General features: G+C 47.4%; 2 protein-coding genes and 2 long non-coding RNA genes across 5 annotated transcripts; 1 reads left to right on the plus strand and 3 right to left on the minus strand.

Annotated features, from left to right (window-relative positions):
• The first annotated feature begins 427 nt into the window (after positions 1-427).
• Positions 428-38621, plus strand: LOC144307905 (uncharacterized). Its single transcript, XR_013374572.1, has 2 exons — positions 428-650; positions 37285-38621. It is a non-coding gene; the product is annotated as an uncharacterized LOC144307905 (long non-coding RNA).
• Positions 26395-41223, minus strand: SUV39H1 (SUV39H1 histone lysine methyltransferase). 2 transcript variants are annotated; one of them, XM_077887982.1, is made up of 6 exons: positions 41169-41223; positions 37261-37406; positions 35095-35757; positions 28902-29048; positions 28690-28819; positions 26395-27976 (listed from the first exon to the last, which is right to left on the minus strand). In XM_077887982.1, exons 1-6 carry the CDS (start codon positions 41206-41208, stop codon positions 27843-27845), a joined length of 1260 nt encoding a protein of 419 aa, XP_077744108.1. In that variant the 5' UTR covers positions 41209-41223; the 3' UTR covers positions 26395-27842. The 2 variants fall into 2 exon arrangements, with proteins under 2 accessions (XP_077744108.1, XP_077744109.1); XM_077887983.1 differs by lacking the exon at positions 41169-41223 and adding an exon at positions 39485-39667.
• A 2985-nt stretch (positions 41224-44208) lies between these two features.
• On the minus strand, positions 44209-51229 carry WAS (WASP actin nucleation promoting factor). Its single transcript, XM_077887981.1, has 12 exons — positions 51019-51229; positions 50577-50717; positions 49438-49524; positions 49235-49337; positions 49080-49121; positions 48934-48987; positions 48092-48266; positions 47015-47057; positions 46659-46812; positions 46046-46455; positions 45667-45781; positions 44209-44511 (listed from the first exon to the last, which is right to left on the minus strand). The coding sequence occupies exons 1-12, from the start codon at positions 51148-51150 to the stop codon at positions 44456-44458; spliced, it is 1512 nt and encodes a 503-aa protein (XP_077744107.1). The 5' UTR covers positions 51151-51229; the 3' UTR covers positions 44209-44455.
• Positions 51230-52034: 805 nt separating this feature from the next.
• LOC144308063 (uncharacterized) lies at positions 52035-58603 on the minus strand. Its single transcript, XR_013374697.1, has 3 exons — positions 58164-58603; positions 53049-53212; positions 52035-52883 (listed from the first exon to the last, which is right to left on the minus strand). It is a non-coding gene; the product is annotated as an uncharacterized LOC144308063 (long non-coding RNA).
• Positions 58604-70126: the final 11523 nt, after the last annotated feature.

Below are 70126 nucleotides of genomic sequence, written 5' to 3' on the forward strand. Positions count from 1 at the left end.
CCATTGTGTGACAGGGAGATGGAACGGTCTGCTCCGGGAGGTACCACGGGGGCGCGGGGGGTGTCGTGTGTTTTGGAAAAAACCACCGTAGGCGTAGGGACGTGAAAGGTTTTCTCGTTTTGTTTTGCATCGTGCATCTGCCGCACTCCAAACAGAGAAGAGAGTGGGGCCGCCCTGACCAAACTGAGCCCCAGGGAGGGGGATGGTGGACCCCACCTCTGGCCTAAAGCCTCCACCCATCTGGAAGCCACCACCACACGATCTTAGGTCTGGTTGGCTCTGACGATTCGGATCAACAGCTGGGGTGGTGCGGGGTGGAAGGCTGCGGAGCTGTGATTGGCTCTGCGATGAACAAGGCGGGATCAAGCCCTGTCCTGAGCGCTGATTGGCTACCGTAAGACTGCCCACCTAAGCCCTCCCAGGGTACCGAGGTTTTCGGGAATCACTTATAGGCTACGAGCGGGTTGTCTGGCTCCGTGCTGCTATTGGCTGCTGACTTGGCGCAGGCGCTATGGCCCCTGCGTTAGCCTTCCCAGTTGCAGAGGCAGGGATTTGGCTACTGGAGACCGTAGGTTCGAATCCCGTCTGGGAACACCAGTTTGCGCACCTGTAAAGAAGCTGGCATTATTGGCTAGCACAGAATGTGTCGGGTAACCTTTTCTATTCTCTTCTATCTGTTCTGACTCTTTTGAAAACAATGCTTATTGTGTCCCATTATATTGATTTCAGGACTCACTCACTTCACAGCAGCACTGAGAAAAATTCTTCACTGGGGCTCCTGGCATCTGTATTTCAAGGTACCTATAGGTCTGAGTTCTGCAGAGAAGGTTCAAGGTGATCTTAGGATCCTCTTCTAAGACGTCCCCTCCTCCCCCGAGAGAGGATGACTTGGAGGCTTCTTGCCCCCTCTGGACCAGGCCTGACTAAGGGTGTGTGGAGGTGTGTGTATGGAGGAATACGGAGAGGAGATGGGACATAAAAGCAACATAAATGCATGATTTTATGCTCTAGGATGGAGGTGTGTGTGGCATTTAAAAGGGGAATTTTGAAGGGGACAAAATATAATTGCAAAGATAAACTTTTAAGTGATGGGATTTTAGGCATCAGGCAGGGGAGGTGTTTGCCTGAGAGTAGATAAGTAGGAGGAAAGTGGTTCTGAAGCCAGTCAGCTCATTATAAGGTAGTTACTACATGCTGTTTCCAGTTTGGAGGTCTGTATCAGAGATTTAGATCTTCCAGGAGTTTGTTGGTTTCTGTCTCAGAGTGAGAAGGCTCTAAGCTGTAGGGGGATCTTTGTCTTGGGGTGTGCAGGGATTCCTCCCCCTTAAAATTGAATTTCATTTTGGGTTTTTTTTTTTTTTTGGCATTTCTCTGACCACTGGAGGGGCTTAATACTGTTTTCTGAGCTTACAGCAAAATGTGTTTTTTAAGTTTTACAAATTCCCTGTTACATCTTTTCATCTTTTTTTCCTTTTTTAAAAAAATTTATTTTAAAATCATTTTAGACTTAGAGAAAGTTGCAAAATTGTATACAGAGAGTTCCTGTATACCCTTAGCCCTGCTTTTCCTAATATAAAGAACTTACATAACCATAGTACTACTTTAAAACTGGGAAATGAATATTATTGTTTGTGAACTATTGTTCATCTGTTTCATGTCTGTGACCAAGGTGTGAAATATCTGAACTTTTGGGACCCACAGCTCTCTTGGGTTCTGTGTCCTATGCTGTGATGTCTCTGAGCACTTGGTGTATGTTTCTAGATGCTAGATCTCTTATTTCCTTGGTGGTTTCTGTGCCAGAAAATGATATCTTTGATCTATTAGGGTCTCTTCAGGGCAGATTTTCTCTGAGCTGTTTGGGCTTCTGTGTTCAGGGTGTGAGGTCTCTGAGCACCTTGGGGTGTCTAAGTTCAAAGCTATGTGTACTCTCAGCTAGTTTCTGTTGGTCTCTGTCAGAGATTATGAGGTCACTCAATACTTTTGGATTCTGTGTCTAGGGCAGGATTTCTCAACCTCAGCACTATTGACATTTTGGACTGGAAAATTCTTTGATATGGAGGGCATTGTAGGATGTTTTACTAGTTTGCTAGGGCTGCTGTAAAAAAAAAAAAAGTACCACAAACTGGGGCAGGGTGGGGGGGAAGTGGCTTAAGCAACAGAAATTTATTGTCTCACAGTTCCGGAGGCTGGAAGTCTGAGATCCAGGTGTTAGCAGGTTTGTTTCCTTCTGAGGGTGAGAACGAGAATCTGTCCATGCCTCTCTCCTAGCTTCTGGTGGTTTGCTGGCAGTCTTTGATGTGCCTTGACTTCTGCTGCATCACCCCGATTTCTTCATCTTCACACAGTGTCCTTTGCGTGTGTGCCTGTGTCCAAACTCCCCCTCCCCTTTTTTAATAAACACACTAGTCACAGTGGATTAGGGGCCCACTGTGTTCCAGGAATATGACCTCGTTTTATATCTGCAATGGCCCTATTTCCAAATAAGGTCACACTCTGGGGTCCTATGGGTTAGGACTTCAACATATGAATTTGTGGGAGGTGGATATAAGTCAACCCATAAAAGATGTTTGGCATGGGAAAGGAAGGAAAGAGGGAGGGAAGAAGGGAGCAGCCCCCAACATCCAGAGTTGTCCCTGTACTTACAGTTAGGCCATGTTATTCTCCTATTAGACATAAACAGAATCTCACAGAATACTAACCTTAGACAAGGTTACTCTGAGACCGTGATGGGGTGAGACAAAGCAAAGCTAATTCATAATGTTGTCTCAGCACAGACAAAAACTGGTCATTGTGCCACCTACAAGATACCAAACATCCCCCTCTCTTGGTTAAAACGAGTGACTGCTTTTTTTTTTTTTTAATACCAATTTCAGCTTTGTTCTCACTCTAGTCTGTCCTTGCTATAGATGAGATTTATTGAGATACCCAGTCATAAAACTGCTCTCACTTTCTGGCATTGTCCAATCTAGAGTGAGCTCCACTTCTTTATGGCCTCCCCCAAACCACTTAACTGAAACCCAGATCCTATAATTGGTTCTTATTTCTTTTAAAAATATTTTATTCATTTATTTATTTGACAGAGAGAGAGGGGGAACACAAGCAGGGGGAGTGGAAGGCAGAGGAAGAGGGAGAAGCAGGCTCCCAGGGAGACTGACACGGAGATCAATCCCAGAATCCTGGGATCATGACTCAAGCCCAAGGCAGATGCTTAATGGACTGAGCCACTCAGGCACCCCACTTTTTTTAATTAAATAATTTTTTAGTAATCTCCCCCTATTTTTTAGTAACCCAACATGGGGCCTGAGCTCACAACCCTGAGATCAAGAGGCACATGCTCTTCTGACAGAGCCAGCCAGGTGCCCCTAATTGGTTCTTTCTGATACCCTCTTACTAAGGCATCTCTTGGCTCCCAAGGTGTGCATTCTCCCTCACTGAACTGAAATGAATAATGAACCCTACTTGTTCAACTATAGGTATGTTCCTGGGGGGTCTTTGGCTAAAGAGCACTGTCAAGTGGCATCCCTGATCTCTACCCACTGGTTGCCAGTAGCACCTCTCCCCTCCCAGCTATGACAACCAGAATGTCCTTAGGTATTGCCAGATGTTCCCTGGAGGGGAGGGAGGAGCAAGTTGCCTTCGGTTGAGAGCTACTGGTCCAGGGTATGAAGTGTTTGAGGAGCTTGGGGGTGTTTGTCTGAAGTTCTTGTTCTCTGAGAAGTGTTTGGGTCTGTTTCTCAGGATGTGAGGTCACCAGTCTATCTCAAGGTCTCTGCTCCAATGTTTGAGAGCCCTGAGCTCTTTGGGTTGCTGTATCCAGAAAGAGTGATCTCATCACGTGGCAAAATTCAGCCATGAGGCATTTGGGGCACACACACAGTGCCCTGGCTATATGCCAGTTGAGAAAGGCAATGAGAAATCAGAGTCGTGTGGTAAGTAGTGAACTCCTCCACATGGATTCATAGCCACCCCAGCTTCCTCGTCTGGACCAGGAAATACAGGTGGCCACTTCCTTCAGAACTTCTATCTTTCCCTTTGTTCTAGAGGTCACAGAATCTCCCTTGATACCATTTGTGGAGATTGTGTTGTGGAGAGGTGGTTGTTGTGTTTCCTGATACCAGCCCCAGAGTGGAGAGCCCTGTCTTGGGATAGACATTGCTCAGATGGATGTTGGAATCTTTCTCCACTCAGGCCTCGTCCACACCCAGTACACATGGGTGTTTGCAGCCTAGTGGAACCTGTTTCAGAGCCTGTAACCCAAGTCCCAGTTGGGTGGTAGGAGAGTTCAGCTTTTTGGAGCATCTCTTTCTAAACCTTAATTTGACCTACTGAGGTTTTTGCAAGACTGCTCTGAGTCAGTAGGGCAATGTACAGTCCACATACCTGTACTCTCCATATTTCAGCCCCCTTCTCCCTAATCACACATCCCTTCTGAAAGCAAAATTCAGGGCTGGGGAAAGGGATGATATACAGGTAAATGACATTTCTGGCCAGGAGCCAGCATGGGTCTGAGACTGTCTCAGTTGGAACATAAGAGTCATGTGCACATATTGCTTACTATAAATGTCTGTTAGGTTCAATAAAGAGTAAATATTCTCCAGAATTATGTTTCTATCTCTAGTTAACCCACAGTTTTACTTCAGCTGTTCCTTTGAGAACATACATAATGGGCTGTGCATCATAAGGCAAGTCTGCACAGTGAGAAAAAACATTGTTCTTGTGAAAATCCGGTTATAAGAGAGATAGGTTTGTACTTTCTCTCTCTCTCTCTCTCTCTCTCTCTTTCTCTCTCTCTCTCTCTCTCTCTCTCTCTCTCTGTTCTTTGAAGTGTATGGAGTTTTAAGTCCCAGGAAGAGATATCATGAAGGTGACTGGAATCTGTATCCAGGCTGATAGGTGATGGAGCAGTTTGGGCCAGTGAGTCTCTAGATATAAAGTCTCTGCTGTGTTCAAAAGTCTATGTCCAGATATTCGTATTTCTGGTTTTGAAGGCAGGGGAAATCTGTGTTTCTGGATGTCAGCTCTCTGAACTGTTTACAGCTATATGTCCCACGATATGAACTTCCTGAGTTGTTTGTGGGTATGTGTTCCAAATGTGTGGGGTCTCTGACATGCTCGTGGCTCTGTGTTGCAGTATATGAGGTCTCTGTTCACAGGTATATGTACCAGGGTGTGAGGTATCTGAACTCTTTTGAATGTGTGTACATGAGATTATGAGGTCTCTGATCTGTTTGGGTGTGTGTTTCCCAGGACGAGAGAGGTTTTACTTGTTTGTGGGTGTATATTCCATTGTGTTAGTTCCCTAATCTATTTGGATGTGTATGTCTTGGGATGTGTTTCTGCTCTGTGGGTGTATGGTCTAATGGTGTAAATGTTTCTGATCCACTTGTGGGTATATGTCGCAGAGTATGAGGTCTCTGATCTGTTCATCATTGTATTTCTCAGGATGTGAGGTATCTCTTCTGGATGCATATCAAGGGTATGAGTTTTCTAATCTGTTTTTGGTTTTATGTCCCTGGATGTTAGATCTCTGGTCTCTGTGGGTATATGTGCCAATGTGTATATTCTCTGACATGTTTATGGGTATATTTTTCAGTATATGAGGTCTCTGACATATTTGTGGATCTGTTTTCCTGGTTGGTATGTTTCTGAGCTTTTTTGGTTATATGTTCTGGGGGTTTGAGCACTCTGGCCCATTTGTTGGAGGTATGTTGCAGGATACAAGGACTGTTCTGTCTGAGGGTGTATGTCCCAGAGTGTGAGGTCTCTGCTGTGTTTGTGGGTGTATGTCTGAGTGTGAGGTCTCTAAAATGTTTGTGGGTGCAGTTCCCAAGATGTAAGTTCCCTGAACTCTTTATGGATGTATATACCAGAAAATGAAATCTGTGATCTATTTGTGACTGTATGTTCCAGAACGTAAGGTCTCAGTTCTGTCTATCCCTATATATGTCCCAATATGTGAGGTCTCTCCTCATGGGTGTATATCAAGGGTACATGTTCTCTGATACTTTTGTATTGGTACTTCCCAGGGAATGAGGCCTCTGAGGTGTTTGGGGTGGGAGAATTTCATATAATGTGAGTTCTCAAATATGTTTGTGGCTATATGACCTAGCGTAAAGGTCTCTGATCTCTTTGGATGTGTATTATTTGAAGTCTCTGAGTTCTTTGTTGACGTACATCCCGAGGAGGGAGGTCTCTGATCTGTTTGTTGTTATATACCAGTATGTGAATCTGTCTTCACTGGTATACGTCAAGGTCTGTTTGTGGGTGTATTTCTCAGTGTATAAGGTCCCCTACCTGTTTCTAGGTATATGTTCCAAAGTAAGAAGCTCCTGATATGTCTCTGCATGTAAGATCTCTGACCTTCTCATAACTGTATCCGGAGCCTGAAGTCTTTCATCCCTATGATTATAATTCCCAGGTATCTTGTCTATGTTTTGTTTGTGGCAGTATGCCCTAGAATATTATGTGTCCACGTTGTTTCTGCAAGTATGTCCCTGTCGTGAGGTCTCTGATCTCTCTGAGAGTACATTCACCAGAATGGGAGATCTCTGATCATGTTTGTGGGTATATATCCTGGAGCGTGAGGTCACTGATGTTTGTGCATGTAAGCGCCAGAATTTGAGGTCTGTGATGTTTGTCACTATAATTATTAGTGTGTGAGGTGTCTTTCATGAGTGTATGCCAAGGGTGTAAGTTCTCTGATATGTTTGTGGTTGTATGAATGTGGGGGTGAGGTCTGTGGGTGTATGTCTCGGTGTGTGAAGTCTGTGAGGTCTTTTTGGATTTGCATCCTGTGATGTGAGGTCTCTGATCTTTTCAAGGGTTCATGACCCACCGTGTGAAGTATCTCATCTATTCCTTGTGTGTTTCCAAACATGTGAGGTCTCTCACCTGAGTGAGAGTGTATGTCCCATCATGTGAGGCCTCTTATTTGTTTGTGGGTCTATTCCCAAGATGGGAGCTCTCTCCTCTCTCTTTTTTTAAGACTTTATTTATTTATTCATGAGAGACACACAGAGAGAGAGAGGCAGAGACACAGGCAGAGGGAGAAGCAGACTCCATGCAGGGAGCCCAACGTGGGACTCGATCCCAGGTCTCCAGGATCTCCCTGGGCTGAAGGCGGCGCTAAACCGCTGAGCCACCTGGGCTGCCTCTCTCTCCTCTCTTTTGAGCAGTAGGTCCCAATTTGAAAGGACTCTGCTTTGTGTCTAAGTATATTTCCTGCTATGTGAAGTCTCAGCTGTTTGTGGTATGTATTACAGGATTGGAGTTCCCTGATACACGTATGTATGTATGATGTATGTATGTCTCAGGCTGTGAGGTTGTTGATCTCTCTGTTGGTGTATATCACCCAATGGGAGTCTCTGATCTATTTGCGTTTGTCAAAGGTGTAAAGTCTGATCTGGTTGTGCATATATGTCTCAGGATGTAAGGACCCTAGTTGTTTGTGGGTATACGCCCCAGAATATAAGGTCTCTGATCACTTGTGGATATATGTCCCAGAATGCCTTTCTTTACTTTTTACAGGTATATGTTCCAGGCTGTATAGGCTCTATGATTTGCTAGGAGGGTTATTTGCCAAGATTTGAGGTTTCTGATTTGTTTGTGGGCATATGTCATAGAATGTGAAGTCGTGGATCTTTTAGGGTGTGTATGTCCAGAACATAAGGTTTCTGACTTTTCTGTGGTTGTTTCAGGGTGTGAGGTCTCCTCTCTGTTCCTTCTTGTATGTTTCAGTACGTGCTGCCCGGTTATGAATTTTGTTAAGGATGTAAGTTCTCTGGTCTGTTTGTTGTATATTCTAGGACGTGAAGTCTCTGCTCTGCTTGGGAGTGAGTGTCCCAGTGTGTGAGGTGTCTGAGCTGTGCGTGTATGTGTGTGTGTGTGTGTGTCCATCCTAGGAAGTAAGGGCTGTAATGGGCTTGTGGGTATATCCCAGGTTATGAGGTTTCTGCTCTGTTTTGGAGTGAATGACAGCAAGTGCCTTATGTGAACTCTTTATGGGTGTATGTTCCAGGCTTCGAGGGCTCTCATGTGATAGTCAGTATATGTGCTAGGTGCAAGAACCAGAATCTGTTTCTGGATGTACTACCTAGTTTGTGAGAGGTCTCTGAACTGTTTGTAGGTTTGTGTTGCAGGATTTGAAGTCTGTTATTTCTTTTCTTTTTTTTTTTAAAGTAAGCTCTACGCTTACCATGGGCTCACACTCATGACCCCGAGATCAAGAGTCACACTTTATGGACTGAGCCAGCCAGGCACCCCCAGTCTATGATTTCCTTATGGCTATACTTTACAGGCTGTTAAGTCCCTGATCCATTTGTAGGTATATATAAGAGGTGTAAGCTCCCTGATTGGTCTGTGAGTGTATTTCACATCTCTGTCTGTGCCATGTACGTCATATCTGTGGTCAGTTTAACTAAGTACTGGCCTCCAGTGATACCTATGTCCCAATCCCTGGAACCTGTGATTATGTTAACTTTCTGGCAAAAAGACTTTGTCAGTGTAATGAAGTGAAACACTTTGAGACTGGGAGCTTTGTGAGAGTGATACAAGCACATCAAAGATGGTGATATAAAGATAGAAACAAACTGCAAGAAGGAGATACGACAAGTGAAGCCAAGAGAAGAGAGATTAGATTAGAGAGAGGTTTGAAAATGAAACCTGCAGGCTTTGAAGGTGGGGGAAGGGGCCACAAGCCAGGGAATGTAGGCAGCCCTTGGAAAAGGCAAGGAAATGGATTCTGTCTTGGAGTCTCCGGGAGGAAGGCAGGTCTGCTGACAACTTGTTTTTATCTCTCTAGGACTCATTTGCAGCGTTCTGGCCTGTAGAAATATAAGATAATAAATGCATGTTGTTTTACAACACTGAGATTGCAGTGACTTGTTACAGCAGCGATAGGAAATGAATACAGTGGCCCAGGTCGTGAGGTCTCTCTCTCGTGGTCAGCATACACCCCAGGATGTGAACTCCCCCATCTGTTTGTGAGTGTGTGTCTGATGGGGGGAGGTCTCTGATCTATGTGCAGGTGGATGAACCAGGGTGTGAGGTCTCTGACCTATTTGAGAGTGAGTGTCCCAACATTTGTGGTCTCTGAGCTGTTTGTTGGGGTATGTCTCAGAATGCGAGGTCTCTGATCTGTTTGTGTGTGCCTATCCTGGCATGTGAGGCATCTGAACTGATTTGGGGTATAAGTACAGTATGTGAGGTCTTTATGCTGTTTGTATCTAGAATACAACTTCTAGATTATTAGGCCTCTAATGTGTTTCAGATATATTTCTGATGATAATGAACTTTCTACTTTCTTTGGTGGTATATATGCCAGAATATAAGGTCTTTACTCTGTTTAGTTATGAGTGTCTAGGATGTGAGGTTGGAAAGAGCTTGCTGTGTGAGTGTATGTCCCTTGACCCTTAATTCTCTGATCTCTTGTTAAGTATATGTCGCAGGATATGAACTCTCTGATCTCTTTGTGGATATATATCACAAGGTATTAGTTCTGTGGTCTTTTGTGGATCTTTCTTCATAGCACATCTGGTCTCAGAAGCATACGTTGCAGGATTTGAGGTCCCTGATCTATTCATGGGCACTTCTGGTTGTACACAGTCTCTGATGCGTTTTGGAGTACATCCCAAGATGAGCCCCCCGATTTGTTTGTTGGCATATTTCTCAGAGTGTGAGGTCTCTGATCTCTTTGCAGGCATATATTGCCAGGTTTGAGGTCTGTGGTCTCCATGGCTACATGTTCAGGTTGTGAGCTCCTGATTCTGTTTGTTGAAGTACACCCCAGGATGTGAACTCTCTGATCATTTGTGTGTGGGAGAGTATATGATGTGAAGATTCTGGTTTGTGTTCTGCTAAGTGAACCAGGCTAAAAGGGCTAGCATGTTTGAGGGGGTTTTCCCAAGATGTGAATTCCCTGATCGGTTTCTGAATGCATGTCCCAGGATGTCAGGTCTTAGCGCTATTTGTAAATGTACATCCCAGGCATGAGTACCCTGTGCTGATTGAGGGTGTTCATCCCAGCTTGTTAGGCCTCTGATGCAAGTATATGAGATTTCTGGTTTGTATCCTTGAACGTGTAACGGGATGTGAAGCTTCTTATTTGTTAAAGTGTGTATATTCAAGGTCTGAGATTTCTGAGCTCTTTGTGGATATATGTCTCAGGATTGAGGCTTCTGATCTATTTGCAGGTATGTGCCCCAGGATTTGAGCTCTCATTTCCTTATGGGTCTTATGTTAAGCATCTTTTTTTTTATAGATTTTATTTATTTATTCATGAGACACACACACACACACACACATACACACACACACACACACACAGAGTTAGAGACACAGGCAGAGGGAGAAGCAGGCTCCATGCAGGGAGCCCGATGCGGGACTTGATCCCAGGTCCCCAGGATCACGCCCTGGGCTGAAGGTAGCGCTAAACCGCTGAGCCACCCAGGCTGCCCCAATGTTAAACATCTTTAATTATTCTGGTTGTATTCTCCAGGATGTGAAGTCTCTAATGTGTTGTGTTTTTTTTTTTTAAGATTTTATTTATTTGAGAGAGAGCATGCACGAGAAGGAAGGAGTCTGGTTCTCCTTCTCCCTCTGCCCCTCTCCCTTCTTGTGCTCTCTCTCTCTTTCTCAAATAAATAAAATCTTTAAAAAAATGTTTTTAGGGATACCTGGGTGGCTCAGTGGTTGAGCATCTGCCTTTGGCTCAGGCCATGGTCCTGGGGTCCTAGGATCGAGTCCTGCCTCAGGCTCCCCAGGGGGGCCTGCTTCTCCCTCTGACTCTCTTTCTCTCTGTCTCTCATGAATAAACAAAATCTTTTTAAAATGTTTCTAAATTTTTTTAAATCAAAAAAATTATTTATTTATTTATGAGAGAGAGAGAGTGCACAGGTGGGGGTAGGGTCAGAGGGAGAGGGAGAAGCAGACTCCCCGCTGAGCAGGGAGCCCAATGTGGGGCTCCATCCCAGGACCCTGGGATTATGACCTGAGTCTAAGACAGACGCTAAACTGACTGAGCCATCCAAGCACTCCGTGTGTTATGGGTTCTTGTTGCAGGGTTTGGGATCTCTAAGCCATTTTTGTTGTATTTCTCAGATGAAGTCTCTGATCCATTTGTGTGGGTATATCACAGTATGTGAGTGTGTTTTTTTTTGGGGGGGTTGTCTCTTTTGCTTGTAAACCAATGGTATGAGGTCTGTTCTATCTGTGAGTATGTGTTCCGATTTTTGAGGTCCCAGACCTGTTTGTGGGTGTATGTCCCCGAATGTGTGTTTCTCTGCTCTCTTTAGATGTGTATCTGAGGGAAGGAGGTCTCTGATCACTTTCTAGATGTATGACTGCAGACGAGGGATGGGAGCTATTTCTAGTCTATATCCCAGGATTTTAGGTCTCTGAGCTTCTTGGAGGTATGGGTTTTGTAATTTGAGGTCTCTTCTCTACTGACTTAAGGCCTCTAAAGATGCTTGTGTCCTAATCCTTGGAAACTGTGAAGATGTAACCTTACATGTTAAAAGGTACTTTGAAGGCATGATTAAATTAAGCATCTCAAGGGGCGCCTGCACATCTCAGTTGGTTAAGCGTCTGCCTTTGTCTCAGGTCATGATCCTGGGGGGATCTTGGGGGGATCGTGGGATCGAGTCCCACATCGGGCTCCCTGCTCAGCAGGGTGTCTGCTTCTCCCTCTCTCTGCCCCTCCCCCCTGCTCATGCACTCTCTCTCCCTCTTTCTGTCTCTTCTCTTTCTCTCAAATAAATTTTTAAAAATCTTAAAAAATATTTAAGCATCTTGAGATGGGAAGATTTTCTTAGATTTTCTAGGTGGGTCCAATGTAATCACAAGAGACCTGAAATGAGGGGATCCCTGGGTGGCTGATGATCCCTGGGTGGTTTGGTGGTTTGGCGCCTGCCTTTGGCCCAGGGCGTTATCCTGGAGTACCGGGATCGAGTCCCTCGTCGGGCTACCTGCATGGAGCCTGCTTCTCCGTCTGCCTGTGTCTCTGCCCCTCTCTCTCTGTCTCTGTGTCTCTCATGAATAAATAAATGAAATCTTTATTTTAAAAAAAAGGAGTCCTGAAATGAGAGGGACAAGACACAAGGTAATGACACAAGCCAAGTCACATACAGTGATTTGATGATGGAGATGTTTGTGGGTGTGTGTCCCAGCTTGTGAAGTCCTTGAGCAGTTCATGGGGGTATGTCCTGGGATGTGAAATTTCTAATTGTGCATATATACCTGTACTAGCTAAATAATAGGACTCAAAAGATGTCCAGTGAAGGACATGTGACCAGGGAGCCCTAATTAGGGAAGAGATTGATGATGGAGGCAGAAATCAGAGAAATTTGAAGATGAAGCATGGAGGACTTTCCAGTGAAGGGGCCAGGGGCCAAGAATACAGGAGCTCTGGAAACTGGAAAAGGCAAGGAAATGAATTCTCCCCTAGAGTCTCCAGAAGGAACACAGCTCTGTTCACACCTGACTTTAATACTGTAAGACCCATTTTTGGATTTCTAACCTACACAAATGTAATATAGTAAATAAATTTGTGTTTTTCCATGACACTAAAATTGTGGTGATTTGTTCCAACAACAATAAGAAATAAATATTTAAGAAATATTTTTTAAGTATTAATTAATATATTCTTAAATATATTTAAAGAAATAAATACAGTGATGTTTCTGTCCAGTTGTCTGTTCACATCCTAGGAATGTGTTTGTGAGTGTGTCTGATGGTGGAGGCCTCTGATCTGTGTGTGGCCTCTGATCTGTGTGTGGGTGTATGAACTAAGGCAAGAGATCTCTGACCTATTTGAGAGTGTGTATCTCTAAATTGTGGATTTTGTGGGGTGTACATCTTGGGATGTATGGTCTCTGGTCTCTTTGTGAGTACATGTCCTTGGATGTGAGGTCCCTCTACTGATTTTGTGTGTCTCTTTCTATGAGGTCTGAGGTGGTTGTGAGTTATATCTAGGTTGTTAGGTCTGATAGTTCATGGGTATTTCCAAGATTTCTGATTCGTTTAGTTATATATGTACCAGGATGAGAGGTCCTCTGATCTGTTTGGATGTGTATATCTAGGTGTGAGGTATACAGCAGGTTGGGGGTGTCCTTAATTTGGCTCGAGTCTCTGATCTTTCTGTGGGTCTATGTCCCAAGATATGAGCACTCTGAACTCCTTGTGGGTGTTTTCTGAAAAAGACAAGTGCATAATCAGTCTTGAGGTATTTTTCTTAGACTATGAGGTCTCTTACTTGATTGTAGGTATATGTTACAAGACTTGAGATCTCTGATCTGTGAATATGTTTCTCAGGCTGTAAGGTCTCTCATCTGTGTGTGGGTACATTTCTCAGATTTCACAGGTTTGTATTCAGACCTTTCTATCACGGTATTTTAATTTATTATCTCTTTGTGTGTGTAAGGGTGTGAGGTGTCTTCTGTTTGTGGTTATGTGTCCTAGTTTGAGAGGTCCCTACCTTGTGGGTGGGTACATGACACAGAACATGTGCCTCGTTCTTTTTTTTTTTAATGTATTTCCAAGGATGGGAGGTCTCTAATCTCTTCGGAATCATATGACATGGGATGTGAGGTCTTTGACCTACTTATGGGTGTATGTCTCAGGATGGAATGTTTTTATTTTTTTAAGATTTTATTTATTTACTAATGAGAGAGGCAGAGACACAGGCAGAGGGAGAAGCAGGCTCCATGCAGGGAGCCTGACATGGGACTCGATCCTGGGTCTCCAGGATCACACCCTGAGCTGAAGGCGGTGCTAAACCGCTGAGCCACTGGGGTTGCCCTATTTTTTTATTTTTATTTTTATTTTTTTTTTAATTTTTTTTTTAAATTTTTATTTATTTATGATAGTCACACAGAGAGAGAGAGAGAGAGGCAGAGACACAGGCAGAGGGAGAAGCAGGCTCCATGCACCGGGAGCCCGACGTGGGACTCGATCCCGGGTCTCCAGGATCGCGCCCTGGGCCAAAGGCAGGCACCAAACCGCTGCGCCACCCAGGGATCCCTATTTTTTTATTTTTAAAGTAAACTTCATGCCTAGTGTGGGGCTTGAACTCATCGACTGAGCCAGCCAGGCACCCCAGGATGGGATGTTTTTAATTGCTCATGTATGTATATCTAAGGTTGGTAAAGGTCACTGAAAGACGTCTGTATTCTAATCTCTAGAACATGTGACTATGGGACCTTCCATGTTAAAAGGTCCTTTGGAAAAAAAAAGCCCTTTGCAGATGTGATAAAGTAATTATCCTGAGTTGGGAGAGATTTTCCTGGATTTTCCAGGTGAGCCCAATGTAATCACAAGGGTCCTTACAGGAGAGAGGCAGGACAATCAGTCGGAGAAGATGACAGATATAGAAATCAGAGAGAGAGATTTGAGGATGAAACACTGCTTTGAAGTCAGAAGGAAGGGGCCACCAGCCAAGAATTGCAGGCAGCTTGAGAAGTAAAAGGCAAGGAAATAGATCCTCTCCCTAGAGCCTCTGGGAGCGATACAGTTCTGCCAACAACTTGATTTTAGCCCTTTGAAACCCATTTTTAGCTTCTGACCTGTGGAAAGGTAAAATTGTAAATTTGTGTTGTTTTACAATACTAAGATTGCAGTGACTTGTTACAGCAGCGATAGGAAATGAATTCAGTGGCCCAGGTTGTGAGGTCTATCTGGTGGTAGGTTCGTATCTCAGGATGTGAACTCCCCCCGCACCCCCTTATCCATTTGTGAATGTGTGTCTGATGGCAGGAGGTCTCTGATCCATGTGTGGGTGGATGAACCACAATGAGAGGTTTCAGAATGTTTGTGTGTGGGGGGGGCATGTCCCAGAATTCGTGGTTTCATAGCTGTTTGTGGGAATATGCCTTAGAATGTGAGGTCTCTGATCAGTTTGTGTGCACATGTCCTAGGATGCCAGGTGTCTGAGCTGATTTGGGGAATACATTCTATTATGTGAGGTTCATCAGATGTGTGTGGGTTATGTGCCAGTTGTTAGGTCTCTGATCTGTTTGGGGGTGCTTCTGGTAATAGGTTTCTGATTTGTTTGATCATGTATATACCACCAGCATGTTATATCTCTGATTTATTTAGGTTCATACGTCCAGAGCATGTGAGGTTTCTGAGCGTTTTCTGGGTGTATGTCCTTTGACTTGAGGCCTCTGATTTGTTTGCTGGTAAATGTCCCAGCACATGAGCTTGCTGATGTGTTTGTGGATCTTCATTGTAAGATTTTGGGTCTTAAAAAAAAGAGAGATTTCAGGTCTATAATCTGTTTCTAGTATTTTCTTAGCCTCTGAGGTATCTGACTTGATTGTGGTTTTGCATTGCAGGATTTCATATTTCTGATCCATTTGTGGGTCTGCGCCTTGGGTACATGTGGCCTCTGCATTGTTTGTGGATTATATCCCAGGATGTGAGCTTTATGATCTGTTTGTTACATATGACTCAGGGCTTGAGGTTTCTGATCTGTTTGTGGGTACATGTTGCAGAGTTTGAAGCCTGTGTTTTCTTTGTGTGATTGAGAGTTCTCTAATCTGTTTGTGGGTACGTATCCCAGGATTTGAGATTCCTGATCTGTTGGATGGTATATGTTACATGGTGTGAGGACTCTGGACTGTTCACAGCGTTTGAAGTCTCTGATATGTCTGTGGCTATGTGAGGTCTGGAATCTCTGTTGGTGGATGTTCTAAGGTGCAAACTGCCTGATGTGTTTGTGGGTAGTGTCGGATGGTATGAAATGTCTGATGTATGCCCTGGTCAGTGAACCAGAGTGTGAAGCCTCTGACCTGTTTGAGGGTATTCTCCCAGGATCTGAGTTCTCTTACCTGCTGGCTTTTAGCATGCCCTAGGAAATGTTTGGTCTCTGAACTCGTTATGGGTGTATGTCCCAGGAAAGGAGTTCTCTGAGCTGCTGGGACATGCATATTCAAATCTCTAGCTTTGGGGGGTATATTTCCAAGAATAAGAGATTTCTGATTTGTTTGCTGATATATATATGTATATATGTCAATATATCTGTATGTTGATAAATATCTGATCTGAAGGCGTATGTCTAAGCTGTGAGGTTATAGAGCTCCTGGTGGGTCATTTGCCTTGGTTTGAAACCTCTGACTTGTTTGAGAGCATGTCCCAGAATACAGTGCCTCCAATCTTTCTATGGGTACATGTTGCAAGATCTCAGGTCTATGATGGCCTTCTGGCTCGTTTTCCCAGCCTTGAGGCCTTTGACTTGATTGTTGATATATATGGTAGGATTTGAGATCTCTGATTTGTTTGCGGGTAGCTAGCTATCTCAGGTTGTGAGGCCTCTGGTATCTGTGTGGTCTACATCTCAAGGTGTCAGGCCTCTGCACTTACTGTGGGTGTATGTCCTACATGTCAGGCCTCTGACCTGTTTGTAGTTGCATGTGGCAAAATTTGAGGCCAGTGATCTCTTTTTAGTTGTATTTCTCGCATGAGGTCCCTGATCTGTTTGTGAGTGTGTATCATGGTATATGAGTGTCTGGTCTCTGTGTGGGCTTATCAAGGATGTGAGGCCTATTTGGTTTGTGGTTACATGTCCGAATGTGTGAGGTATGACCTGTGTGTAGGTTTATGTTTTAAAAATGTGTTTCTGGGTGGCTCGGTGGTTGGATGTCTGCCTTTGGCCCAAGGCGTGGTCCTGGAGTCCTGGGATTGGGTCCCACATCGGGCTCCCTGTGTGGAGCCTGCTTTTCTTTCTGCCTGTGTCTCTGCCTCTCTCTCTCTGTGTGTTTCTCATGAATAAATAAATAAAATCTTAAAAAAAGAATGTGTTTCTCTTTGCAGTTTGTGTGTGTATGACCTAGATGGTGGGTTCTCTTAGGTTTGTGAGTTTAATTTCAAGTGCTTAAGGACTCAGAGCATTTTTTTAGTATGTGTCCCCAGGTGTGTGTGTGTGTGTGTGTGTGTGTGTGTGTGTGTGTGTGTGTTCTTTTTGGATGTGTGTTAGAGGGTGGAGGGTGTCTCACTTATATAGAAATGTATGGCTCTGAATGTGAGATCTGTGAGCTATTTGTGCATACATGTCTCTGGTGACCAAATAACAATACCCTGAAGATGTCCACTTCCTAATCCCTGGAACCTATAATTATGTTAATTTACATGGAGAGGGGGACTCTGCAGATAGGATTAAGCACCCTGAGATGGGGAAATTATCCCAGATTATCCAAGTAGGCACAATGTAATCATTCTATGAGGGACACACGAAGGCAAGAGTCTGAGAACACAATGTAGGAAGAAACACAGAGGCAGAATAACTGACATTATGACAAAAGCAGAGATCAAAGAGAAATAGAGGTGGAGATTGATGGATGCAAAGAGAGAGATTTGAAGATGAAACACTGCTGCCTTTGAAGGTGGAGGAAGAAGCCACGAGTTTAGGAACGCAAGTGTCCTATACGAACTAGATTCTCCCCCAGGAACTTCAGGAAGGAGCAAATACCTTGACTTTTACCCTCTTAGACTCCTTGTCAGTCTTCTGATCTGCAGAAATAGAAAATAATAAATGTGTGTTGTTTTACCACAAGAAGATTGGAGTGATTTGTTAACAGCAGCGAGTCTAGAGCCCTCAGAAGGTAAAAAGGCCTGCATCTTCAAGAAATGGGATCAACGTGGCCTTCTTTTTCTTTCTTTCTTTTCTCTTTTTTCTTTTTAGTAGGCTCCAGGCCAGTCACAGGCTCTGCTTGGCTAAGACAGCCAGGCACCCTGTAGCCTTCTTTTCTTTAAAAAAAAAAAAATTAAAAGGGAGGGGGTTGGGAAGAAAGGACTACAGTGTCCCAGGCTGTGAGGTCTCCATCTGGTTGTTGGTACACATCCAAGGATGTAAACACCTCAGTTTGTGAGTGTATGTCTAATTGTGGGAGGTCTCTGATCTGTGCGTGGGTGGATGAACCAGGGTGTGAGGTGTCTGATCTCTGTAATACAGAATTTGTGGGCCTAGCTGTTTTCGGGTATATGGCCTAGGAGAGGAGAATCTGATTTTGCAGACAGTTCCCAAGATGTGAATTCTCTGAACTGTAGGGGGTGGTGTTCACGGAGTAAGGATTCTGACTTCTTTGTGGGTACACTTGCTTTTGCTCAAAAACACTGATCTGTTTCTGGGATTCTGTCCTAGAATATGAGACTTCCAGCTGTTTGTTTGTCTCTGTCTCATGGTGTGAAGCCCCTGGTGACTGAAGCAGGAATGAAGCAGGGTGTATATCCCGTGATGGAAATTCCCTCATCTTTTTTGTGGGTATTTGTCTGATAGCATGAAGTGTTTGATCTTTTCACTGATGAATGAATAGTGTATGAGGTCTCTGACTTATTTGATGTTTTTGGTGGTTTTTTTTCTAGGTGAGCTCTTTGGCCAGTTTCAGCACGTGTCCTAGGATGTGAGATCTGTGATGTTTTGTGAATGTACATCCCAGAGTTTTAGGTCTCTGAGCTGTTTGTGGGTGTTATGTTTCAGGTCGTCAGATGTCTGATGTCGTATGTGGATATTGTGAGCATTTCTGATCTGTTTGTTGGTATATACGTGGTGAAGTGAAATTCTTATCTGTTAAGGTCTATATATATCCAGGGTTTGAGACTTCTGAGCTCATTCTAGGTGTATGTTTCAGATGTGAGGCCTCTGATCTGGTGGTGCGTATGTGTCCCACATTGCCTGCTCTCTGATGTGACATCTCTGGGTGTATTTCATTTTTTTTTTAAGATTCATTCTCTTTTTTTTAATTTTTATTTATTTATGATAGTCACACACACAGAGAGAGAGAGAGAGAGAAGCAGAGACAGGCAGAGGGAGAAGCAGGCTCCATGCACCGGGAGCCCGACGTGGGACTCGATCCTGGGTCTCCAGGTGTATTTTCGCCCTGGGTCAAAGGCAGGCGCCAAACCGCTGCGCCACCCAGGGATCCCTCTGGCTGTATTTCTGTGCACGTGAGGACTTTCACCTCTTTATTGGGAGGATCTCCGTTTGTGGGCATGTATCCTAGGATCTAAGCTCTCTGATATCCTTGAGACTATATGCCCCAAGATTTCAGGTATCTAAATTTATCTGGATGCATTTACCAGTGTGAGGTCCATAACCTGTTTGTTGGTTCATGTTGCAGGATTAAAGGTGTGGTTTTGGTTGTATTTCTCAGATCAGGTCTTTGATCTGATCGTGCATGTGTGTCACATATATGAGTGTGTTATCTCCTTGGATGCATTGGTAAAGAGCATTGAGGTCTCTTTTTGTTTCTGTGTCCAGTTTGTGAGGTCCCTGATGTTTGTGTGTGTGTGTGTGTGAGAAAGAGAGAGAAAGAGAGAGAGAGAGAGAGAGAGAATGTGAGATGCTTTTCTGCTCTTTTGGGTGTATGTCTCATGTTTAGAGGTCTCGTCTGTTTGGGGGTCCTAGAATGTGGGTCCCTGATCTTCGCGTAGGTGTATATCACAGCACATCAGGTTCCTGCTTGCTTTGGGTGTGTATGTCCCAGATAGTGGGTTCTCTTATAGTTTTGTAGGTCTAACTCCCAGAGTGTGAAGACTCTAAGCATTATCTAGTACATTATCTCAGAATGTACCTCGCTCACATTATGCATGTATGCTCCAGGGTGGAAGGTCTCTGATCTCTTTGGATGTGTAGAATTCCAGATGTATAGTCTTCAAGCACTTCATGTACATGTCCCAGGAGGTGAGGTTTCTCTTTGTGCACATATGTTCTGTTTTGTCATAATGGATCTCCAAATATGGGCTCACCCCATTCTTGGACCTTGTAAATATGCTGTCTTACTTGGAGAAAGGGATTTTGCAGATGTGTATTCATTAAGCACCATGAGATGGAACAGTTATCCTGTATTACCCAGGAGGACCCATTCTAATCACAAGGGTCTTTATGTTAGGGAGGTAGGACCTTTGGAAACCATAAAAAACTAAGTGACCGCGTATTCTGGCGGGTAGGGGGCATGCGATGATGGAAGTAGAGTCACAGAAAGCAGAATGTGATGGCAGAAGCAGAGGTCAGAGAGCAAGAAAGATATGTGAAGCTAAAACAACGAATCATCTGATCCCCTTGTGGGTTATGCCGCAAGATATCTACCATCTGGTGTATTTTGGGGGTATGCTTTTAAGCATGCAGAGTGTCTAACTTGATTGTGGATTTGAAGTCTCTGGTCTTTTTATTTTGTATGCTCTAGAATATGGGCTCTCTGAGATGTTTGTCCACGTATGTTACTGGATTGGAGGTCTCTGATCTGTGTGTGGATGCATGTGTGTGGGGCTGTGAAGTCTCTCTGTAACCTTTTGTCAATGGACATCCTAGGATATGAGCCCTTTGATCTGTTTTTGGGTGTATTCCCTTATATGTGAGGACTGATCTGATTCCATGTGCGATTTGTAAGTTTTGAGGTATCTGATCTGTTGGTGTATATCCAAGGATGTGAAGTCTCCAGGGTATTTGTGAGTGTATTTCCCCATACAGGATTCTTCTGAGCTGTTTGTGAGTGTGTGTTTCAGAATGTATGTCTTTCTCCACCTTGTGTATTTTGCTGGTAGGAGGTCTCTGATCTGTTTGTGGCTGTCTTCCCAGGATTTCAGGTCATCAGTATGTTTCCAAGGGTGTGTCTCAGGATCTGTTGTCTGTATTCTTTGCAGGTATAGTCCTGGATATAAGGTCTCTGATTTGTTTGTTGTGTGTGTTCCAGGATGCAAGGTTTGTGAATGGTCTGGGGGTGTGTTTTGCAGGTCTTTATGTCTGGACTCTTTGAGGGTGTGTGTCCTAGGATGTGAAGTTTCTGTGCCCATTTCCCAGCATGTGAGGTCTGTGAACATTTTGTCACTCTGTGTCCTGGGATGTGATATTTCCAATCCCTTTATGTGTACTGTCAAACATTTGAGGTCTCTTATCTTTCTGTGGATGTATTCACCAGGATATTTTAGTGTATTTCCTAGAATGTGCATCTCTCTGCTCTCTTTCTATGTATGTCCGCGTGGGCAGTGTCTGATCTCCCTGTGGGTGTACATCCCATGGTGTATGCCCTCTGATGTTTTGCGGATATGAAGTCTCTGTTAGGACAGTGAGTATGTGTCCTAAGACATGAGTTCTCTGACCACTTTTTGGATTTGTGTTGCAGGATGAGAGGTCTTTCATCTAGTTCACCGTGTATTTCCAGCTTGCAAGGTGTATTACCTGTCTGCAGATATCCATCCAAGGGTATGACATCTCTGAGGGTCTGTGCCCCACGATGTCAGATTTGTTTGTTGGGTGCACATCAAGATACAAATTGACTGATCCCTTTGTGGTTGTGTGTCTCAGGATGGGAGAATCTGTTCTTGGTCTGTGTGTCAACAGCATGTGGTCTCTGATCTGTTTGTGGCTCTATGTCCCAGGTCATCTTTTTTTTTTTTTTTAGAGATTTTATTTATTTATTCATGAGACACACACACACACACACACACACACACACAGAAAGAGAGAGAGAGAGACAGAGACACAGGCAGAGAGGGAGAAGCAGAGGGAGAAGCAGGCTCCATGCAGGGAGCCTGACGTGGGACTCGATCCCGGGTCTCCAGGATCACACCCTGGGCTGAAGGCTGCACTAAACCGCTGAGCCACCCTGGGATCCCCCTGTCCCAGGTCATCTTGTTTTGCCTTTTCTTTGTCTCAGGATGTAAGATTTTGGGTTTATATCCTAGGCTTTGAGTATCTTTGTAGGTGTAGGTCCCAACATATGAAGTTTCTGATCCATTCTTTAGTTTATTTCCCAGGATATGAGTACTCAAAAAATGTTTGTGAGTATATGTCCTGGCATGTGAGGTCTCTGGTATGTTTATATGGGGATGTCTCAAGGGATTGAGGTCTACAATCTGTTTGTGGGCATACATCCCTGGATGCTATTTCTCTGAAATAGCTGTGGGTGTCTCTCTCCACTCATGTAGTTTTTGATCTTTTTTTTTGAATTTATATTTTTATTCAAGATTAAGCAAGTATATAACTGGTATATTTGGTCAATAATCTAAAACTATTTTTCCATTATTGAAACATAGGTAAGATTGGTATCTTTTTTTATAAATTTATTTTGTATTGGTGTTCAATTTGCCAACATATAGAATAACACCCAGTGCTCATCCCACCAAGTGCCCCCCTCAGTGCCCATCACCCAGTCACCCCCACCTCCACCCACCTCCCTTTCTACCACCCCTAGTTTGTTTCCCAGAGTTAGGTCTCATTCATTTGGGGAATATAAAAAATAGTTTTTGATCTTTTTGTGAGTATGTCACAGGATGTGAGGTCTGTTCTTTAGGGGCATATATTTCCTAGAATTTAAATTCTCTGAGCTATTTTGTATGTACTTCCAGGATGTGAGGTCCCTGATCCGTTTGGGTCTATGTGTTCCAGGATTATGAAGTCTCTGATTGCTGCTCTGCATCCAGCATATTCTCTGAATTATATTTTGAGGTCTATACCCTAAGTCTCAGAAGGATTTCTGAATCCTAGAGCCAAGGGCTCTGAGTTTTTTCTGGTCCTACATACCAGGGGTGAGTTCACAGAACTGTTTGGGTGGCTGTGTCTACACTGTATGACCTCTGAGCTGTCTGGTCCCTGTGTCCCAGAATACATGGTCCCTGTGCTCTTTTGGTTTGAGAGTTTCTCAACATGTTTGGGGTATATTTTCAGGTGCAGAGTCTCTTCCTCTTGGGAAGTCTCAGTCATAGAGTGTGATACATCAGACTCATTAAGGGTCTATTCCAGGGTCATAGTCTCTGAGCTTTAAATGGGAGGAGGAGGGTGCCCAGTTAGTGAGTTTCCTGAGCTGTTTGGAGGTCTTCATTCAGTATGTGAAATCTCTTCACTTTGTGATGGTCTGTGTTGAGTATGGAGTCTCTGAACTACTCAGAACTCTCTCCTTTTAGGTATGAGGTGGCGGGGCTGTTTGGGATCTATGACTCTCAGAACTCAGGTGTGTTTGAGTATCTGTGTTCAATCTCTTCTGTTTTGAGCCCATGTCCCAGGGAATGAGTTATCTATGATGTGGGTTTTGTCCTCAGGTGTGATTTATCGGAGCAGTTTCAGGATCTGTTTCAAGTTTGATGTCTTTCTACTGATGTCTTTATACTTTTGGGGGCCTCTGAGGTGCTTTACCCTCTGTGACCCAGAGTGTGAGCTCTGTATCCCTTGGTGTTGAGATTCCTGTTGTGGTGTATTTTCAAGGGTGAGGTAGCTCCTGTTGGGAGTGTCTCATCCCAGGGTATGGGGTCTCTGAACCATCAGGGGTTTGTTTCCAGGGTTTGAGTGGTTTGGGGTTCTATTACTAATGACATTTCCTGGGTGTTTGGAGGTCTTTGTCCAGGCATTATGTCCCTGAGCTGGGGGTGAGGGTGCGTTTGTGTCCTAGGGTGGAAGGTTTGTTAACTCTTAAGCATTTTGGCATTGTATATCTGATATGTGAGGTCTCTGGCCTGTTTGTGGGTCTCCTTTCCAGACTGTGAGGTTAATAAACTCTTTGAGGGTTTCTGTCCCATAATGGGAGGTGCCGAGCTATGTGGGCATATATCACCGACATGTGCTGTCTCTGAACTCTTTTGTATTTCTCTCCCTACTTGGTTAGAAGTTCTTTGGGTTGTTTGAGAGCCTGTGTCCACAACGTGAGATCCCTAAGCTGTTGTAAGTCTGTGTCCATTACTGGATCTCTCCTCTGTTTGTGGCAGACTGAACAGAATGTGAGGTGTCTAGGCCCTTTGGTGATCCGTGTCCGTGAGCGTCAGGTGTCTGAAATCTTTCTGGATATGGGTACAAAGTGGGAGTTCCATAAATGGTTTAGGGGTCTGAGTTCAGGGTGTGGTATTTCTGAATCATTCAGAGGTCTGTTGAGAGTGTATACCCTTCCTTTTGGGAAGACCTTGAGCTATTTGGGGATGTGAGCCTATGATATGAGGTTTCTAAGCCATTTGGAGTCTGCATCCAGGATGTGTGATCTGAGTTATTTGTGATCTGTATTCCAGGGCTTGCAGTCTCTAAGCTATGTAAAGGACTTGTGTCCGGATTTTCAGGTCTCTGAGCTCTTCTGTGAACCAGAGTGGAAGGCCTCTGAGCTGTTTGGGGATCTATCTCAGTGTATGAAGGCTCTGAGCTATTTGGGGGAAATCTGTCCAGTACATAACATCTCTGAACAGGAATCTATGTCAAGGGTGCAAGATCTCTGAGCTGGTTTAAGGCCTGTGTTTCAGCCTATGGGATTTTGGAGCTCTCTAGTATCATGTTCAGGGCATGAGGTCTCCGAGTTGGTCTGGTGGTCAGAGAAGAGGGTGTGAGGTCTGTCTGTCCATCTTTATCCCAGTTTGTAAGTTCTCTGTGAAACTGGTGGGTCTTTATCCCTGGTTGTGAAGCTTTGCAGGGGTCTGTAATCAGATTTTCAGGTCTCTGAGCTCTTTGGGTACGTGAGTTACAAAGTGGGAGGTCTCTGAAGTTAGGTAGTCTTTCCTAAGCTGTCCTGACTCTGAACTCTTTTGGGGTCTGTGTCAGAAGGTACAGGAATGGGCAGCCCAGGTGGCTCAGCGGTTTAGCGCCGCCTTCAGCCCAGGGCCTGATCCTGGAGACCCGGGATTGAGTCCCATGTCGGGCTCCCTGCATGGAACCTGCTTCTCCCTCTGCCTGTGTCTCTGCCTCTCTCTCTCTTGAATAAATAAAATATTTAAAAAAAGAAGGTACAGGGCCACTGAGCAGTATATAGGTGTTTCCCAGGCTTGGTATTCTCTGAACAAGGTCTGTTTCTGGGCTGTGAGATCTCTCTGCTTTTTGGGAGTCTGCGTCTAAGACTTGAGTCTCTGAATTGTTTGTGGCACTCTGTTCTAGGGAGAGGCCTCTGGGATGCTTAGGGCTCTACTTTCCAGGGTATCTCTGAGCAATTTGGGGTTCTGTGTCCAAGGTAGGAGATTTCAGGATCATTTAGGGATTGGTGCTCAGAGCATGAGGCCTCAGCATTTGGGCAGTCTATGTCTAGGTGTCACATCTTCACTTCTGGAGAAGGGGGTGTCTACCCCAGGATGTGAAGTCTTGTTTGGGAATTGCCAATCATGGTGTAAAGGCTCTGAATAGCTTGGGTGGCAGTATCCCAGGTTGTGAGGTCTGAGATGTCTGTACCTCTCTATCCCAGAAAGCTCATTCTCTGATGTGGTGTGGGGTCTGACTCCCAGAATATAAGGTGACATTCGAGGACTTGGGAGCTCTTGGGGAGTCTGTGTCCCATTGTTCCAGTACAGCCTATGAGTTAGTTGGGGTCTGTGTCCAGGTGCGAGATCTCTGAGCTGCTTGAAGATAGGTATCTCAGAGTATGAGGTCTCAGTGGCCTAGGGTCAACATCCAGGTATAAGATCTATGGGCTGTTTGGAAGCCTGGTCCTAAGTCACAATGCCTGACCCACTTAGGATTCTGTCACCTGTAAGGTCTTCAAAATAGTTGGGTATCTGGGTCGCCGCATGTGAGGTTTCCTGAGCAAAGCAAAGGGCACTGGCTCATATTCCAACGGAGGGGTGATGAAATCAAGTTAGAAGATGGAAAGGTCATCTCTGTTCTCTTTCTACCCTGGCACATATAGGCACTCAATATTTGCAGAAAAAGCTACCCCCGGCATACAAAGACTTTTCTCTTTGAATGCAGTAGATAGGCTTTATTGTTGTTTTTTAGATTTTATTTATTTATTCATGAGAGACATAGAGAGGGAGAGGCAGAGACACAGGCAGAAGGAGAAGCAGGCTCCATGCAGGGAGCCCCAGGTGGGACTCAATCTCTGGTCTCCAGGATCACGCCCTGGGCCGGAGGCAGCGCTAAACCGCTGAGCCACCTGGGCTGCCCAGTAGATAGGCTTTCGGTTTAAAGCCTCTAAGAAAAGGGAGGGTCCAGCTCTAATCAGATCATATTTCTGTATTTCTACTGTATTTCTTATTTTTGTTTATGGGAAGTGATAATGGTTTGTCCATTAAGGCAGCAAGATTTAGTTTTTTTAAGATTTATTTATTTTACAGAGCAAAAGTACACGCCAGTGAGCATGGGGGAGGGGCAGAGGAAGAGGGATAGAGAATCTCAAGTAGACTCTGCACTAAGCACAGAGCCCAAAGCAGGGCTCAAGTTCATGACCCCGAGATCACGACCTGAGTTGATGTCTAAGAGTTGGACACTCAACTGACTGTACCACACAGGTGCCCCTGATTTAGTTTGCTTTTTCAGTACACTTTAAAAGTTTGGTTTAAAAAGCTTATTTTAGCTCACATTATGTAGATGATGGTGCAAGTGATACCCTATGGGGAACATTAGAGCAGATGGCTGCAGTCTGAGGAAAATGTTCCTGGGCCCCAGCACCCACCATTTTCAATGAACCCCCAACCCCCACCTATTTAAGGTCTTCAATCCCCACACCTTGGTTTGTTCAATGATTTGTTTTATTGATGCCCACCCTGGGCTAGGTAGGGCCAAGGGATATACAAGAGGAGAATCAGATTCAGTCCATGCCTGAAGGTCAGTCTGGGGGCAGGGAGCACAGACACAGACACAGACAGACACACAGATCTGGCATCTGGTGGCAGGGCACAGTCTCACGTAGGGGCACTCTGAGCACATGTAGTCAGGGAAGGCTTCCTAGAGAAGACCTCATGGGGGAAGCAAGGGGCAAGGCAGCCATCAGAGCCTTTGCCTTGTGTATATTTGTGGACAGGTCACTTTTGAGACCAGTGGACCCAAGGTGAGTGCAGAGGGCTTGGGGGCTGAGGCCAGCAGGTGGCAGAGACTTCCCTCTTACCTTACCATACTCTCATGGGTAAACCATGGCTGCCCCCTACCAGTCTTGGCCTGTACTTTGCCTTCTGCCACATGCACCCTTTCCTGGGGTCCACCTCCATAGTTTTCAAGGCTTCCCTGAGACAATCCACATGGATCAGGTGCTCTGCCCAGTGCCTGGCACCTCATCAACACCCCATCAATGCACATTTTTGTCCTAAGTGCTATCTACAGCCTAGCTAGGTCCTGGTTCCAGCACTAAGAAGTCCCAGCAGTCATCATGCCCCAGGTCAGGGGTCCCAGTACCCTCCACTCTCAAAAGCCCTGGGTGCCTTTTTTATATGCACTACCAGAGACAGAGTTCAGACCCAGTCCACCTCAAGGGCTGGCAAAGTCTGGACTACGTTCCTCTCACTGGTCAGTGGGCCATGGGCACCCACTTCTCTTCCAGTGGCATAGGAGTGTCCACTTCTCAGATGTGCAACCCTGAAAAAGAGACCCTACAGCTCTTAGGCCCAACACTAGCCGGCACAGGAGCATGAGCAAAAACCAGCCACAGCCCCAGCCCTGGAGATCCTCTTTCTTTCACTAGCACAAAGTTTCTGCGGTAGGGGAAACAAGAGGGCTGGGAACTCAGGGCTCTAATGTCAGCCTGCCCTGGGGCTGCTTCCCCACACCCTTGGGGCAGTAGGGAGAGGGCCTGCAACAGACCTCTCAAGCTCCAGGCAGAAGCAGGTGCAAAAACAAACATTCTTCTGTTCTGGGGCCAGGCTGGGGTTCACCCCTTAGACCTCCTTGATTAGGCCATGAATCAAAAACCGCAGAAAGTCCTGGTGTTCAAAAATTACTTTTGAAGGTGGGTAGGGATTTGTAAGTGCAACCCACAGATAGGGCTGGGATGGGGAAAGGGGACTCCTAGAGTCAGTCCTCACCGTAACCCCACATCCCCAAGCACGGGGCAGGTGGGAACAGGTGGGGGCAGGTAGAGGCAGGCAGGAGGCCCTGGCAGTCATTCCTCAACAGGAGGGCAGCAGTGGGTGGGTGGGTGGGGCAGGCGGCTTTAGGCCCCCACTGTCTGGCCTCAGACTTCAAAGGGCTAGAAGAGGTATTTGCGGCAGGATTCAGTCCCACACTTGCATTCAATACGGACCCGCTTCTTGGGGGAGCCGGGGAGCCCGGCCAGGCCAAAGTTGGAGTCCATGCGGGTGCTCTCCATGTCCACGGGGTCCACTGTGGAGTCACAGCCAGGGAGGGCAGGAGGGGGAAGGGACTTGTTAGAAGGCCAAGGTGAAGTGTCCCGCTGCCCTTTTCACCATGAGACCCAGGAATCTTGGGTGCTGGGAGTACATCTGGGATTTAGGTCAGGAGGGGGTTGTGGGCTTGGTGGTTTGGGGATAGGGCCAGGGATCAGCATTGGAGGGGTGTTCAGGTGTTGGGAAGATGGCCAGGAATTGGGGGTTCTGGAGGAAGGCAGGGGTCGGGGAAGGGCCAAGTCAGAAGTCAGGAATGGTCACCTAGACATCCAGAGGGGCATCTAAACTCTCCTGTCAAAGATCCCCCCAACCTGGAGTATGTCAGAGGTAGCTAGTTTGTCAAGAAGGGGACTGGCTGGAGGCCACAAGAGTGTCTAGATGCTTGGAATGAGCAAGGCCAAGGGGGTTAGGAGTGGGGAGAATTGGGAGGACTAAGGAAATTCAGAGTCAGGAGGAGTGTCTTAAGTCTTGAACCAAACATCCTCCCCCAGGAGTCTTGGGAGAAGTCTGTGTGAGTGTCTCAGGGTTGGGGTCCAGGGGCTGGAAATGAGGGGACTCGAGACAGGCATAGGTCCAGGAGTCCAGATGGGACACTGGGAATCCGGAAGAGCATCCTAAAGCTCCCTGGGGAGGGGTCCTTGTGTCCCATGTCACTGTGTGCCCCTGCCCCCAGTCCCTTGCCACCCCCACCTTGCATGTTGTAATCAAAGGTGAGCTCCTCGCCTGCCCGGATGGTTCTTGTGGCAAAGAAAGCGATGCGGGGCAGTCGCTCATCAAGGTTGTCTATGAAGACGTTGTACACCTGGAGGTTGGGGTCACACTAGGCAAAAAAGAACAGCGGGAAGGTGAGGAGGGGCCCCAGCCTGCTCCTCCCGACCCCCGCCCACCTGCAGGGTACCCACACTGTGGTTGACAAAATGGGAGATGTTGCCATAATAGGCGGCATCCACGGTGTACACGTCCTCCACGTAGTCCAGGTCGAAGAGGTAGGTGGCGCCCTGGCGGTCGTAGATCTGGCCCCGCCGCTCCGCCTCCTCTGAGGTAATGATCTGGGGAGAGGGCCGTGGGGGAGGGGAGAATGGCCAAGAAAGCTCAGGAAAACCAGCACAGCTCCTGAGCCCAGGCCCAGCGGGGCTAGGAGGTATGGACACATGGGGATCTGCAATGCAGAGGGTCTCTCAGCGCCCTGAGAGAGGGGCTGGGCCTCAGCTGCCTGTCACCCATCCCTCCTCAGGCCTCCTGATGGCATGGCGTCCCTCGATGGTGGATGGAGGCTGGCCACAAGGTCCAGCAGTGAGAGAGAGAGAGATCCATAGTGAGACATAGTGAGGTGATCAAGGGCAAGAAAAGGACCCAGAGCTCACAGGGAGGGGTGGGTGTTAGGGGGAGGAAGAGAGAGGTGCAAGAAAGCCTGAGGTGCCATGAGACCCAGTACAAGAGAAGGCACCAGTGCTGGACTGCACACAAGGCGGTGAGGAGGACACGGAGAGGAGAAAGCAGCCTGGACCCGTGGGAAAGGGAGACAGAATGAATGGGAAAGAGACTCAGACAAGAGAGCTCGAGGCAGAGACTTAAAAGCAGACAGAATCTTATTATGAAAGAGCCTGGTCCAGAGAGAAGATCAAGACCCTTGCTGGGAGTCTGGGATGGCAAGAACGAAGCTAAGGCCAAAATCTCAGAAGACAAAAGGAGGCAAGAGCAGGGGTGAGAGCTCTTCCTCGGCCCTAATGCTGAGCAGTGCCAGCAACTGGGACCTAAGACAGTAGTAGAGATTTCCTCCTCCCCAGCTGGATCTCTGGCTGTCCTGGAAAGCCCCCGCCTCTCCGCCCCTCATGTCCCCTCTTCCTCCTTGGGCCGACCACAGCCTTCTGGTAATCCCTAAGAGGAGCCAACCATGCCCTACTCTGGAGGAGGGTCCCACGGGACCCGAGACTGCCCCCTCTTCAGCCTGGAGTGCCTCCAGACCAGGGCAGATCTCATTCTCCACCCCTGGGCTTCCTGCTACCTCTGCCCACCCCTCAGAGACAAATGCCCACACAGTGAAAAGAAACACCAAAGTACCCTTTATTTTTACTCTGCCGTCTAGCCCAGTGACCTCTCTTTCAATAGTCCTAGAGGCAACTCAAATACTCTTCCCCCCACACCCCTTCTTCCCTCTCCTTTCATCAGAGACCCATTGGCCACCACCACCCCTGCCACATGACACAACCCCAAACCTGCCCTGGCTTCCCTCCTTGCTCACCCTCATGCCAGCTGCGACCATGCTCTTCCTACTTCCAGTCCTGGCCACCCTCCATTTTCTCTAGCCAGGACAGCTGCACTAGTGTCCTCACTGTCTCCTCCCTGCCTCTTAAACCAGCACCTCCACCCTCTGCTCCAGGCCAAATCCTAATCAAGACCAAGGTCTATCCCTCGGGCCACAAGGCTCACTGCCCTGGACTCCGGCTCCACTGAGGAACCTGGCCTCCCCCACACTCCAAATTCATGCTTGTTCATTCGTTAATTTATCCACTGGATTTTTATGAGGCCTACCCTGTGCCTGGTCCCAGCATGCAGGGGACAGTGTCTGCAGGGGGAGACACAGGGACCAGGCCTGGTCCTGGCCCTCTGGGTCACAGCCTGGTGAAAGAGAGATGGACTCGGATACCCTGATGCAAGATGCTGATCAGAAACACTGCTTAGGGTTCCCAGGGCAGTAAGAGAGCAATACACTATCTAAAGCAAGCTACAGGTCATAAAAGGGCTTTGACAGCAGGTGAAGAGTGGGGACTCTCTCCTGAGGGTTGCAACAGGAGCCACAGAAGTGGTCTGAGGAGGAGTACAACAAGGTCTGTCTCCCTCCACCTCCCGAAAACACATACTCTTTGTGGGGTCAGCACAACAGATGTTACTTTTCTGCAGCCTTCCTGACCCTCCTGATCCCCAGTGGCTATGAGGAAGCTGCTGCCTTTCTGAAGCTCTCTGAAGGCCTGGACTGAAGGGCAGTCTCTGCTGGCTCATGAGCATGCTGGGTAGCATCTAAGCCAGCTTTTTCCTTTCTACATCCTCCCCAGTCTCCATCTTCCCACCTGTTCTGCCTCTACCTGCTCCCTGAGTCTCACCAAGAGTGAGTCATACGGTGAGCCCTCCAGGGCATAAACGGCTCCTTCTCCAGTCTTCTTTCCAGTCCTACTGTGAGGGCGGGCCTACCCTGAAATTTTGGGAACAGAGCAAACCATGTCCCTGCTCCCTAGCAGGTCTCCAGAATGACTGGGGAAGACAGATGGGCTAGAAGCTGGCAGCCTGGAAAGGGGGTTGACAGTGAACAGGACTTAGAAGACTCATGGTCAGGCTGCTGCCCTGTCCCCATTCTGGATTTGGGATCCTGAATGTTCTCTCCTTCTGCCAGTTTCTTCAGCCAAAAACAAAACAAAACAAAACAAAAAACCTTCTACCAGGTCTGGCAGCACACCAGTTTTAGACACTTGGGCCCTTTTTTACCCACTTTATTAGCTTGGTGACTCTGAGTCTGTTACTATACCTCTCTGGGCCTCGGCTCTCATCTGTAGAATGGGGATGACAATGACAGTAACATCAACCCAAAAGGAGCCCTTGTAAAGCTCCAACACAATCAGGGATGTGAAAGAGATTTCTGTTCTTGACACTGAGCACTGTTAGGAATGGTTATGAGTACCAGTCTTATCCCAGTAGAACATGCTCCCTTGTTTTTATGTGCCCTTTCCCAAGAAGGGAAATGCTAATTAAATGATGACACACCGTCATTTAATTAAACTAATTAAGTGGGATGCATGTTCATTTCAGTGTTGGTAAAATATGAAGCAAATGCTTGTCTTAGAATGGATAAACTAGGCTGTTGTTCTCTGCTGGGCAAAGGTGGGGATGTTCTGATGGAACATGGAAGGGTGCAAAGGAGAGGAAGGGCAGCTCACGTGGAAGGACTGCTGGTGCAGAGCCAGGAGGGCATATGTCATGTCCAGATTGTAGGAGAGCACAGCAGCGGCCAGACATGGAGTGCATGCCCTCTATTATGTGACACCAGGAAGAGTCTGGGACAGCACCAGTAACTGAATAAATTAATACTTCTATAATGAAATCTATGAATATTCATCCCAAGTAGGATCTCAAGTAGGCTACAAACAGGCCTGGATCAGGTCTGGTCAGGTTTTACAGCCAGATGGGTTACAAAAGCCTGGGTTTTCTGAGCATTTTGGATTTTCTGAATTTTAGACTGTAATGGCTAATGTTTATCAAAAACGTACTGTTTAAGTGCTTCTTCCAATTGCTTCACATATCACAACTCATTTAATTCTTAGAACAAGTGAATGGTGTGGGTGCTATCACCACTCCTATGCTACAGACTGGGAAACAGACACACAAAGGGTAAGTGCTGCTGAGCAGTGGAGCTAGGCTCCAACCTCAGGCAGTCAGGCTGCAGCGCCCACCCTCCCAACCATCCATCTGACTGCGCTGCCTCCTCATAGGGGATGCACGAAGAGGAGCTTGGCTCTGGCAGTTTTGGGGGGCCTGTGGTGCCATCAGGAGGCCCCGTAGGCCTGATGGTGTCAGAAGGGGGCCTGGAAGTCACAGAATGTGGCAGGAGGGAGGCTGAGAAAAGCTTGAGGAGAATGTGTGTGGAGCAAGGAAGACTGGAGACAGGGGTGAGAAGCCCCAAAAGCCCTCATGTTGACAGCATGAAACACTACAGACACTAAGGAAGAACAGCCAGAACAGCATCCTGACCAGGGGGTCTAGGGGGCTGTGGACTCTCCCTCCTCTTTACTTGTCAGGATCCTCTGTGTTATAAAGAGATTTTCCTCGAGAGTGTCAGTACAGTGAGGCTGAAGACACTCCCTTCTCTGGACCTCCCCTAGAACTGGCAGGCTCCTGTGGGAGCTGGATGCCTCCTCCTCCAGACTGTCAGGGGCTCTGGAGTGTGCACATGTCCTCCTTCAGACTGGGGACACCCCTCTGGGCTGTTAACATCTCTTCCACTGTTAGCACCCCTCTCAGATCTAGACACCTCCTCCAGACTGTCAGGATCCTGAGGGTGTGGACACTTTCTCCAGGCTGTCAAGAGTTCTCTTAGGTGTAGGCCTGATCTCCTTCAGACTGCCCTAATACCTCTGGGGTGAGGACACTTCTTTTTCCGGACTGTCAGGATGGTATGGGTATGGACACTTCCTAAGTTGCACTGCCAGGGTCCTCTGGAGTGTGGAGAGCTTGCTCTCTGCCTCCAGGTCACTCTGGGACGTAGATACCTCTTCCCACAAATTATCAGGACCCCTGCCCCAGACTGTCAGGAGCCCTCTGGGGTATGGCCACCTCTTCCTTCCTCCAGACCTTCGATGTGTAGACATTTCTTCCACCAGACCATCAGGATTATCTGAGTGTAGACTTCTTGTCTAGACTGTCAGGGTCCTCTGAAGTGCAGACTGCTCTACTTCTAGATTACCTCTGCCCCCTGGGGTTATGACCCTCTCTACTTTATGGTTCATTTCTGGGACTCTCTCCTCTCCCATCAGTGTCATTACAGTGTGGACACCTTCAAGTGTGTGTCCCTTTGGCCAATTTCTGTCACTTCCCAACTATATCACACCTCTAAGAGACCTTTAAAAATATGAAGGTATTTGGGGTTGTCACCATTACAGCACACTCCTGGATTTAAATGGTCAAGGTCCAGGGATGTTAAATGTTCCCCCAAAGCATGAGATGGTCCTACATAAAAAGAACTGCTCCACCCCAGATGCACATCACATCCCACCTTAGCACATGACACTTGTATTACAGACACTTGCTGGTTATTCTCACAAACTCATTTTGTTTTCCACCAGGGCACATGACTCAATCACACTTCCTAGCCTCCCTTGCACCAAGGTAAGGCCAGTCACTCGGTTCCAGTCAGTCAGCATGGGCAGAAGTGATGGGTACTGTGTCCAAGCCTGGCCCATTAGCAACCTCCCCTTCTACCACGACTCTCAGCCTACTTGCCAGCAATGCTGAGTGAGGACCGCCAGCGGCTCCAAGGCACAGCAAAGGCACAAGAGGGAAGGAGCCTGGGTGGCCACACCATTGTGTGGAAGGATACTACTCAAATAGCCATGTAGGACTGTTACATTTCTAATGTGTAAAGCCACTAAGATCTGGGGGTTATATGGTAGGTGGCTAGTCTGCCTAATACAGCTGACCCTTGAACAACACATTGAACTATGTGGGTCCACTTACATGAACATTTTTTTTGATAAATACAGTATAGTACTGTAAATGTTACTTTCTCTTTCTTATGATTTTTCTTATTAACACTTTCTTTTCTCTAGCTTACTTTCTTGTAAGAATACAAAATATAATACATATGCTATGCATAATATATATTAAAATGCAAATATAAAATAATGTGTATAATAGTATATATAATACATATAAAATATGTATTAATCAACTATGTTATTGTAAGGTCAACAGTACACTACTAGTAGCTAAGTTTCTGTGGAGTCAGAAGTTACATGCAGATTTGACTAAGAGGGAGATGTCAGAGGAGGATAACTGCCCCCCCCACCATGTTGTTCTAGGGTCAACTGTATACCCTGCCTTTCCCCAGTGTCCTGCAAATCTGGAGGAAGAGGCAGCCAACATAAGGCATGTCTATGTCCTACTCCAGAGTGTTCATGTTCAGATTAGTAAAAGATGTTCCTCCTGGTCAAACACTGCTTGGTGGTAAGCTGAGCCCTTGCAAAACAAGTAGTGCCTTTTCAAGTAGTGCCTTTTCAGGTGACACAACCCTATGCAGACCACATGGGCTGTTAAAAGGAACACTCCCTAGATTTCAGTTCCTGCTTTCCTATTCAATAGGTACCCTTATGAGGTCAACCAGTCCAGAAGTCTATTTCAGCATGCTTTCAACTACCAGCTGGATATCCGCGCCCCTGCCAGGATGTCCCTATCAACACTCAGGTTAACCGCCCCCACCTTTCCCTGAACAGGAAAAGCAGGGACATGGCGGGCATACAGTGAGGCGAGCTGGGCGCACACAATGGAAACACAATGGTGGGAAGAGCTGCGCGCGCGCGCACACACACACATTGGGTCCCGGCTCCCTACCTCTCCCACGTACTCCATGACGAAACTGTTCTTGCGGATCTTCTCCAGCGTACGGACGCCCCAGCCACGCCCGTCATCCGTGCGGAAGATGCAGAGGTCATAGCGGATGCCCTTCTGTACCACACGGTTGGGGCAGTCATAGCCACAGCGGCAGCGGGAGTTGCACTCGTAGATGGGCAGCCCGGCACGCAGCCGCACCTGACCCTGGTCATTGTAGGCAAACTTGTGCAGCGATGCCCCAGGGCAGCAGCCTCCAGCGGGGGCCCACAGACAGTCCTGGCACTCACAGCCCACCGCCACCTGGTTGAGGGTGATGCCCTCACCAACACGGTACTCATTGATGTATACAAAAGCCCGCGGGGGGCCGTCCAGGTCCACCTCATTCTCCACAGTGATGCGTCCCAGGTGGCTGCGCTTGGCATTGAGCTCCTGCTCCCAGCGCCGGAGCGCCCGCCTCTGCTTGGCTTTCTGTACCAGGTAGTTGGCCAAGCTTGGGTCCAGGTGCCGGGGGGGCTTTGATCGCTGGTGCCGCCGGAGCAGCTCCCTTTCTAAGTCCTTGTGGAACTGCTTGAGAATGCGTACACACTTGAGATTCTGCCGTGGCTCCCAGGTGCTCTCTGAGTCTGGGTATCCACGCCATTTTACCAGGTAATACTCTTGTTCCTGTTGGGGGACCAGGGGATGGGGGCCCCATAAGTGGCGATACCCTTGGACCAGCCCTTGTGGGACTTCCATCTCAAAGCTAGTGGATAACACCCAAACTATTCCCATCGCCTTTTCTGGAATGACTCCATGTGGTGGTTAAAAAAGCATTGGTTTCAGGGCGCCTGGGTGGCTCAGTCAGTTAAGCATCTACCCTCAGGTTATGATCCTGGGATCAAGCCCCATATCTGGCTCCCTGCTCAGCAGGGAGTCTGTTTCTCCCTCCCTCTCTGCCCCCCAGCCCCCCACCCCGAGCTCCTTCTCTCAAATAAAATATTTTTTAAAATTATTTTTACAAAAAGCATGGGCTCTAGAGTGAGGATCCCTAGGTTCAAATCTCACTCTCCCCCTTATTACAGTCTAAATTCCAAGTTTTAATTTAATCTACTCCCTCCTATCTCTTTCCTCTCATCAGTCCCTCCTTCTAAGCTGTTCAGGCCCGAACTCTTGGAAGTCATAACCTTGACTTCTCTTTCTCATTCCCCACATCTAACCTCAGCAAATCCTGGCAGCCTCACCTTTCAACTACATCCAGAATCCAACCACTTCAAACCACCGTCACTGCTACCACCATCATCACTTGCCTGGATTACGGTAGTAGGCCTCCTCACTGGTCTCCTCCGTTCCACCCTTGCCCCCTACAATCTGTTCTCCACTCAGCAGGCAGAGAGATATTTTCTTGCAGAGAGCAGCTATAGTATACAGTTTAACGGGGTTGTAGAAACCCTGGGTACAAATTCGGAATCTATGGCTCCCTGGCTATGTGGCCTTAGGCAAGTTATTTAACTTTGCTGACCCTTGGTTTCCCCATCTATACATAAAGAAAAAAAAAAGCTGACATTTTTGTAGCATTCAGGATGTAGCATGTACTACTTCTATATCTTATTAACTAATCTAACCCTCACAACTCTTTATGAGCTAGATACTGTTTATTGGTTGTCTCCATTTTATAAATGAGGAAAATGAACCACAGAGAATTTGGGTAAGTATCCCAGGGCTATAGGGCCAAAATTTGAACCCAACCATACTGGCTCCAATCTGTTCTCTTTATCCTGCCATTGCCTCCTCTGGCAATGGCAACAGTTCCCCACAGAGCTGTTTGGGGGATTAAATGGGTTTCTGAGAGGAAGTGTCAGCATACTGAATGTCCTTCAATAATCACTAGCTATCAACATCTCCATTTCTGCACTCAACATCTCAATCTTTGCACTTGGTTTGTATTCCTATGGAGGTGGGAAGAAAGACTTATTTGGGGATTCATTCTGGCTCCTGCCCCTCTGAGAAAGCCACTTAATTTCCTCACCTGCACAATGAGGATGATAAGAAGTCCTACTAAACCTAATTTTTTAAGATCAGAGAACATTCCCTTTGGAAACAGATGCAGGAAGTGGGGGTGGAGGAAGAGGGAAGTAAGCCAGCTTCCTTGAGACACCCCTGCCCTGGCCATGGGCACCCCAGACTCACGCGTATCTTCTTGTAATCACACAGGTACTCGACTTCAAAGTCATAGAGATTCCTCTTGGAGATGCCGAGGGCAGGGCAGGAGAGCTTGGCCAGACGGCACAGGTCCTGTAGCTGATTCCAAGACGACTTGCAACACACACTGCAGCCTAGAACAAGGAGGCCAGAAAGAACTTACTGGGTATCCTGCTGAAGGCACCGATCAAAGGGGACCCCAAATCCTTTCTGGGACTTCCAAAGAACTGCCTCAGAGTCAGTGAGATTTAATCCACAGGCTTTCTCCATGCTGAGACCCTTCTACATCAAAAAAATGTGCCACTTCCTTCAGCCCCAGTGCTCATTCCAAGGCCATCCCCCCCACCCCAGCTGTAGCCCTCAAAGTGAGATCTGCTGCAGGAATTGTCCTAAAGGAATCTATTCCTAGAGCTTCCAACTCCCTCCATACTATTCCTAAAACTGCCTGCAAACCTGCAGTTGGGTTCAGGACCTAATCATCCCTCTCCCCACTTTGCAAAATAAAGAGAACAACCCCCATCTCAGTAGGGTGCATTGCCCTGAGGGAACTGATGGGGCTGGGATTACAACCTGTAGGCCCCAAACAAAGGCTTAACTGGAAAGACAGGTCTGGAATCCCTTATCTGAAACTCCTGGGGCTACTTGTGTTTAGGAATTCAGATTTTTTTTTTTTTTTACAAGTGTAGTCCGAGGTATACCCCATGCACTACCTAACACCCGCTATGTGGTCAGGGGCATCAAGCCATAATCAAACACATTAGTAATTCTGCAGCAAAAAAATCTGAATTTTCTATATTAAATAGGAGAAATAAAGAGGCAAGATAGTCCCACTTTATAGTCTAGTTTTGCCCCTAAATTGCGCCAAACTTAAGTTTTCAGAGCTTTTTAGATTTCAAAATTATGAATGAGAGACTGTGGAATGGTATTAGATTTCAGGAAGCTTCCTTGAATGATTAGCCTGGGTGCCTTAAACCTACAAGGTATATTTTTTCACACCGCATTTTAGCTTGCCGTCTCATCTACATTTCTGTGAAGGGTAAAGCTCACCCAAAGGAGTACGCTCTGAATTCAGGAACCAGCAAAACAGTATAGGTTATTGACAATTCTTTTAAATATACCTGGAATGTTTCTGGTGCTATCAGAAATTTTCAAGACGCCGATTTAAAGGAAAGAAAAAGACTTCTGATTCAAGGCACAATGTGCTTTAAAGCCATTTTATCAAATCATTCCATTGAACACTAATTCCAAATGCAGTCAGTACTCATCCTATTTTTAATATCGTCTACCTCCCGTTAAAAAAATCAGACATTTGAACTCCTAATGAAATACTGCAGACGTCAACCTGAAAACGTACAAGAGCATTGCAAAATTATTTCGTGTGCACAACCCCCCCTCCACTGAGGCAGGCCTAGTGGAGACTCAGCCTGTGCCCACGCTTTCCTCTCCCTATGATGCCTCTCCCTTTCAAGCCCCTTAACTTGCATTTGAAACCCCACTAAAGTGGTCCCAAACTAACCTCTCCAGCTGCTGGCTCCGCACTGGCCACAGGTGGATTCCTACCTCTCAGAGGTCCCCCTCACACTGTGGAGGCCATCCTCCCCGCAGCTATCCTCACCCAGAGGAGCCCACCCTCCCCAACATACTGGAAAAGTCACCCCTCTTTCCCTACACACGAGGGAGTCCAGCTCTCCTATCAGAGAAGCCCCCTTTCCCCTCTTCCCTGGGGAGTCTTCTCTACAGCAAACCCTTTCCCCATCACGCGGAAAGGAGATACCCTCACCACGAAGAGTCCTCTGTCCCCCACTCTGAAAAGGAGGTCCGTCCCCTTCCCTTCCCTCCCCTTCCGGCGTCTCGCGTGGACACCAACCGGGTAACGGTCACTGGCGGCCGATTTTCCCGCGCGCGGGTGCGGCCTCCCCGACAAGCCCCCGCGCGTGCGCGCGCCGACTGGTCGCGATCAGAGGCGCGCGCCCCCCTGCCGCGTCCCCACTTAGCCCCGCGCCCGCCGCGTTCGGAGGCACGCGCCCCCTCCCCTCAGCCCCGCCCAGCCCCGCGCGCCAGGCCCGGGTTCCAAGAGCCCCATCCTTTCCGCGCCAAGCTTCCGGCTCCTGGCTCCGTGGCCTCAGACGCCGGGGCCCCAAGCCCGCGACGCCACCCCTCTAGCCCACCCGGCCCGGCCAGCAGGCCGGCGCCGCTACCGCCACTGCTTCACCTTTTAAATTTTCCGCCATCTTTCCCCACGGCTAACGACATTCGGGCCTAACCGGCCTCGCGAGAAGAGAGCTCGCGCGGGCGTGGCCGAGAACGCGCAGCCTATTGGCCGCACGGCGCCGCGAGCATAGCCCGCGCGGACCAACCGGCGAGCCGTGACCGGACCCCTCCCCGCTACCCCGCTCGGTCCCGAAGGCGGGTGCTCGCCAGCGCTTTCCCAGAGTGCGTCTGGGCGGCAGCCGCAGCGGCGGCAACTGAGGTTGCCGGAGGCCCTACCCGTACGCTGGTCTGTCTGTCACGCTGTCAGCCAATCACGTTGTCAGCCGGCCGCACGGGGGATTCTCCGTCCTGTCAGACCCCCAATTACCACCGTCACTCGGTCGTCACCACATTTTAACCCCAAGCTGGCCGTGACTCCCAAGATGGACTGTCACCACGTACAGCTGCTCAGCCAGTCCCCAGAATTAAATCAGACAATGGGTCCATCACCACAGACAACTGTTTAGTCAGACCCCGGTCCCCCACCCCCATTCACAGGGTCTGTCAGTCAACGGCAGCATCCGTTCGTGGCCAGCTGCGAGTCTTAAGGCAGACACGCATTCCTAACAACTACACTGTTAGCCGGCCTATCATTCCCTCTGGCTGCCCCTTTTTCACACAGTCAAGCAGCCGGTCTCTCCATCTCTTGCTCTGGGGGCAGCCCTGAATCCCCCTTGGGAAAGCCTCTCACAGCCACCAGCCGTGGCTCAGGTGGGCCGTGATTAGGTGAGGACAGGCTGTCATTGTCATCTGATGTCGCCCTCTCAGGCAGTCACACTGTCCAGTGTTGGTCAATATTTAATTCCCTCAGGTTACTCCTCATTCACGCCATGATCAGGCAATTATTCCCTCAAAGAAATAGTCACAGCAACTAAAGCCTCCATGCCACCTGACAGTGGGTCAGCAGTCTGTCACTTCTCAGCGAGGTATGCCCACCATTGGTCAGTCATTTGGTCAGTCTCCGTGGGGCTCCCTCCAGGCGGCTGTGATTCCAACCTGATACAGCCATCCAGTCAGGCAGCTACACTGGTATTTCAACTGGTCAGATGGCCTGTGAGTCGTTCACTGCTCTTCATCGTTTTGTCAGTCGCCAGGCAGCCATTCTCAGCATCTGACTGACCACACATGGTCTATGTGGTCAGGGTGGACAGTCACTCACCAGATACAGTTGCCTATCAGGCAGTCACAGATCTGTCCCTCAGTCAGCCCGAAATTCCTTCAGGGTAGCCCTCCTTTACACTGCATCAGACAGTGTAACATCCAGACACTCCCTCAGGCCAGATGTGACTCCTAGCAATAGTCAGCCACGCACAACATCCCGCCGCCCAGGCAGCAGCAACAGCACACACCACCAGTCAGCCAGCTTGTCAGTCCCTTGGGAGGCTGCCTGTCTTCTACACTATCAGACCACCAGTCCCAGCCAGTCCCAGGCGGGCATAATTTAGTTAGATATTCAGTACCTCCTACCATCAGGCAACTGCACTGTCAGTTCCTCAAAGCGCCCCTTTCCCTGTTGGTACATGAGTTATGTGGTCAACCAAATGATTACAGTTAAGCAGATGGTTGTTCTGTCCACCTGCCAGTCTAGCTCTGAGCTTGTTGGAGAAATAGACGGTCAGTCTGAAGTTCCATCAGCTCCTGCTTACCATGACTGGAACAATCAGCAGCATACGTCCCACCACGCATCCTCTTCCTTCCCTTATTCCTTCTAGAACACAGTCAGATGCTGGTCCTTGCGTGCTCCCAGTCTCCCCCAAAAGGTAAAACCCTCCTATTCCCAGGAGCCTAGTCCAACCCATAAGAATGGCTTAAGGCCCGACTGAATCTGGAGGGGGTGATGTAGGAGCATGTGGGTGTTGGGCAAACATCCCTTTGCCAATTTGAAAGATAAAACTGCCAGTTATGTTACCAGCAAAAGATGAGTTTATTCAGGAATAGCTGAGAATTGCAACGCAGAACAAGCAAGTTATGGCAAAACCATATGCAAGTCCAATAAACAAAGGAGAACATTATGTTATGGAGAAGGAGGAGGTTGGGAGGGGTTTGGAACAAAAATCTATTGGACAACAGCAAGAGTTCATACCGATGATGGTTTCTCATTGGCTGAGTTGCAGGAGTAGTCAGTTTCTTAAAGGAGATAGGATGTACATCTTTCCTTTGTTGGGGGCCTATAATTGACCATTCTTTCCTGTTGAGATACTTCTGTTGGGTGTGTAGCTGAAACTTTTTGCAGTAGACATTGTGCTGTAGGCTTCCTCTACCAGCCTCCCCTTCTAACATCCTGAGTCCATTTAAGTAAGGTTTCCCTTTCTTAATTTTCACACCGTGGTCCTCCCCAAACAGTATATATAATGTAATGAGTAGAGGCATGGATCTTGGAGCCTAGCTACCTGGATTCAAATGGTAGCATTTGCTAAATTGTGTGACCTTAGGCAGTTTCTTCATCTGAAAATGTCAGATGAGTGGCTTTGGGGTGGGTATCTCCCACTCATCTGGAAATCAATCTTTCTGGACTAGCATCTGTCCAGGAGACCTCAAAAGGAAGAGGCCACCCTATTATTACTGTGTCCCAATCCCAGCCATTTGTCTGTTCATTCAGCACTACTTTAGTGCCAACTGTGTATATTGCCTTGCCCAGTGCTGGGGCCAAATAAGGTCTTCTCCATTCCAAGCTGTATAGGTTTGACCTGTTTTCAATGCAAACCCCATCTTTGAGTGTACCACACATTTAGGAGAGGTCACAGGCCATGGGTGATCAGTGTCATGCGTTTTCACAAGCAAACATAACTGTGGGACCAGAACAAAGGTTAAGAAACATCTCCAGCCAGAGATCCAGGAACACTTAATTCTGGAACATCTCTGAATTCTGGCTGCATCTCCCAAGCACTGGTGAGTCATAACTTAATTCGCAGTACTTTTTTGGTCTTCCTTGGTGATACATACAATAATGGTGCATTTTATGATCAGTGGTGACTCAGGATCAACCAGTAGTAGGAAGATTAATAGCAGCAGTGGCATCTAATGTTTGTAGTCGCCTCAAGGAGCCAGGAACTTTGCAGACACTTTAATTCTGCAACCTTGCAAAGTATGCATTTTTTTTGTCTCAAATTAAAGATGGGGAAAACTGAGGCCCAGAAGGGTCAAGCAACTTGCCCATGGTCAGTACTGGTTTGCCAAGCCCATGCCTGCCGTAGGCAGTGCTCCTGAGGATTCAGGGGTTGTATGATACAAGGTCTTCTCCATGACAAAGCCTGCTGAGGGGGTCCCAGCACACTGGATTTCTAGAGTTTCCTAGCAGGGAGTGGGGAGGCAGGTGAGTGATGCTGACAGGCCCTTCCTAGACTCAGCTGGCCCCTAGACTCAGCTGGCACCTGGCTGAGGTGGGGTGGGGAGTAGAGTGGAAGGTGAAGAACCATGAAAGAATTAAAAGGAACTTGAGACTCCCTCCTTCTTCAGCTTCTGTGGCTTCAGGGCAGTTCTTAAGGAGCAAAGTCAGCTCCCACTTCCCACACCTCCACCCTCACCGTGGCTCTCCTTTGCTCCTTCCCCTAGCCCACAGCCTGCACCTCTGATGTTTCAGAAATTCATCCACTGGTCTTGCAGATGAATGAAGCCTGATCTCTCCAGATTCCTCCTTACTGTTCTCTTTCTCCCCCACTCTCCTCTTCCTCCCCTAAAGCTAGGATACCTGAGATCTCCTTATCCACCAGATTTCAGAAATGAGAAGGAGGAGATACCTCTTCCAAGGCTCTGATGTGCAAGAGCGTCTATCACTCCCCCTGGAAATAGCTTTAAACACCAGGGACAGTTTTGAGTTGCTCCTTTTTTTTTGGTGAGTAATTTCCTAGAAGAGGAGGGGGGAATCAGTTACATACTGTTATCTGGCCCATTGTATAAATGAAGAAACAGGCTCAGAGGTGGGGGGTCTTTCCCAGGTTCTAGAGCAGATCTATCTTATTACTAAGTCTTTGCTTCTTTGGTTGCCATTGGTCAGGACTTGGTTTGCTCTGAGAACTAGGCAGAACCAAATTTTAAAATTGAGAAAGGGATCCTGCCCATCAAGATCCTGGTGTGTGAGTTGTGTACATGGAGAGTAAGTCTGACCATCGAGTATTCTCTTGATCTAATATTGTGTTGATTAGACTTTTTTTAAATAAGTAAGTAAAGGAATAAATAACTCCTGATCATTCACCATGCTCAACCTCCAAGCTTTCCCTACCTCAAGGCTTTGCACGGGCTGTTCCCTCTGCCTGGAATGCCCTCCCCGCAAAGGTTTATTGGTTGACTCCTCTCTCTTTAGATTCTTCACAACTGTCACCTCCTCCGGGTGGCTTTCCCTAAATTTTCCATCTGAAGCTGTTCCCCCTCAGCCTATCACAGCACTTGTCATGATCTGAAACTATCTGTTGTTTCTGTTTGATTCCTGGTTTTGTATCTGTCTCCTCCAATAGAATGTTGGCCTCATTAGGTTTTCTTCCCACTGGTTTAGCTCCAACCCCTAAAGTAGTGCTGGGCAACAAATGTTTTTGGAAAGAAAGGCAGAAGGAAACAAAGAAATAAATGAGGGAACAAATGAGTGAATGTACACAGGTAAGGCTAAATAAATGAAATGGGATAGGTGAATAAAAGACACTTTGGGGGAAAAGGACCCCAAATTTCCACATTTGGATATAAACCAATTTGAGATTAGAGAAACAAAAAGACAGTTATTTTATTTTGGTTTAAAACTCATTATGTGAGAAGCACTGAGAAATTCTGTATAAAAAGGGGCCCTGGCTACTGCTAGGGTGAATGTTTGAGGACCAGTCAGAGATAACTGCATTGGAAGGGTTGGTGGGGAAGAAACGGGACCTGAGGGCCTGGAGGCCAGGAGTGGAGGACAGCAAGCAGCAGCTGCCGGGGGAGGAGGCTCAGAACAGGTGCAGAAGGTGACTCAGTCATCCCATTCATCGTCGTCATCCTCGTCGCCGGCCTGGTCCTCCCCTTCGTCTGAGAGGGAGAGAAAAAGCGGAACTCAGGATGGGCAGAAGGGTTCAAAGGCCGTGGGTGATGTAATGTTCTTGGGGTCTGAGAGGTCAGGACTCAGGGTCTGGGGCAGGGGGCTGAGATCTCCTGCTGGGAAGTCAGATCTGGGGGCCTGTGCAGTTGGATGAGCAAGGGGCCCACCCAGAGGAGGGAGAGTTAGGGTGTAGGTTGAAGTTGGAATCAAAGTTAATACCATTGTCAGAAATGTAGTTAGGTGGGTTACTGCCCAACTATGTGGTTACTGCCACACAAGGGTTAATGTTAACAGGCTTGTTATTTACTGGGGTGAATTTTAAGTATTATAAGCAAAGGTGGAGTACATTACAATAGTGCTGTTCCATAACAGGCTAATGTTAATATTGTTGACCTATAATGGGTTATTGATATCACTGTCAAAAGAGGAAGTTTGTTATAATACTGTCATATAATGGATTCATATTAATCTGTGGGCTTACTCTGGGATTAATGTTAATACTGTCAGTAATCTGTTGAGGTTCACATTACCCTCATCTAATTGTCATATAATAGTAATATTATTGACACAATTAGGGGATGAATGTTATGATAGATTGGGTTGGTTATGATATTATTATCACATTACAAGCTAATGTTCATCTATTGACACAGAGTTCAAGTTAATATTATTGCCTATGGTGGGGTCCTTTATAATATCATCACATATGGGCTAATGTTATACACTACTGGACATACAGGATTAATATTAATATTGTGGCCATGCCTTGGCATTAATGTTAATGTTATTGTCAAAGAGTGAATTCTATTATTGTTCCATAATGACAGTGTTAATATTGTCACAAAGAAGACAAACGTGAGAGTCATGATGGGGTTAATGTTACTATGGATACAGGACACCTGGGTGGCTCAGAGGTTGAGCATTTGCCTTCTGATCAGGGCAGGGATCAAGTCCCACATCAGGCTCCCTGCGAGGAGCCGGCTTCTCCCTCTACCTATGTCTCTGCCTCTCTCTGTGTCTCTCATGAATAAATAAGTAAATCTTTAAAAGAAATGTACTATGAATGGTAACCGGTAGAGTTGTTCTTAGGCCAACACTAGCCCTAGGAACTGGGCTCACTGTCCTGGCAAAGGGCAGGCTCTCACCTGAGGAGTGGATGGCTCTGCTTCTCTTCTGCATCACGTGCATCAGGGCTCCCACCAACCCTTCTGAGCTCTGAGTTGGAGGCTGCAGTGCTGAGCTCTCTGGGGCGCCAGGGGTCTGGAGCAAGCAGGATCCAGCATAGAGGGTTCAGGGCCCATGATAGGAGCACACCTCCCTGCCCCTTCCTCATTATTTCCCCTCCCATATTCTCAAGTCCCCTTCTAGGTTCCCAGCCTGCCTCTCCCCACCAGCCTCCCAGCCCTATCACTGAAACCCAAAAGCCTGGGACCTCCATCAGTTTGGCCCTGGCCCCCTAATATCCAGACATGCCCAGCACACCCAAGTCCCAGATCCCCAATCCTCCATCTTGCCCGTCTTCACCTTGTTCAGCTGAATTCCCTGCCGGATTTGATCCAAAAGCGCCCCCCGACCTCCACCAGGAGTCGGGCCCCCAGAAGGCCCCAGAGCAGGAGGAGGGGGAGGGACTGGCCCCTCCTCAGAGCTGGGTGGTGGTGGTGGTGGTGGTGGTGGTGGTGGTGGAGGCACAGGAGGCCCTCCAGCTCCAGGGGGTGGAGGGGGCAGTGGTCCAGAACGTCCAGTGGCTGGCGGGGGTGGTGGTGGAGGGCCCCCTCGGCCTGAGGGTGGGGGTCCCCGGGGAGTTGGCGGGGGTGGAGCATTTCCCAAAGGAACAGGGGGCAGTGGACCAGAACGACCCTTGTTGCTCCCTATAGTAGGGGGCCGGGAAGCCTGGTTTCCTCCTCTGGATGGTGGTGGGGGTGGTGGAAGCGGCTCTGAGGGGGGAAAATAACATAGCTATTGTTATAATTATCTTCAGAGCCTCAGTTTTGCTCATTTGTAAAATGGCACCCCAACTGACCAACTCCTGATTCAAGCACTATAAGGGTTTCCATGAGAACTGAATGACTAGCAGTGTATCTCTTAGAAACCAGCTACTAGGGCTGGAGAAGACGGAGGGTGGGGGGGGGGTGCTCACCCTGGCGCCTCATCTCTTGCCGCACAGCCTCCAGCCCACCCTGGTCCTCAATGAAGTCATAGATAAGTTTAGAGGTCTCGGCATCTGTGAGCTGGGCCTCACTGATTCCTGCCTTGGAGAACAGTTTCCGCAGATCCGGGTCCAGGTTGTTTACCTGCCCAGGAGGAGAAAGGCCAGGGGAGGAGTGGGGGAATAAGGTGGATAGGGGAGGGGCACTGATTATCACTGGGTCCATCTCAGAGGGAGACCTGAGAGGAGTGTAGAAAGGGTGGGGTCTGTGGGTAGGTCTGAGCCAGGGGACTTTGGATGGGTAGGTGGGTATTTAAGCAGGTCAAGGGGTCTTTGGAATTACTCACGTCAAATCCATTCTGGGGGTCCCACCCCACGTGGCTGACATGTCTGGGGGAGGTGAGGAAATCCCAGTGAAGCCCCACTGCCCTTCCTTCCCTCCTTTTCTAGTGAAGCCCACTTGCCCTCCCCTGCCCAGAGGGACTCGGAAAGGCCAGAATTAATGGATGAGTCATAAGTGAATAAATGAGTGACTGAATGAGAACAGTTCATAGCTTGTAGTGCCCATCTATCCATCCATCCCTTTTTCTACTATCCATCAACCCATCCATTTGTCCACCTAGCCATTTGCATTCACCTGTCAGACCACCAGTCTATTGTATATTTGTTTTTCCACTCATCTGCCCACATATATTTGTTTACCCAGTTGTCTGCCAATCTGTCTTCACATACCTTTGTCCATCCACTCATGTGCCCACCTTTCAATCCATCCACTCTTTTGTCTACCCATTCAACCACACTTCTATTTATCCACTGAACTGTCCATTCATCCACATATCTGGCCACCTATCCATCCCCATCCACCTTCTCTGTGAATCAACCAGATATCCATTCGTCTGTCCACATACTCATCCACTCACCCATCCATCTATCCACCTACTTCCCATTTACCCATCTATCCAACCACCTATCCATTCATTCCCCAACCGACTCATTCATTCATTCATTCATTCATTTATTCATTCATTCATCCAACCATTTATCTATCTACCCACCCATTCACTCACCCACCAGCCCACACAGGGCAGGACCAGCCCACACAGGGCAGTCCACACAGGGCAGGACCAAGGTGAACCAAGTGAGGTGACTAAGGTGCAAAATTTAAGGAGGTCCTTACTCTCAGAGGCATGAATTGCAGTTGTGGGACCCTTAGAGTAACTGCCTCTGTACATTTTGCAACCTTGGAACCTCACTTGCCTTTCCCTAGGCCTGGCCTTGCACCTACCCAACTCTCCACTCATCTGCCTACCCACTCACCCATCCATCTGCCCAACCTTCCATCCACCCAGCTCTCTTCCTGTCCAACTTTTCATCTGCCCCCCCACCAACAGGGACCTGTGGGACTAGTGGGGAGAGGTTCTCACTTGAATCCACTGGGTGCACCAATATCAGCCTTGCTGATCTTCTTCTTCCCTGAGCGTTTCTTATCAGTTGGGCCAGGCCCAAGTGCTGGGAGCCCACGGTACCGTGAACTCGTGATGTCCGGGTTCTGGATGTCCACTGTTACTAGCCCCAGGGACAGTGGGCCAGTTGCTGGGCCTGTGGGGATAATAGGGTGATTGAGCCATTGACCTACTTACCTACCAACCAAAGCGTAGGGGCAGAAGACAGGAAGAGTGTTGGGGGAATCTGCATGTGTGTTTGATGGTCATGGAGGGAGTAGATGAGGGGTCCAATTAGGGTTTATGGAAAAGTGGATGAGTGGGTCCCACAAACCAGTCTTAACTTCACCAATTCATTTATTTATTCATTGACTCCTGCTTATCACTTAAGTATTGATTCATTAATTCTGGCTCATTGACCAGAATTTGTTAAATTATTCAGTCAGTCATTGCTTTCTTCACTGATTGAAATGTTACATCACTTATTCATTTATTTGCTGTTCAGTCACTCATTCATTAATTTAGTCAGTCAACCATCCATCCATCCATCCATCCATCCATCCATCCATCCTTCCATCCATATATCCACATACTCATTCACCTATACATCTGTACACTCACCTATACATCTATACATCTATGTTTCCATCTTCCCATCAATTCATCCTCCACCCATCTATCCATCCACCCACCCACCCATCCATTTGCCCACTTATCTCTGCACTCACCCAACTCACCCAACTACTCGCCCATCTCCACCCATCTATTCATTACTCCCCCATCCATCTGTCCACCCAGAGACACAGGGAAGAATCAGCACTCACCCCCTTGGTCTCCGGCTGGGTGTGGGGGCAAGGGTGGGGGCCCTCCTCTTCTCTCTGGAAAGATGGAATGGGTAGAGAACTATTACAACTCTGCCACAGGTTCCCGGACCAGCCCCTTCTTATCCTCCTTGAACTTGAGGACTCACCTTCACTGACTGGTGCTGGGGGTGAGGGTAGCTGGCGTCTGTCTGTGGAGAGACAGGTGGACTGAGAACCAGAACCATCAAGAGGGGCTTTTCCAGCTCGCTTCTCTTACATACCCTTCTGCCCCACTTCCTTTCTTCCCCCAAGGCCTCCTCACCTCCACTTTGCCTCTGATTCCTTTTTTGTATCTTCTCCTGCACCAGGGCTCGGAAGGCCTGGGCCTCGCCCTCGTCTGCAAAGTTCAGCCCTGCTTGGCAGTCCTACACACATCTTGGGCTCAGTAGCCTTCCAGCCCCCCACCACCTTTCCCATTTCATCCCCACACCCCAACTGAGGCCCAACGGTTGAGTCGTCACTCACATCTCCAGCAAAGGTGTGGAAGAAGGGGGTAGGAGTGGAATAGACCAACTGTGAGTACAGCTCCTGTTCCCAGAGCAGCCGGCCAGCCTGGAGAATTTGGGGGGAAGCACACTGGTACTGAGGCATGCCCTGGGTGGCAGGCCTCTGTATCTGGACAAGGAGAATGGTGGCCTAATTTGGGGCCCCGGGATCAGATTGGAGATTTCCAGCTTATCAGCAGAGAGTTGGGAATCCATATGTCAGATGTGGAGGGTTGGGGTACTTAGGACTTAGGAGTATAAGGCTTAGATATTGCAGTGAGAGATTTGTATTTGGGGTTCAGAGCCCAAGATGTGGGACTTAGGCTTGAATGTGAGGATCTAGGACTCCAATCCTAGGAAACTGAGACCATACATAGACTCCATCTTACATCTTTTCTTTATGGGGGCCTTCATTTGGGCAGGTGGGGCTCCAGTACTGGGAGTTGGGGTTGAGATTTGAGATTCAGACATACAGACTTGAAAGTTGAGGGGTGGAGAATTCAGTCAAGGGATATACAGTTTGATGTTTGTGAAGCAGAACTATGGCTTAGGAGCTAGGCAAACCTTTAGTGTCCAGGAGTTTTGATGGGGGATTTCTGGGACCCAAAATGCGGAGTTTAGAACAGATTTGAGGTTCAGGTAAAAATACAGTGCACATTTTTTTTTTTTAGTTAATGAAACAGACTAGATTTAGGAACTATACTAATATTTTTTTGTAGGGGGGGTATAGATCTTGACAAGGGGTCAGTCATCAAAGACAAAGAAAGCCAAACCAGGGATGCCTGGGTGGCTCAGAGGTTGAGCATCTGCCTTTGACTCAGGGCGTGGTCCCAGAGTCGCGGGATCAAGTCCCGCATCGGGCTCCCTGCATGGAGCCTGCTTCTCCTCCCTCTTACTATGTCTCTGCCTCTCTCTGTGTGTCTCTCATGAATAAACAAATAAAATCTTAAAAAAAAAAAAAAGAAAGAAAGCCAAACCACAGTTTGACGTCTGGATGAAGTCTTTGGTCCTGGGACTCAGGGGTTCACTGATCTGTCTAAGGCCTTGGGGCTATGGACACAGATCTGGGTTTGCAGGTTGAACACTGGTTTGCATGTCTAGTGGGGGGACGGGGGTCACCTGAAGGCCATAAAGACGGATGAAATAGGACTTCTGGGGGTTATCCTTCACGAAGCACACAGCCCCACAATGCTCCTTGGTCCAGTGCTCAGCTCCAGGAGGCAGTGCCAGGTACAGCTGAACAACAGCGGTGGCCAGTGTCTGGGAGGGAAGAGCAGGGCTCAGTGGAATCTGGTCAGCCAGAGGGTCCATGGCTGTCCTGATTTCAAAGGAAGAGCCACAGCCAGAGGGAAAGCAGACAGACACTGAAATCAAGATCTTCCTGGGACTGGTGAATGGGGGTAAGTGGATTTTCAGAGAGGAGGTGATGGAGAAGAGAAGGAAGAGGGGGAGAGGAAGAGAGAAGGACAGAAGAAGGATGGGAAAGATGAGGAGTCAGAAGAGGAGAGGAAGAGGAGGAAAAGGAGGGAGACAGGGAAGGCCAGGAGATTCTCCAGCTCACCCAGCATTTCCGACCCAGCATCTCGAAGAGTCGCTGGTTCTCGTGGTCCTGGAGGAGTGTGGAGGGTATGTTCTGCTGAACCCCTGGTCCTCCGCGACCCCCAGACCTGCCTCCCACAGGGCCCCCACTCATGGTGCCTCCTGCCCTTGTCCTCTCCGGCTAGGCTCTGGGTGCAGGGTAAGAAGAGGAACTTCCGCAGTGTGCAGGGGAACAGGAAGTACAAAAAACCACAAGGGAAACAAGTCCTCCAGGGGCCCCTGGGTGGCCCCAGCTGCCTCCTCCCTCCCTAGGACAGGCTTGGACCCTCCTCCTTCAGAATGGGGCCCTGCTCCATTTGACTAGTCAAGACCCATCTTTTGGACCAGCCCAGCTCATGTCCTCCTCCTTTTTTTTACTCCCTGAGGTCCATCTCCCTCTGACTGGCTCAGATCCTCCTCCCTCTGATTAGCTGCAAGCAAGAGGTAGGCCTCTGCTGCACTTCTGCCTGAGGACACCATGGCAGGGAGCAATCAGCGGGGTGGGGGGTCTCATTCTTCCCCAAAGCATCCAGTTGGTCTGGGCCTGAAGCCCAAGGCCCCTCATGCTGAAGGGTTACAGTGTTAAAACTTTTCCTCTGGGGTGCCTGAGTGGCTCAGCTGGTTAAGCGTCTGCCTTCACCTCAAGTCATGATCCCAGCATCCTGAGATGAGCCCACCACTCCCACCCCTCCAGTCGATTCCTTGCTCAGCGGGTAGTCTGTTTCTTCCTTTCTCCCTCCCTCTGCTCTTGTGCTCTTCCCTCACTCATCACTCATCGGGCTCACACTCTCTCTTTCCGAGAGAAAGAAAAGAAAGAAAGAAGAAAGAAAGAAAAAGAAAGAAAGAAAGAAAAAGAAAGAAAGAAAAAGAAAGAAAGAAAGAAAGAAAGAAAGAAAGAAAGAAAGAAAGAAAGAAAGAAAGAAAAGAAAGAAAGAAAGAAATTTTCCTCTGACACTGTGAGTGCCTGGGATCCCACCCCTCTCCTGAGACTCCCAACAACTCACATAGACCCAGCTCACTTCCCCATCCCTCACCCCTGCCTCCCAGTAGTTCCCAGATCACTTTCTGTTTATCATCCCTTGATAGCATATATGTACACCTTGGCAACGTCTTGTTTAATCCTCATCACTTTTGAACTTTTAAAAATCTGTAATCTCCAGAGTCTTGCTTTTTTCCCATGCAACATCTACTTTGATCCAACATTCGTGTGTGCCAGACAGGGTTCTGACCTCTGTAAATACTGACCCATCTAAATCCCCCTATGGGACATACACTCTTACCATGTCCATTTGATAGTGGGAAACAAGGAAACAGAGGCACACTGATTTTCCCAGTAGCTCTCAGTTAGCAAGTGATGGGGCCCCATGGATCCCACACCAGGTAGGCTGGGTCCAGAGTGCACACTTCCCATTACTGGGCTCCAAGGCCTTCTCTCTGGTAAAATCTGGATCTGCCTATAACAGTGGCCACTCCTTTTTGCTGCTACACGATATTCTTTTGTTTGACTGTATGATCTGTTTATTCATATTCTCCTGTTAACAGATATTTAGGCCATTTTTGGCTTTTGCTGTGAGTAGCTACACTGCTGTGGGTACTCCTGTACACATCTCCTGATCCACATGGGCGCACACATACACTTGGGAGGGGAATTGGGGGACCTATAGGGTTTGCCCATCTCCAGAATGACCAGATCATTCCAGATTGTTCCCCCAAATGGATGCTAGCTCAGTCCTCATACCTCCCTAGGCCTCAGTTGCTTTACCATTTGCAGACATGAAGCTCTCAGCTTCATACAGCAGTCCAGGGGAGCTAACATCTCCCTGGGGTGTGACTGACATTTCTGGGTACCTGAAGGGAAACAGCACTTAGAAAGATGGCACCCACAGTCCTGCCAGGAAACCTGGCTTGAAGTTTCCTTCTGGTGTGGCAATTCCCACCTCCCTCCCCTCCCCTCCCCTCCCCCACTCCCCTCCCCTCCCCTCCCCCCCCTCCCTTCCCCTCCTCACAACTTACCTTTTGGCACCCACAATTCACCAGGCAATTTTGTACCTCCAAGCCTGGAGTGCCTTCCAGCCTGTTCTTGGGGCAAGACCCTGCTTTATTCCTTAAAAAGCCATTGCATTCATTTTAATACTGCTCATCGTGCTCTTGCCAAGTGCAAAGCCTATCTCCGGTATCTGGCACAAACAAGACACTCAATAAATGTTTACTGAAGGAATCAGTGAGGGCTTAGTGTCTAATTTGATTCAGTGTTTTCTGAGCTTTTTCTAAGGGCTTTATGTTTATTAACTCATTTCATATTCACAGGTGACCCCATGAGGTAAGCACTACTCTTATCCCCATTTTACTGATAGGGAAGCTGAGGCCCAGAGAAATTAGCTAACTTGCCCAAGATCACCCAGCTCGTAAATGGTGGTGCTGAGGCCAAATAAGTGACAAATGATTCCTAATCTGTCAAGTGCCACATGGGGGTAGAGAGAAAAATTCTTCTGCTCCTTCTGTGTCTTTTGTTCTCCACCTTCCTCCTCCTTCTTTCTCTGCCCCTAGATCTGTCTCCCTTAAGTCTATACCAGTGGGCCTTAAGCCTCTGCTACATTTGCTGGCTATTTATTTTTTAAAATATTTTTATTTATTTATTTGAGTGAGAGAATGAGTGAGAGAGAACAGGAGCAGGGGGGAAGGGGCAGAGGGAGAGGGAGGAGCAGACACCCCGCTGAGCAGGAGAGCCCCTTGCAGAGCTCCATTCCATGATCTGAGCCAAAGGCAGACACATAACTAGCTAAGCCACCCAGAATCCTCACTAGTTGTGTTTTAAATTAACATTTAAAAGTTCTATATTTCCAGGGCACCTCAGTTGAGCATCTGACTCTTGTTTCAGTTCAGGTCATGATCTTAGGGTCATGGAATTGAGTGGCTTCCAGCTCAGTGGGAGGTCTGCTTAAGTTTCTCTCTCCCTCTGCCCTCCCCTCAAATAAATAAAGAAATCTCTTTTAAAAAGGGCTCCTGGGACTCCTGGGTGGCTGGGTGTTTGGCGCCTGCCTTCAGCCCAGGTCATGATCCTGGGGTCCAGGGATCGAGTCCCACGTCTGTCTCCCTGCATGGAGCCTGCTTCTCCCTCTCCCTCTGTCTCTGCTTCTCTGTGTCTCTCATGAATGAATAAATAAAATCTTTAAAAAAAATAAAAAATACAAAGGGTGCCTGGGTGGCTCAGTCAGTTAAGCATCTGCCTTCAGCTAAGGTCATGATCTCAGGGTCTTGGGATGGAGCCCCACATTGGTCTCCCCGCTCAGCTGGGAGTCTGCTTTTCCTTTCCCTCTGTCCCTCCCCCTGCTCATGCTCTCTCACTCAAATAAATAAATAAAATCTTTTAAAAAGTTATATATTTCCTGTTCTTCTAAGTATCAGACAGCTTTAAAATTTATATTTTTCTCTAAGTAAAAAAACCTAAAGTAGGGTTTTGTTGTTTTAGTCCCTAACGGAATGAGTTTCCCCACCCTGGAATATAGCGATTTTGTAATAATTTTTCATATTATCCAGATTTTTTTTTCAAGATTTTATTTCTTTATTCATGACAGACACACAGAGAGAGAAGCAGAGACACAGGCAGAGGGAGAAGCAGGCTCCACGCAGGGAGCCTGATGTGGGACTTGATCCCGGGTCTCCAGGATCACGCCCCAGGCTGAAGGCGGCACTAAACCGCTGGGCCACCGGGGCTGCCCTATTATCCAGATTCTTGAATCACTTTGTTGACCTGCATAAATACTTGGGAGCTAGCTTATTTCACTTTTATGTAGCCCCATTGATTCTTGCTTTTCTGCACTGGATGACAGTATTTGCTGATGAGGTAACCTCAAAGGTAATTTGCTCTCCAGGACCTTCACAGAGATTTAAAAACAAGAACAAGGCAGCCCTGGTGGCTCAGTGGTTTAGTGCCTCCCTTGGCCCAGGGCATGATCCTGGAGACCCGGGATCAAGTCCCACATCAGGCTCCCTGCATGGAGCTTTCTTCTCCCTCTACCTGTGTCTCTGCCTCTCTCTCTCTCTCTCATGAATAAATAAATAAAATCTTAAAAGAAAGAACAAAAATCTTAATTTAGGGCAGCCCTGGTGGCGCAGCGGTTTGGCGCCGCCTGCAGCCTGGGGTGTGATCCTGGAGACGGGGGATCGAGTCCCATGTCGGGCTCCCTGCATGGAGCCTGCTTCTCCCTCTCCCTCTGCCTGTGTCTCTGCCTCTCTCTCTGTGTGTCTATGAATAAATAAATAAAATCTTTTAAAAAAATCTTAATTTAAAAAAAAATCTTAATTTAGCTTCTATGGTTCTCAGCAGGAGGGTGGGTCCAATATGAGTCAGTCTACCACAGCCAGGAGCAGCAGTTCAAATTTACTTCTTAGGGGGATCCCTGGGTGGCTCAGTCGTTTAGCACCTGCCTTTGGCCCAGGGCATGATCCTGGAGTCCCCAGAATCGAGTCCTGCATCAGGGTCCCTCCATGGAGCCTGCTTCTCCCTCTGCCTGTGTCTCTGTCTCCCTCCCTCTCCCTCTCTGCCTGTCTCTCATGAATAAATAAATAAAATCTTTTTAAAAAATTTCTTAGTAAGCCAGCAAATCCCCAGAAACCCCCAAGAACCAGGATATACCCAATAACTTAGACCATCCTGATGTCCCTCTGCCACCTCCTCCTGCCACTGCACTCCCCACCAGGGTTACCAGATGGAGAACCATTTCCTGTTTATATCCTGTGCTTATTTTGCTTTATTCTGAAAGGATATTGCCTACAAGATCCTGGCTGCCACACCTCAAGCCCTGAGTAGGAAATAAGACACAGCCAGTGATGAGAAATGGGGGTGGGGTGTCTTCCATGCTTTGGCCCTACCACACAACTGAGTCCATGGAGGAGATGTAGGCACAGGTAAGGTTCCTACTGTTGTCCTCTAAGACCAAACTGAGGCCAAGATGGCAAAATTTCCTTTGCCACGCCATCTTTCTCCTCCCCTTACGTCCCTGTCTCCCGTGGTCCTCTGGCCTCTGACTGAGGGTAAGGGGTCCTTCCTAGGGTCAGGCCTAAGGAAACAGCAGTTCCCAACCCTCTGACCCAATCCTTTGACCATCCTGGAATGACATTCAGATACATTATAAGACTCAGTGGTATGGGACTGTCCCCCCAGACCCCCTCCCATTCAATGCCGACGCACCCCCATCATTGTGACAACCAAAGTCTACCAACCAGAAATTCCATAAATACACCCCCAGGGCAGGAAGGAACATGACTCTTCTCTGCCTTGTTCATTGCCTTATGCCCACCATCCTGGCACAAGACCCTGCATGCAGTTCAATCACTCTTTGTGGAATAATTATCATATAGTCAAGTTATCTGTGCTGTGATTTACTGCCCTCTTTCCACACGGCTCCCCTGCCTGCTCTTCAGGGGAAAGGGGGAAGAAAACTCAGTGCAGGGGCCAGCCTCTCCCACAGAGGTGTCCAAACTGTTCATGGATGCTATGGGCAAGAGTGCTTTTATAGGGGTCCTAAGGAGAGGGGCTGATTTCTAGTTCTGGTGGGGGTGGAATGAGGATGGGGGTGCACAGAAAAGCAGAGACACCTGGAAAGATAAGAATGGTTCAGTGGTGGGGCCCCTGGCTGGCTCAGTGGGTAGAGCATGTGACTTTTGACTTCAGGGTCATGAGTTCAAGCCCCATGTTGGGCGTAGAGTTTACTTTAATAAGAAAGAAAAAATGCGGTTAGAACCACAGGTTCTAGAACCCCACAGCCTGGCTCTGGCTGTGCCACTTACGAGCTATTTTTGTTTGTTTTTAGATTTTATTTATGAGAGAGACAGAGAGAGAGAGAGAGAAAGAGAGAGAGAGACAGAGAGATTGAGAGAACAAGGAGGGCAGGGAGGAGCAGAGGGAAAGGGAGAAGCAGACTCCCCAGAGCAGAGAGCACCACATGGGGCGGGATCCCAGGACTCTGGGATCATGACCTGAGCTGAAAGCAGACGCTTCACCTACTCAGCCACCCAGGTGACCCCACTTAGGAACTGTTTAAAGGTCTGGGAACCTCTCAGTGCCTCACCTCGCTCATCCATAAAGTGAAGAGAATAGCAGTTGAGATTATTGGGAAGACTAAATGAGATAATTCATGCAAAGTGATTAGGACGTTATAATTATGCATTATTGTTGTTTTAACTGAAATAGCTGAGTTCAGCTATTAGATGAATGAACTATCAAGCCTCAGCCTAGCATTCTCACACCCTCGCCCCAATCCTCTCCTCACCCTCCTCCATAGCACTTTCAGGTCCCACCGCCCTTGGTGGATGGCCAGAGACCCAGAACACCTGACCACCTTCCGCTGCCCTTTCTCTACTCTCCCTCGCTGCAAAGACCATCTGAGATCCATTCCGTGGGCCCCAGCCGGACTCCTCCAGGACCCTGACACGGTCCTGGAGCCCTCCTTGCCAATCTTGGACGTACCACCCACCACTTGTTTCCTGCCCTGCTCTCCAACCTGCACAGGAAAACAGCCCTCCCCTACCCTTCTGGGTTTGTGGCTGCTAACCTCGGACCAGCCGGGAAGCCAAAGGTCCCCTTCTAGTCCTAGTCCCTCCACTGCCCACACCCTCAAATTCACCAACTCTCCCTAGATCGGTGCTCACTACCTCCCTGCACCGCAGTGTCTGTGACACCAGAATTGCGCACACCCGAGTGTGTATGACCCCCATGCGGGTCCAAAACCGGGAGTATCCACTTCCCGGTCTGTGTGTCCCAAGGGCAGCCCACATCCTTGACCGTGTAAACCCCTCTGAGTGTTAACGGTGCAGCCTGGAATGGACCCCAGCGGGCGTGGGGAGGAACGCAAAACGGAACAGTCCGCCCCGGACCGTGCCACTAGGAAGGGGACGGCCACCTTGCAGCACACCATTTGTTTGTGGGGGCGGATCACGACAGCTGCCTCAATCCCTAATGGAGAGCGGCACGTCGCAATCTTGCTTATCCCAAGAACACGTCCCGAACTCCCGACTCCCACCCGCCTCAGGCGCGCCTCACGCTCCGATCGCGCCCCAACCTCTTTCCCATCCGCCACCTTAGCCTCCCTGCCCCCCTCGATTTCTTAGAAGCCGCTGTCATTATACCCGAGTCCCCAATTGGCTCAGGGCGCGGACGAGCGGATCGGAGACTGTCGTGGGCTCTGATTGGACGACGGCCGAATTCGTCCTGGGTGCGGAAGACTAACTTAGCCCGCCTCCGCTCGCGCGCCGGGCGCCCATTGGTCACGCACTCGGGCGTGTGCAGTGGCTGCCAGCCCCGGCGCGCGCCGCTGAAACTAGGCTTTGGAGATTTCCGGTGTTGGGTTCGAGTACCGCCTGGCGGGGGAGTGAGAGGGGCTCAACTGTAAGAAGGGGCAGAAGGTGGTGCTTCCCGTGGGCGGTGAGGGAAATTACGTAGGGGGCCGCGGCGCCCCGTGTAAGCTCCAGATTGTAAACTCTTAACAAATCCGGTAGGGTTTTCATGCCTGCACACAAGGGTTCTTGCGTTCACTCATTACCTGGTTAACACGAAATAAAGGGTGTTGAGTTTCGGTTCTAGAAAATACTCTTAGAAGTTACTATGATAAAATTAAGCCGCATTAGGATGGGCACAGGTAGGGTGTCTGGCTCTCCCAATACCATAAATTGCAGAGTGAACGTCTGATGGTCTTTGGATTCAGTGTACTAAAATTATTACTTTTACTCCTCTGAGAGCGGGTACAAAGTTTGTCATGGCGAGGGATTTGACGAAGTATGCTTAAGAGAATAAATACTTTCCCCAGTTTTTGATGCACAAAGTGATGGTTTTGGAGCTTTAGGCCTGGCCAGAGGGGACAGGATTGTTGCAATTAACATGTTATTTAATATACATCGTAGGTGTTATAGCCAGTTACCTGCTTTGAAGTTTGCGATTTTCACATTATATGTATGCAAAAAACATATAAGTATATATGGTGTGCATTGTAAAATACATATAAATAACTATAAATAGATAAGTCCTAGGGATATAGACTATGTAGATAGAGGAGTGGGGCCTCCGTTCACTGTCCTGGGTCAGTCACATGCTGAAAGCCAAATAACTTGATAATTTCACATGGTGCTCTCAATTTTAGGAAGTCTGAGTCCTGAGCCCCCTGCCTTTACCAGGTTGGGGACATTTCCCTTAATTTGCTTGGAAACTCCAAATCTATGCCCAGCACTGCCTCCACTGCTAAAAACCCATCTGGACTTTTCATCAGCTCTGATCCCAGGAAGATTGTTATTTTGAGTGTGTGCATGGGTGCTTGGGGTGTTGGGTAGAACAAATCAAAGGTTCCGTTACAGCGTGGGTACTTTGTCATCACTGAATGTTTCTGATGGTGGCTGGGTTTATAACATGCGTTAGTTTAGTATCTTCACCTAGGGGCAATTGTTAGTGAGAGGTAAATTGGTATTATTTTTTCTGGTAAATTGTTTTTGTTTGGGATCTTGCCCTAATGATTGTAGTATGGTGTAACCCAACATGCAATAGCTCTACAGTGTCTTTCCAGAAATACACCCAAAAGTGACACAATTGAAGAAGACAGAGGGAAACAAAAGAAAATGTTCAACTTATAAATAAAAGAATGAGCCTATTTGAAAAAAATAAAATGCTGAAAGAAAACATCCAATGAATGGAGCTTGCATCGTATGCTGGTAGCCCTTTCAATTACACGAATTTCTTCATCAGCAGCCCCAGGTTAGATCTAGATTACAAGCAACTTGAGAAAAGTTGTTTTGTGTTTATTTGCTAGGTTTGGCAACTATGGGAAAATACAATGCATGTGTGTTTAGAATCTTATGATCAATGGAGCTTTCAGGAAATTGGGTGATAAATATGTACAAATACATAGTATTAGCATAATTTGCATGAGTCCTCCAAGAGAGTCAGGAAGCTTTAAAAATGTATTTATTTTTGACCAACAATGGTCCTTTAAAATCAAAGCAGGGCAGCCTGGGTGGCTCAGTGGTTTAGCGCGGACTTCAGCCCAGGGCATGATCCTGGAGACCCTGAATCGAGTCCCACATCGGGCTCCCTGCATGGAGCCTGCTTCTCCCTCCACCTGTGTCTGCCTCTCTCTTTCTCTCTCTCATGAATAAATAAATAAAATCTTTAAAAAAGAAAATCAAAGCAAAATCTCGTAAAACTATTTTTTCACTTTTGATTTTTTTAAAATTTGTGACTGAAAGATATTTTGTGAATGTTTACAAATACTCAGGAGGCTGAGCTTGGGGGCTAGCCACAGAGTGGGATGGGGGGAGTGGGGCAGGGCTGCGCAGCCAGGACATTTGGGGGGCAGGGATTAAAAAAAAAAAGAAAAAAAATCCTCCTTTCAAAAAATTTTCCCGATTAATTAGTAATAGTCTTATCAAAGATAGATGAACTTCTGTGTAAAATTTGAATTATAAAATATATAAAACTGTAAAATTAAGAATTACGAATTATAGTGGTGCATGGTATTTGGCACTGGGTGAGGCCAGGTACCAAACAGAATCTCTCCTCCCTCCTTAAGGCTCTGAATATCTACTGTGAAATCCCTGAATGCCCTAGCTATTGGGATTTCAAAGACAGTAAAAGTAGGTGCCAGGATACAGTGCAGTGAGTGGCCAGGCAGCTTCTGAGCCTCACTCCAAAGATAAAGTTTTCCCAGAAGTAAGAAACCATGTGTTGAAATCAAAACAACTAACCAGAATAAAATACCTCGAAATCGATTTATAACTAAATGTATTTGGGTAGATTGTTTGTGAAGATGATGTGATAGACTGAATTGTATCCCTGGAAATCGTATGTTGAGGCCCTCACCCCTAATGTGACTGTATTGGAGATAGGGACTTTAAGGAGATAACTAAGGTCAAATGAGGTCACAAGGGTGGGGACCCTTATCCAAGAGGAGTGGTGTCCTTAGAAGTAGAAGAAGAGATACCAGAAAAGGGGCACCTGGATAGCTCAGTGATCGAGCATCTGCCTTCGGCTCAGGTCGTGATCCTAGGGTCCTGAGATCGAGTCCCACATTGGGCTCCCCACAGGGAGTCTGCTTCTCCCTCTGCTTTTATCTCTGCCTCTCTCTCTGTCTGTCTCATGAATAAATAAATAAAATCTTTCAAAAAGAGAGAGAGACACCGGAGATGTGTGTGTAGAGAAAAGGCTATCTGCAAGCCAAGGAGAGAGTGCAGAAGAAACCAAACTTGCCTACACCTTGATCTTGGACTTGCAGCCTCTAGAACTGTGAAGAAAAAGAGTTCTCTTGCTTATGCCAACCGGCCTGTGGTGTTCTATAGGGGCAGCCCTAGCTTATTCATACAGATGGCCACCAACAGTCCTCCAGATATGTAGTCATGCCTTAGCACTGTGATTTTTGTGGCTCCCATATCCAGAGGTGGAGCGTATTTCCTCAGCCTTTGAACTCAGGCTGGCATTGTGACTTGCTCTGGCCAACAGCATGTCATTATGTGAGACCCAGAGCCTAGCCCTCAAGAGGCATGCAGCTTCAGGGCACCTGGGTGGCTCGGTTAAGTGTTGGCCTTTGGCTCAGGTCACGATCCCGGAATCCTGGGATCAAGGCCCACATCCAGCAACCTGCTCTCTCAAATAAATAAATAAGATCTTTTTTAAAAATTATTTAAAAAATAATAAAATAATGCCTGGGTGGCTCAGTGGTTGAGCCATCTGCCTTCAGCTCAGGTGGTGATCCTGGGACCCTAGGATCCAGTCCCACATCAGGATCCCCACAGGGAGCCTGCTTCTCCGTCTGCCTATGTCTCTGCCTATCTCTCTGTGTGTCTCTCATGAATAAATAATAAAATCTTAAAAGAGGCATGCAACTTCTGCCTTGGCCATGGAGGAGCACAGCCCTGTGCCCTCCATGTGAGGAATCTGGAGATTGAGAGGAAGGGTGGCAGAGAACCAAGACACTCCCAATGACAGCCAGCACCAAATCGCCAGACCCTCCCACGGGATAGAGCAGAGGAAAATCTAAGAGAGGCATCACCAGCTGATCCCAGCTCCAAAATTCCCTACCTACAGGATTGGGAGCAAATCCCCTTTTGTGACACAAAGCCACGAAGTTTTGCAGTTACATTGCAACAGGAAATGAACTGGCACAGCATTCTCCTCTCCCTGAACAGGGCTGAGTGAACCTGACAATGTTCCCAAAGGGCAGATCTTGTTTTGGCAGCCAGAGGACCAGTCCTTGGCAGGCCAGCAACTAGCGCAAGCAGACAGACCGCCAGTCCCCCCAGGGCTAGGAGCCTCGGTGTGACGCTCAGCACTTGTCTGCTTCAATTCTCTTTCCCCAGATTTGGAGTCAGTAGTAGCCTTTGCTGTCTCTGAAAATGTGGTGATGACCACTGGAAAGTCCAAAAACAAAGAAAGGTGTTTATTTGGGGCACCTGGGTGGCTCAGTCAGTTGAGCATCTGTTTGGGGCTCGGGTCATGATCCCGGAGTCCTGGGATTGATCCCTGCGTAGGGCTCCCTGCTCAATGGGGAGTCTGCTTCTCCCTCTCCCGCTCCCCCTGCTTGTAGGCTCACACTGCTCTCTCTCTTTCTGCCAAATAAATGATTTATTTATCATTCATCCTGAGCAAGGAGCCCAATGTGATGAGATGCTGGGGCTCGAACCCAGGACCTAGGGATCATGACCTAAGCTGAAGGCAGACACTTAACCACAGAGCCACCCAGGCTCCCCCAAAAAGGTTTCTTTTTTTATTGGAGTTCAATTTGCCAACATACAGCATAACACCCAGTGCTCATCCCACTAAGTGTCCCACTCAGTACCCATCACCCAGTCACCCCAACCCCCTGCCCACCTCCCTTTCCACCACCTCTTGTTCATTCCCAGAGTTAGGAGTCTCTCGTGTTCTGTCACCCTCACTGATATTTCCCACTCATTTTCTCTCCTTTCCCCTTTATTCCCTTTCACTATTTTTTATACTCCCCGAATGAATGAGAACATATAATGTTTGTCCTTCTCTGATTGACTTACTTCACTCAGCATAATACCCTCCACTTCCATCCACGTCGAAGCAAATGGTGGGTATTTGTCGTTTCTAATGGCTGAGGAATATTCCATTGTATACATAGACCACAGCTTCTTTATCCGTTCATCTGCCGATGGACACCGAGGCTCCTTCCACAGTTTGGCTATTATGGACATTGCTGCTAGAAACATCGGGGTGCAGGTGTCTCCGCGTTCCACTGCATCTGTATCTTTGGGGTAAATCCCCAGCAGTGCAATTGCTGGGTCGTAGGGCAGGTCTATTTTTAACTCTTTGAGGAACCTCCACACAGTTTTCCAGAGTGGCTGCACCAGTTCACATTCCCACCAACAGTGCAAGAGGGTTCCCCTTTCTCCACATCCTCTCCAACATCTGTTGTTTTCTGTCTTGTTAATTTTCCCCATTCTCACTGGTGTGAGGTGGTATCTCATTGTGGTTTTGATTTGTATTTCCCTGATGGCAAGTGATGCGGAGCATTTTCTCCTGTGCTTGTTGGCCATGTCTATGTCTTCCTCTGTGAGATTTCTGTTCATGTCTTTTGCCCATTTCATGATTGGGTTGTTTGTTTCATTGCTGTTGAGTTGAATAAGTTCTTTATAGATCTTGGAAACTAGCCCTTTATCTGATAGGTCATTTGCAAATATCTTCTCCCATTCTGTAGGTTGTCTTTGAGTTATGTTGACTGTTTCTTTTGCTGTGCAGAAGCTTCTTTTCTTGATGAAGTCCCAATAGTTCATTTTGCTTTTGTTTCTCTTGCCTTCGTGGATGTATCTTGTAAGAAGTTACTGTGGCTGAGTTCAAAAAGGGTGTTGCCTGTGTTCTCCTCTAGGATTTTGATGGATTCTTGTCTCACATTTAGATCTTTCCTCCATTTTCAGTTTATCTTTGTGTATGGGGTAAGAGAATGGTCTGTTTCATTCTTCTGCACGTGGCTGTCCAATTTTCCCAGCACCATTTATTGAAGATACTGTCCTTTTTCCAGTGGATAGTCTTTCCTGCTTTGTCAAATATTAGTTGACTATAGAGTTGAGGGTCCACTTCTGGATTCTCTATTCTGTTCCATTGATCTATGTGTCTGTTTTTGGGCCAGTACCACACTGTCTTGATGACCACAGCTTTGTAGTATAACCTGAAATCTGGCATTGTGATGCCCCCAGATATGGTTTTCTTTTTCAATATTCCCCTGGCTATTCGGGGTCTTTTCTGATTCCACACAAATCTTTTTTTTAATAGTTTTTTCTTTATTTATTTATGATAGTCACACAGAGAGAGAGAGAAAGGCAGAGACACAGGCAGAGGGAGAAGCAGGCTCCATGCACCGGGAGCCCGACGTGGGATTAGATCCCGGGTCTCCAGGATCGCGCCCTGGGCCAAAGGCAGGCGCCAAACCACTGCGCCACCCAGGGATCCCCCCCTGATTCTACACAAATCTTAAGATGATTTGTTCCAACTCTCTGAAGCAAAAAAAAAAAATTTCTTTAAGCAATTATGAGTCTTCACCCAGGAAATGTTCACTACAAGGTATATTATTGGAAGTGATAGTATATCATTTGAATACCTAGTTATTATTCTGAATAACCAAGATGAAAGTGCTGTATAATTTTAAATGTGGAAGCAGCATTCTTCAAGATCTAGAGAGAAAAGTATTGAAATCGCCTGATTATTTGAATACATACACTCAGTGTATTACAGAGCTCTTTTTACTGCCAAAGAGTAGTCGGAATTTTTGCTTGGTTTCAAACCAAATCCATAACATTAAAATGCATCATAATTTCCATCAGCAACTTGTTAGCATTGGGCGAGGGGAAATCCCTCTTTGCACAAAGACATGTGATTTCTCTTTTTTAAGATTTTATTTATTTGGAGAGAGAGAACACAAGTGGTGCTGGGGTGGGGGGTGTGCACAGAGGAAGAAGCAGACTCCCCGGTGAGCAGGGAGAATGATGCAGGGCTTGATCCTGGGCTCCAGGATCATGACCTGAGCCAGAGGCAGAATCTTAACCAACTGAGCCACCCAGGTGCCCCCAAAGACATATGATTTCTGCTGAAGACTTTCAAAGACATTCTCTAATGCAATGTTATAAAAAGATCTTTTAGGGACGCCTGGGTGGCTCAGTGGTTGAGTGTCTGCCTCCAGCTCAGGACGTGATCCTGAGGTCCTGGAATCGAATCCCACATTGGGCTCCCTGCAGGGGGCCTGCTTTTCCCTCTGCCTGTGTCTCAAGCAGACTCTGCACGGAGCATGGAGCCCAATGTGGGGCTCCATCTCATTACTCTGCGATAATGACCTGAGCTGAAATCAAGAGCTGGATGCTCAGCTGACTAAGCCACCCAGGCACTCCAACATTCAACAAGTATTTGTGAGTGCCAGCTCTATCCCAGGCACTGTGTTCAGCCCAATGGTAAACAACCTGGGCAGAGCTGCTGCCCTCACAAAGCCGCCATTTAGAGAGGAAGATAGGTCACCAGACAATTATTGATTGTTTGGCTCTAAATGAGGAATTCATGATTAGTTAAGTGAATAAATGATCTCTCATTCTTTTTTTTCCAGCTTTACTGAGATAGAATTGATAAACAGGGGCATCTAGAAGGCTTAGTGATTGAGTGTCTGCCTTTGGCTCAAGTCGTGATCCCAGGGTCCTTGGATCGAGTCCCACATTGGGCTCCCCGCGGGGAGCCTGCTTCTCCCTCTGCCTATGTCTCTGCCTCGCTTTCTGTGTCTCTCGTGAATAAATAAATAAAATCTTAAAAAAAAGAATTGACAAATGAAAAACATTCCACAATGTATTGTATATCAAATCATCCCATTGTATGCCCTAAATGTATATGATTTTTATTTGTCAAATGTTGACCACAATCAAGTTACTAATACATCCAGGGCAGCCCCGGTGGCTCAGCGGTTTAACGCCACCTTCAGCCCAGGGCATAATCCTGGAGACCAGGGATTGAGTCCCACATCAGGTTCCCTGCATGGAGCCTGCTTCTCCCTCTGCTTGTGCCTGTCTCTCATGAATAAATAAAAATAATAATTAAAAATCTTTTTTAAAAAGTTACTAACACATCCTATCACCTCATAAAGCTACTTTGAACGTGTGTGTGTAGAAAACAGTTCTATTCTCTTAGCAAATGTCAAGTATGCAATGCAGTATTGTTAGGTAGAGTCACCTTGCTGTACATTGGATTTCCAGAACTCACTCATCTTATAATTGGAAGTTTGTACCCTTTGACCATCATCTTCCCATTTCCTCCACCTCTGCCCTCCTGCTAGCTCCTGGCAACTACAATCTCATTCTCAAGACATCATTACAGGGGCGTCCAGCTGGCTCAGTGGGTGGACCATGTGACTCTTGATCTCATGGTTGTGGGCCCAAGGTCCATGCTGGGTGTAGAGATTACTGTAAAATCTTTCAGGGGGATTCCTGGGTGGCTCAGTGGTTCAGTGCCTGCCTTCAGCCCAGGGCATGATCCTGGAGACCCAGGATCGAGTCCCACGTCGGGCTCTCTGCATGGAGCCTGCTTCTCCCTCTGCCTGTGTCTCTGCCTCTCTCTCTCTCCATGTCTATCATGAATAAATAAAATCTTTAAAAATAAATAAAATCTTTTAAAAAGGCATCATTACAGCATTGTCTTTTTAAAAAAATATTTATCTATTTATGTAAAGTCTACACCCAATGTGGAGCTTGAACTCATGACCTGGAGATCAAGAGTTGCATGCTCCTCCACCTGAACCAGCCAGGCACCCCAGAATTGTGTCTTTTTTTTTAAGATGAGATCATGATCCTGGGGTCCTGATATCAAGCCCTGTGCTTTGGCTCCCTGCTCAGTGAAGAGTCGGCTTCTCCCTCTCCCTCTGCCCCTCCCCCTACTCATGGATGCTCTCTCTCAAATAAATAAATAAATAAATATATTTTATTTTTTTAAAGATAGATTTATTTATTTATTTATTTATTTATTTATTTATTTATTTATTTATGATAGACAGAGAGAGAGAGAGAGAGAGAGGCAGAGACACAGGCAGAGGGAGAAGCAGGCTCCATGCCGTGAGCCCGATGTGGGACTCGATCCCGGGACTTCAGGATCGTGCCCTGGGCCAAAGGCAGGTGCTAAACCGCTGAGCCACCCAGGGATCCCCTAAATAAATTTATTTTTTTTTTATTTTTATTTATTTATGATGGTCACAGAGAGAGAGAGAGAGAGAGAGAGAGAGAGAGGCAGAGACACAGGCAGAGGGAGAAGCAGGCCCCATGCACCGGGAGCCCGACGTGGGATTTGATCCCGGGTCTCCAGGATCGCGCCCCGGGCCAAAGGCAGGCGCCAAACCGCTGCGCCACCCAGGGATCCCCTAAATAAATTTATTTTAAAAAAGATTTTATTTATTTATTCATGAGAGGCACAGAGAGAGGCAGAGACACAGGTGAGGGAGAAGCAGGCTCCACGCAGGGAGCCCGATGCGGGACTCGATTCCGAGTCTCCAGGATCCCGCCCTGGGCTGAAGGGGGCGCTAAACCGCTGCGCCACCCGGGCTGCCCCCAAAGCAATTTCTTTCTTTTTCTTCTTTCTTCCTTCCTTCCTTCCTTTCTTTCTTTCTTTCTTTCTTTCTTTCTTTCTTTCTTCTTTTCTTTCTTTTTTCTTTTCTTTTTAAATGTTTTACTTATTTATTTATGAGATGCAGAGACACAGGCAGAGGGAGAAGCAGTCTCCACGCAGGGAGCCCGACGTGGGACTCGATCCCTGGTCTCCAGGATCAGGCCGTGGGCTGAAGGGGGCGCTTAACCGCTGAGCCACCAGGGCTGCCCCCCAAAGCAATTTCTAACCTCTTTGGAAACACTGGAGAATGGCAACGGAGCAAAGGTGGTAGGACTCGGGTGATTTTTACGGGGAAGATTTCAGACACGCGTCAACTGATTAGTAAAGGCATTAATTAAAGGGACTAGTCTTCGGCAAGATCCCAATGTCTTTTCCCCTTTGATTCCAATCAAACATCGACTTTGGTTACTCAGTTTTTCCAGAGGGTGGCAGCGGGAATGTCTTCTTTGCCGTGGCATTGCCAAGAGGCGGCCCTCAGGAGGTCACTCTGTGACCGGGGGGTAGTAGGTGCAGTTTCGCCATTAAAGAACCCAAGCCTGGGGACGCCTGGGTGGCTCAGTGGTTGAGCATCTGCCTTTGGCTTAGGTCTGATCTTGGGGTCCTGGGATCGAGTCCCGGTATGGGGCTCCCAGTAGGGAGCTTGCTTCCTCTTCTGCCTGTGTCTCTGCCTCTCTCTCTATGTCTCTCATGAATAAATAAATAAAATACTAAAAACAAAACAACCCAAGCCTGGGCCTCAGCTCCAAGGCACTGATTTCTTCTTTCTTATAGGAGTGTGAAGGGTGGCGCCTGGGGGAGCCGTGGGGAGAAGGGCGAGCAGGAGGCACTAGGGGAGCAGGGGGAGCTGGGATCTCCTTCCAGCTGTCACCCAGTTAGAAAGCCAGCGATTTATCAGAAGGCGAGAAGGCTCTCTTTGTTCCACCTGTTTTCCCATGCCAGAACCAAAAGGGGAAAAAAAACCCATCTCGGAGGACAAGAATTAATGGTGTCAAACAAATACCATTAGAGACAGAGGCTTCTCAGTCTGTGATAAGAGCTGTGCTGCTTGGCCTGAGGCTGAAGTTCATGATGCCTTGGGCAGAGACAAACCCCTGCCGCCTACTGGAGTGAGACCCCCCAACTGCCAGAGCAGGAAAATCTGAATTAGGGTCTACGTGCGAGACACACGCGGAGCACTCCACATTTATAGGAAAGCAAGACATTATCCATCAGGCACCTATCCTACACCTTCCTCCATCTTTTGGTCTGACCGTGGAAGGAAGACAAATGGTCCTTTAAAATCAGAGCTGGGCAGCCCGGGTGGCGCAGCGGTTTAGCGCCCCCTTCAGCCCAGGGCGGGATCCTGGAGACTCGGAATCGAGTCCCGCATCGGGCTCCCTGCGTGGAGCCTGCTTCTCCCTCACCTGTGTTTCTGCTTCTCTCTGTCTGTGTGTATGTGTGTCTCAGGAATAAATAAATACAATCTTAAAAAAAAAAAACTAACAAAGCCTCAACTTCTAACTATTTTCACCATCATTTTATGAATGAAAGAACACTTTTTCTTTTCACATAAAAAAAGTAGGAAGGCCAAAATCTCAGAATATAGCCATGTCATCCTCTGGGGCTCCAGAGATCCAGAGAAGGAAGCAGGAATGGGTGAGAAGAACAGACATGGAAAGATGCTCAGCATCACTCATCATAAGGGAAGTGCAAATCAAACCCACAATGAGATCTCACTTCACACCTGTCAGAACAGCTCTTTTTTTTTTTAAAGATTTTATTTATTGGGACGCCTAGGTGGCTCAGTGGTTGAGCGTCTGGCCTTTGGCTCTGGTCGTGATTCCGGAGTCCCGGGACTGAGTCCCACCTTGGTCTTCCCGCAGGGAACTTGTGTCTCCCTCTGACTATGTCTCTGCCTCTCTCTCTCTCTCTCTCTCTCTCTCTCTGTGTGTGTGTGTCCCTCATGAATAAATACATAAAAATCTTTAATTAAAAAAAAAGAATGAGATCTTGCCATTTGCGAAACATAGATGGGCCTACAGGATATAATGCTAAGTGAAATTAAATAGAAAAAGGCAGATACCATATGATTTCATTTACATGTGGAATCTAAAAAACAAAAAGGAACAAAAGAAAAACAAAACAAAACAAAACAGACTCATAAATAAAGAAAACAAACTGGTGGTTGCCAGAGGAGAGGAGGGTGGAGGGATGGGTAGTATAGGTGAAAAAGATAAAGAGGAACAAACTTCTAGTTAAAAAAAAAAATGGGTGTGAAAATATTACAGACTGAGCAGGAAGGAGAGAAGGTAACTTCCACCTTTCCATAACATAAAATGGGACATATGCTGAGGGGCTAAGGAAATTTGGGGGTACTGGTAAAACTTCAGAAGACCTTTTGGGAGAAATGGGAATTTCTTGCCAAAGGCAAATGAAGGGTCTTTTTGGTGGTGTTAAGGCCCAGCAGTACCTGTGATCCCTTCTTGGT

The sequence above is a fragment of the Canis aureus genome, chromosome X (assembly GCF_053574225.1).
Source record: "Canis aureus isolate CA01 chromosome X, VMU_Caureus_v.1.0, whole genome shotgun sequence".
Taxonomy (NCBI): Eukaryota; Metazoa; Chordata; class Mammalia; order Carnivora; family Canidae; genus Canis; species Canis aureus.

Coding starts and splice junctions, on each gene's coding strand:
- SUV39H1 (XM_077887982.1), bottom strand. CDS start 41,208: ATGCGTGGTGGGACGTATGCTGCTGATTGTTCCAGTCATG. Junction 28,820..28,901: donor CCCATTTTGTCAACCACAGT/GTGGGTACCCTG, acceptor TTTTTTGCCTAG/TGTGACCCCAACCTCCAGGT. Junction 27,977..28,689: donor CTTTGATTACAACATGCAAG/GTGGGGGTGGCA, acceptor GTGACTCCACAG/TGGACCCCGTGGACATGGAG.
- WAS (XM_077887981.1), bottom strand. CDS start 51,150: ATGAGTGGGGGCCCTGTGGGAGGCAGGTCTGGGGGTCGCGGAGGACCA. Junction 49,338..49,437: donor TCCACACCTTTGCTGGAGAT/GTGAGTGACGAC, acceptor AGATGTGTGTAG/GACTGCCAAGCAGGGCTGAA. Junction 48,267..48,933: donor CCCAGCCGGAGACCAAGGGG/GTGAGTGCTGAT, acceptor TTATCCCCACAG/GCCCAGCAACTGGCCCACTG.